General features: G+C 41.0%; 1 protein-coding gene across 1 annotated transcript; it reads right to left on the bottom strand.

The window, feature by feature from the left end:
- Positions 1–27121: 27121 nt before the first annotated feature.
- Positions 27122–71187, bottom strand: LRRC3B (leucine rich repeat containing 3B). The gene is made up of 2 exons (XM_058816869.1): positions 71011–71187; positions 27122–28301 (listed from the first exon to the last, which is right to left on the bottom strand). Exon 2 carries the CDS (start codon positions 28134–28136, stop codon positions 27357–27359), a length of 780 nt encoding a protein of 259 aa, XP_058672852.1. The 5' UTR covers positions 28137–28301; positions 71011–71187; the 3' UTR covers positions 27122–27356.
- Between the last annotated feature and the right edge of the window lie 902 nt (positions 71188–72089).

Below are 72089 nucleotides of genomic sequence, written 5' to 3'. Positions count from 1 at the left end.
CTCCAGAGGTGTCTTCCAACTCTAATAATTCTGTGATTCTGTATTTCTTCCCTTTTAAGTCACTCCTTCCTTTGCAATCTGAGGTGAGGAATTTCTCAGCCCAGCTTTGGACCCTGGGGTTTGGAGAGAATCATCATCTCTGTCAACTTTCACTCAGTCATCACAGTCACCTTTTTAATTTGGAAAATGTGTTCTCTGTATTGGTCAACTTCAGTAAACACCTTTAATGCGACTGTGTGTGTGTGTGTGTGTCCATTCACACTGAGGTAAGAGCTCGGAGGCAGCACTCAGAAGATCCAGCAACCTGCCCCCACATTTCTCTCTTTCCAACACAAGGCTTCATGAAGTCCCACATTTTTCTACAGATCTACCCCTTACCTGTGGTTTCTCTCAGGTCCACTGGACTGAGTGTCCAGCTCCTCCATTTAATTTGCTTCATCCAACTCCAAATAGTTTATTAGCATGAGTCAAATAAACCCCTTCAACACCTTCATATTATTTCTCATTGAAAACCCCTCTTTTTTCCTTCTAAAAAGGAGATGCTACAAACACATTTCCACCTCCTAATACCCCAGCCCTTGCTTGGCAACTTCTTCCTCAGAATCAGTGGAATTTTTCAGTGTGGATGTGAAGGGATAACCACACTCCTCAGGGTCATATGGCCCCTAGCCATGATGTGCAAATTCCCCTCCCAGCTCTGCTAGAATGATGACACATTCATTACAGAGCTTGGAGTTGAACAGCAAGGGGCAAAAACCCTGCTTAGTGAGGTGCTCTGTGAACACATTTTTCCCTGCAATGAAGCAGAGAACATGCTGAAATGTGAAATGATCCTCACCACTTGTACTAGGGCTTACAGTGTAGTTGGACTTTATTTTTAGCTCTTTACCACTTTTTTTTTGGCCATTTATTATTTATTTCACATCTTGAGAGAGGCCACTCTTGCTCATCACTCTCTGAACTTTCAGGTAGTCAATGATTTCAGCTCATGCCTTAGAATAGATATGGTCCAATAAGCCTGACTACTGCTGGCAGACTCCCGAAGTTTCATTTGCTAGAAAATAAGCCTAATGCCCATTATTTTATCACCAAGGTACTTCAAGTTTCCAGACAGTTTTCAAATTTGAGATTAGGAGGATAAACAAGCCAGTTGATTAATTACAAGAGGTGTTTTGTACATCTGCCAAAAGAGTGCCTGTTTGCTCATGTGGCTACTGGGCATGAGAACAGGCTGCTCTCTCTGAAATTCCTGTTAACAAAGAAGAAAGACTTCTAATCTGAGGAAGCAATGGAGAATGAGCAGAATGAGGACATCCCCTGTCCTTGCTGGTGGTTCTCCACCTCTGGATCCTGGATGACCACACAATGAACCAAGCTGCCTTTCACATGTTGCTTTTTATTTCTTGCTATTCATTTTGATGGACGCTGACAAAGTCCCAGCATCAAATGAGCACAGCCAGAGCTCATCTCCACCAGAGGGAGGTTGGGAAAGCCTGTCTCCTGCTTTCCATGAAGGCACACTCACCTATAGCAACACCAGTGATTCCCAGGATCTGTGTTGTTCCCTTGCTGCCTTTGTAATGGTCTCTCACCCCAAGCTGCTCAACCTGCCCACACCTGTGGCAAACTCAGCCTAACCATGGCATTAGAAAGGGCATCACAGGAACCCTTCAGTGTCTGCCAGGTTTGTGTCAGAGATGCCAGGGTCCTTGTCTCTCCCTCCCAACTTGGGGCACCACAACTCCTGATAGCACTGACTTCATGGGGCTGGGACACCTTTCCTTTCCATGCAGGAATGCTGTCTTTGCAGCTACAGTCTGTGTCTGCTGCCCTTCCTCCATCTCACCAGCAAAGGTCCCCCTCTCTTAAGGTAACCCCAGCCCCAGACTGAGAGATACAGAAGGAGAAGGGAGGAGTAGGCCTACAAAGGTTTTATCTCTGGCACCTTTCTAACAGCATCCTATCAATTTCAGCAACTTCTTCCAGCATTTCCCCATGGACAGAAGTTTTTAGTTGTCTTGTAACAAGATAATTTTTTCACTAAGTGAAATCAGTCTTGCTACCAGAAACAGAAGCAGTGGCAAATTACATCTGCTAATTCCTATCCCTGCATCATTCCCAAGTGGTTAAAAGCTCTGAGTGCACAAGACAGCAGGGAAGGGGGAAGGGTAACTAAGTGATGCCACAAAAAATGAAAGCTGTCTTGAAACAGAACATTAGAGTATAATTGAAAGCAGCTGCACTTTTGAGTTGAATGCCCATCCTAGATACAAAATGAAAACAGTAGCTACAATTGTAATGAAATAAAGGCTTAAAACAGTCCTAATTAAGAGTGAGATCTCACATATCACAGACCTGGTCTTCTCCTGGCTTCTGGAGAAAGGAACAAGGGTCACTTGGCACTTGCCAATGTCATATCCTGACATTCTAAAAAGTTCTAGTAATATACCATTCAAAGACTACAATAGCTACAAAAGGTGACTGAAAATGCTATGAATGACCAAAAGTTAAAAGTTGGAGATCTCAGAATAGATTAATGTTCTATGCATAATAGTGGGACATAAGTAGAAAACTCAAGTACTTGAAAATGAATGAAGTAAATAAAGTTCTAAATCAAAGAAGAGCTTGCAGTAAAACCCGTTCTCCCCTCCAACACCCCACCCTGCTCTGCTGACAAAAATGCCTAAAACCCATGCACACTGAAAAAATGCTATCTCCTCTAAAGCAAGGCAATAAGCTAGACATAGAAGACCATGGAAATGAAGACAGTGCATCCATTTTCAAGTGTTTTCATGACTGATGATGACAGATCCTTTCCTGGCTGTGAGTGGTATAAGAAGGAACTAATAATTTTCTTTGGCTTTTCTCAGGCATACAGAAAATAAGGCAATGAAGCGTAGATAACATGGTTTGGCAAGTGACTTCTCTGGGTATTGAGTAGGACAGATCTTTAGCTGTCATATATCAGCATAGGATCATTGCCTTCATATTAATTTAACATCTGCCCCAGTTTATTAATGCTTCTGTTGCTGTTCTTTCTTAATGGACATTTATACATATCCTAACAAAGAAATCCCCAAAGGAGCTGTCTTAAATCAATGGAGCAAAACAATTTACCCCAACAGTGGAAAAAATATTGGAATGATATTCAAGAATTCCAAAACAATGTGAGTAACTCAGCCTGGGATTTGTTTGAAAGAAAAATGAAGATTCAGGGCAAGGTTAAATTTATTTCTGCCAGGACATGGCTGCCCATTCTTGTACCTCTAGCCTCTATGCTTGTATGCTTCTGTCTGCTAAACTAAATCCAGTGCTAGTGTCCAAAATCACTCCCCAATACAAGGACTGCCTAAATTAGATTAACCATCAAGGAGCAAGCATGTGTCTAATCCTGTACTTGGATTCTTCTATTGATCATAACTATTTCTTTGTTCAGTATTCTGTCCAAATATATTCTAAATATAAAATACAGTGTTTGGTGTTACATATGAGGAATGGCAGGGGAGAGTGGGGGTTGTCTTACCTCTCAGTCAGCAGCTAGTAGCTCAACATATTCTTGACCATCTGATTGCTTCTCCTTGGACCTGAGAGTATTTCCTCACACAGGCACTGAAATCTGTACATTTGGAAGCCATAGCAATAGGAATAAACCCTTTCATTGTTTTTTTGGGTATTGAAGCTTGCCTCAAAGGTCCACATCTGTCTCCCCTGTTTATTACCTACTTAACTATTGGCTGTTCTCTGGCTCTCCTGTCCTTCAGTCCACTGGCAATTCATCTGCTCTTAATGAGGTGTCAAAAATGATTGATACTGCCTCTGTAATTATCTCTGCCCGCTCTTTAAGAACATTCAGGTGAGACTATCTGTCCTTGCTCATATGTGAGCATTTAGTTTGTCACCATCATTTTCTTTGTTCTTTTTCACCAGCCCAAACAACTGCTTACTTAATTGTTTTCTCACTTTCCCACCAACTGAATCAAAAGTACAGCTCCAAATGCAAAGCAACAAATTCTGTACTTGCACATATCTTGCTTGCGAAGTCTCAGTGAGATCAGTGATAAGTGCAAGATACAAATCAGAGCTCATGTTAGCCTTAGAGAAATGTGCGGTATGCTTCAATCTACTCCTGGTTAATATGTTTGGATCCCAAATTGGCTTTGATTCCTGTGCTTTCATCTGATGTGCCAGTCTGGGGGCCAAGTTTCTGTATTAGAAGACAGATTTTACTCTTTGATGGGGGTAGCCTCTGAAGGCTTTTGGTTGAACTCCATGCCCAAAGCAGATGGCAAAGTCAGTTGTACAACCCAGGACCTTAATTTGGTGTGGATGAATGCTCTAGAGCACCTATATTGCAATGAAAAGATAAAATTATTTGCTTTTGAGGTACACAGGGACATTTCATCCATTTATTCAGATTATGGTGCCTTGGAAATCATTACAAATTAAGACAGAGGAATGACCAGGACTGATAAAGCCTATTTTCACTGAAAAATGAGTGTAAAATAAATGCTGATGTATAGAATGTCAGGAAACTTATCGTGAATTTTGTCTTCTTAGGAAAGATTCAGTGCATTCTAACAAACAAAAATTAATTTTCTGCAGGTACCCTTGATTGTAGGTGAGAATCATATGACTGCACCATTTTTTCCACTGATTTTTTAGGAGTGTAAAATAAATGACAAATTGGAGGCAATGAAACTGAACAGCAAAAGGTACATGACGTAATTTTAAAAGTATCATTATAATTCTTCCAACAGACTTTGGTGCACAGATGCACCCATCATATAGATAGATAGATAGATAGACAGACAGACAGACAGACAGACACATAGATACATAGATAGATAGATAGATAGATAGATAGATAGATAGATAGATAGATAGATAGACAGAGGGTTTTTGTTTTGATTTTTTTTTTTAATATATATACCAAGGCATGTATAGTGAGCTCTTCATCCTGGTATTTAGAGAGGAGGCTCCACTGAGCATATTTATTGGGTACTCCTCAAGAAGTCTGGTCTCACCCAATCTTATACATCTAAAGCAAAGACTTTTATAATAATTAATTACTCCCTGTAGTCTCCTTCCAGTCAATGGAAAAAACAAAGCATGGCCTATCTCTCACTTAGGTATCACCTTCACAAGAGGAGGAATTGTACTCTAAATTGTGTCTTTTTCTCCCACTTGGGAGATAACTCCACTTCAGCCAAAGGATCCCTTCAGAGTTTTCTTCCTCTGCATTCCCTCAGATTTGATGAAAAATCTGGCCTGGTCATATAGAGATGGGTTTCTCCACAGTTGTTTCAGAAGTCTGCTTAAGGTCAGAAGAGAGATTTGGACAAGAGACTAATGGTTATGGGTTTTATTGCCTTACTTGTGGAATAGGAGAGTTTATACTGGTATGAGATGAGAGCACAGCCCCTAGCACCCTTGCTGCCATTCTGAAAGGGAATCAGTACTAGAGCATGTCCTGCTGTTTCTTCTGGCTCAAGCCTAATGAAATGTGCACTAAAGTTTATTAAACTGATCCTTCCATCTGTTCCTTTTAAGATCTGTTTTTGCAGTTCTGATGGAGTGCTGTGAAGAGGGGCTACAGTTTCACTGGCATCATTATTTTTTTATTAAGTTCGCCCACATCATGCAGTAATTGAGTTTCCTGATTTGGAATCCTGAAGGTTCTCAATATTCTTTCAACGTATCCATCATGTTAATGTCCATACCAAAGACATCTTCTCCAGCCACTGGCACAGATCGTTATGCACCCTGCACTTCAGCCCTAGGCAAGTCCCCTTCTATCCCAATCCAGTTATCCTGGCACAGATAGATTCTGCAGCTATTCTAACTCTCAGTCTGTTAGAAGAAAAGATCTAATGTTGGCACCAATGAGAATTTTACATACATACCACTTTTTGTCCCCAAACTGGAGAAAGCACACTAAGCTACCCTTGCTGGTTGGGAGCATGACATCCTGAAAACAGGATTCTGCTGTGCACATTGCTCTGCATAGGCAGTGGGACCAGCCCAAAGTGAACAGCTTCCAGTTTGGGTAATTTTTGTGATCAGAGTGATGAGCTCTATACAGTTATCCATGCTGGAAACATAAACATGTATATACAAAGCACTGGAAAGATTATTTTTCAACACATCAAGCACCTTGTCTAAAAGAAAGCCAGAATGCTTTATTCACATGAAGCCAGGCCTGGAAATATGTTTATTCAGGACAGACATTTTAAATCCCATTTTCAATGCACATATCGCATGGTGGTTTTCCTTATTTTGTTTTCTCTTTTCTCTCCTTTTTCCTTTCCTTTCCTTTCCTTTCCTTTCCTTTCCTTTCCTTTCCTTTCCTTTCCTTTCCTTTCCTTTCCTTTCCTTTCCTTTCCTTTCCTTTCCTTTCCTTTCCTTTCCTTTCCTTTCCTTTCCTTTCCTTTCCTTTCCTTTCCTTTCCTTTCCTTTCCTTTCCTTTCCTTTCCTCTTTCCTTTCCTTCCCTTCTTTCTTTTTCTTCTCTTTTCACAGTGGGGGGTTTGTTGTTTTTGTTTTTTTTAAGTGCATAAATATTCAAATTTACATTAAAACTTTTAAACCACATAGCTTAATGCCTGACTTAACCACTTTAATGCTTTCTTTTCACTTTGGGTTTTACTCTTGAAGCAGACATCTTGGGTTGCAAAACATCTTTCCTTGTGTTTTTCAAAGACATTTAGATGAATCTGAGCCTGAGCATGAAGGGACAGTACAGATTAAATTGGCGCTTGTTAAATCTTCAATAAAAGCAACAATGTTCTGGAGCATCTTAGTCCTGAAGGCCAAACTGTGACCAAGGAAATGCCCAGCAGGAAGCAAAATTACACACATTCATAAAGAGCACAGTGAATTCCCCTGCACAAACCTTGTTCACTCAGCCCAAAGCAACTACAAACTACCCTGTGTTTGGCACTGGTCATGACACCCACACAGTTACTGCAGGTCCCCTGCAGGATGGCAGCTAATGAGGTGCTGGTAATGCACCACCTCACCAAACTGGACGTTTCAGAGTCTCCCACCCTGGGAACACCTGTGTGGGGAAGGTGATTGCACAAGACACAGCTCTGACCCCTGCTCTGGGCATGCCCTTGGGCCCCATTCCTGGCACTCCCCTGGCCAGGGAATTATTACCAATATTTTCCAGGTGCAAACACAAAGCTTCCTCCCTGCCAATTGAAAATTATTTAGCTTTTGGCAGATTGTTGCTGCAAAAAGAAGCTTTGGAAGCATTAGTGGTACAGTAAATAGTGCTGAGAAGGCAAGTGTGTAACCCTGAAAAAATAGCATGTTATTCAACTATCAGAGTGACTGACATGTTGTTTAACTGCAGCACTTTCTTGTTTTAATTAAACATCTTTCTTTCTTTCTTTCTTTCTTTCTTTCTTTCTTTCTTTCTTTCTTTCTTTCTTTCTTTCTTTCTTTCTTTCTTTCTTTCTTTCTTTCTTTCTTTCTTTCTTTCTTTCTTTCTTTCTTTCTTTCTTTCTTTCTTTCTTTCCTTTCTTTCTTTGTTTCTTTTCTTTTCTTTCTTTCTTTGTTTCTTTTCTTTTCTTTCTTCCACAAAGGTACTGTCGGCTAAGGAGCATAATGATTAAAATAAAAATTAATTATTCAGATTTGCTGAGGACAAAGAAAGAATTCTTTCTCGTAAATTTATGATCTTCCAGGGACAAGAATCAGCACTAAGTGAAAAGAAACCCAAGTAAGCAATTAACAGCAGTGACAGCAATACCAGAGATGGGAGCTCAAAACACCTTAAACATAAATGTTCTTCAAGTGCTGTGCTGTTTTAGTTCAAACTGGCTGGAAAATGAGAGCAGTGCACTTCTTCAGAAACTGACTTCAAACACTGAATTCTTAACCCTTGCCATATAACTCATCCCAACATTATTCTCAAGGTATAATCTTAGACACACATCTTCACATTCAAAATTGTAATTGTTTTACATTTTTGAGAAGTAGGCAATTGGAGACAACATTCAACCTGGAAGTCTAAAATGGGACATTACAGCACACCACAACATCTCCTAACATGTCAAATTCAGTGCCATATTTGGAAGAAAAAGGATTAATCTATTACTAGTACCATTTTCATCCACTACTTACTGTTTTGTTCCTTTTTTCCTCTCAGGGCCATTTCATTGTGGGATCCGAGAAGTCATGCCAAGTCTGGCACAGCTCAAATTTCAGCTAGAAAATCACAGGAATGGCACTTTATAGGTAAAGTGATGCAGAATCGAAGATGGAGCACAAGAAACTGATAACCTTATTTTGATCTTTAACTGGTCATGGTAAAATACAGACCGAATACTGACGTGGAGAACTCGGATGCTTGAATAGCCTGAAATGACAGTGGCCCATCCTAGTGCAAGAGCAGAGTTTTGGGAAGAGCTGTTCTTTCTTGAAATGTAAGTTTCTTTGAGCATATGAAGTTATCTCTATAAATCATGTTGGAAATATGCTTAAAATCTGCCACACTTGTGAGTAATTCCAGTTTTACACTGCCATAGATATATCAGTACTGCTTATTTTTAAGGATAAAGTATAATTATTAAAGACAAAAAATACTCTACATAAAGAAAGTAATGTGTTACATATAATAAATTAGATTAGAAAAGGTCAGATGACAGCAAAGCCTAACTATGTGCCAAGACTCCCAAATACTCATTCAGCTATTAACTGGGCACTTCACACAGAAGAGCCTTGGCTCTTGGCCATTACATTTGACAGTACAAACTTGGTAACTCCAAGTGAGTGCTCTTTGAGGGTCAGATGGTTGCTGCTTTGGTTGGCTTTCCACATTTGTCAGAAGCAGCCAGTCTGACTGCAGACAGAGACCAGAGCCACATGCGTGGCTCCTCTCCACTTCTCCAACATTTGGCAACGCGTAGCTGGCAACCACCTTGTGAATCAAATGACTTCTGTCAGACTTTTCAAGAAATGCAGAAACTGGAGATTAGAAAAGGAAGGCAGCCTTTTGTGTTCCCTCCTGTTGGTTAGGATCCTTCTTAGAAGCAGAATTTGGTTTTCCGGGAAGTACTCCTTATAACATTTTCCTCTCAACAAACCTTGCCAAAGTAATTCATGCACAGCATTCACAGTAAAATAGGATCTTACCATTAATCACCTCATTTAAAAAGGAAAGTATCCTCCTTATGTGCTTGAGGATTTTGCCTTTGTTGGGGTTAACCCACAGGTCTCCTGTTAGCATTTTCTGCTCAATTGATTCTTTCAAAGGGATTATTGAATCTACACAGATATTGTGTAATCTGGGTTAAGTCAGGAAATAGCATAATGAGAAGCAGTTACATGAAGAAGGGAGGTCAAAAAAAGCAGCAACAGGAACTCAGAAAATATGAGGATATAAATAAAAGGACAGGTGCTATCTTCAGTCCTGTAATGTGATTTGGACTCAGTAACTGACCTAAAAATAGAGGAGACTAAAAGAAAACATTCTGAAAAGCACAGTAGAGGCCATAATCTCAGCTGGTGTAATTCAATGTACTTCCAGAGGAATGAGTACAGAAGTGAATCACTACAGCAGAATAATAATAACCTATATATTTATAGAAGAAGTGGCAAAAATAGCACTTGTCAAAAAACATTACTCAAAGCTAAAGCAAAATGCTTATTGAAGTAGACCACATTCTGTGAAGAGAGCTGTGATTACTATATTATGATTACACTAAAGGCAGGCGATGCATAGACTCAGTTAATTTTAAATGCAATTTAAGCAAGAAATACTTGGTAACTATGATACAGATGGTAACAATCCCAAAAAGGAAGGGATCATGTTTATATTTTCCTCCATGGCAGTATTTTTGGAGTGACAATGGCTAAGTCAGAACAAATACTTAATTGGATCTTGCTCAGCTGGGTATATATCTGATCACATTTCAAACCTTGCCAGTTTTGCCTTGGATATAATTATCTCAGGCTCTGAAGAATTATTGAAGGAATTTTACTTATCAGTGGCAACTGGCGATTTTAAAGGAGGGGCATTCTGTATCAGCCTGTGGGCAAAAGGAAACCAAAGGCTGAGATTGCCTTAGACAACATAAACCTGACTTTTAGATTTCTTGCTTTGAAATAAGATATTAGATCTTCAGTCTTCCCTGTTTCAAAACCACCCTGCTCAGCTCCTGAGAAATTTTACTGTTGAGAAAACTTGAGAGACAGAATAGATGAGGAAATGCTACTTTCCTCTTTGGTTGATTTTTTTTTTTCACTTGAATAGAAAACTTTCATAAAGTTGGAAAAATTCCGCTCCAAGAGGAGTAAACAGGAGGAGAAACATGCTTTCTGGCTGGCATCCTTCAGGCCAACAATACTGCTAAATCTGTGCTTTAATCACTGACATTTTATGCAACCGTCTATAATTAAAAGCAGAGTTTTCACCCAAAATGTATCTTATGCAAGCAACATATGTTTTGTGCAAGTGAGCTTAACTGTTCCCATGCACTGAAGGAGCAACTCCATTCCTGGAGAGCTGAGACCAGCCTCCTTCCAAGTCTGCTGTGCTCCAGGAAGCCGAGCATTACCCGTGCCAGGCTCGTGGGGAGCGATGCCCTCGCTGTTGTAAATCGGCGCAGCACGGTACTCACTACACTGATTTAAACCCCCAGAGACTGTGGCTCCTGCAGGAGCAGCACTGTCTGACTGCTGAGCCTTCACGCAGTGCCAGGATAATTGCATCCAGAAGCAGTTTTCACCCACAGTGGGTAATGCAAAGCCCTGCAGCAGAGCCGGCTCCACAGATGCGCTGCTGGGTCGCTGCATCCATTTCACACTGAGCAGCTCCCATGAACCATTTCAGGATGGTGCACCTCAGCACAACAGAGCAATGACAGCTGCAGAAAGGGCTCTATTGTCTCTTTCAATAAGGTTAAGGAATAATTCAATAGCACAAAAATCACACTGTTTAATTGAAAGTTTTCATAGCTTTTAAAATGTTAACAGAATGGCATTCCAGCCTTCCCAAAGATCAATGAAAGCTGCATGTGTGTGTTATTTCTTTGAGAACTAGCACAGTCACGAAGTGTTAGGGTTATTGGCTTTAAATGGAAGCGAACAAATTATAAAACATCTAAACCAACAGCTTTGATTCACACTACTTGCTTTGCAGCTGAATAGGCTAAAATGAAATAAAACTAGTATATATGCCTCAAGGTTAAAATATAATTTTTCTATGGAGTAGTAAAGTAAGACACTTTATTTTAAACTGAAGAATAACATCAAAAAACAAAAAAAAAACCTCAGGAAAAGTTAAACACTACTTGGACCTGTTCACAAAATAACAACTTCTCAAAAAGTAAAGAAGGCAACTTTTCCACATCAGATTGAACCAACTCTTCTCAAATGCTTAGAAATCTCTTCTAAGAGACAAGAATTGGCACCAACTTCAATTTCGTGCTGCAACATCACAAAACACAGTTTTGTAGGATAATAGAGCTCTTCTTGTTCTCTTAATATTTTCTCCTTGGCTTCTTTTGTGCAGAAATGTCCTGAAGATTCTTTTTCCATTAGTTCTGTTTTGCTTGAAATACTGATCTGTTGCTGATGTGCTCTGTGAACCCATTACCTTATCCTCTGACTAATGTGTTGCTGGCTGTCCCTGCAAAGCTGACACGATGGTGCCAAGATGCCTGTAGAGCAGCAAAAATGTTTTCATGGTTTGATTATTTATACTTAATCACTTTAGAAATACCAGAAACCGTGCAACTGGTCACACGTTGTGTCGCCACTTCTATTACATTCTATTAATGTAGATTTTGTTCAGGTCTTTTCTAGAGTGAACCTGTGCTTTATGTACATGAGTATACTGAGTATACTGTGCCTTCTGTGCACAAGAGGCTTCTTGTTCCTCACTGGAAATTCTGACATTAGCCTTGCACAAGGTCACTTAGGATGGTGCACTGGCACTGAGATGCTCCGGAGGTCTCACTGGGTGATTTTACTCTCCCAGCAGAGACAAGGGTGTCTGGGGCTGTGCAGTAACACAAATTGCAGCCCAAATCTGCAGCAATGACAGATGTGATTAGCAAATCTGTCCAAACACTATGTAATAATAGGCAAACTTTCTGATCATCTAGTGACAATCATTACATTTGGATTGTTTGAAATCCCATTTATTCCATATTTACCAATTAATGTTTTCTCCAATTTGCCAGAAGACTCTGCATTAAATGTTGTCAGTAGGCTGGAACAACATTATATTGAAAAGTGGACAGTGGTGTTGGGGCTGTTTTGAGACAGACATAAAATAAGCAGTTGATTGCTAAACCAAGTAATCTCTTCTATGACTATCAATATTAGTGAGATGATGAATACTATTTGCTCTCAAAAGTTGAAAACACTGTATCCATTTAAACAGCAACAGCATTGTTTTACCTGTCATAAGGCCTCTGGTAAAATACATGGGAGAAGTTGACATGTTTTTGTAGCCAACTGACATAATAGGGAGAAAAAGAAATGAGCAAGAATTTTTTCAGTTTCTGCAGTTTGAAAGATCTTGTCTATTGGGTCCCCTCCCTTTTTCTCAGCTATATTCACAAGTCTAAGAAAAGACAGTACCTTTTACTTTTATAACAAGTACATTAAGCAAGGGGGAGCAAGTGAAAATGTGCTTGAGGGCTTAAGAGTAATGCAAGGTCTTTGATAATTCAATTCAAAACCAGCCAGCTGGAAAACCTTGAGTGAACTTTAGAGTTCTTTAATGGTAGATAGGGATGATCAGGAAAAACATATGGCATCGCCCCATATATAAAATTTTGCAAATGTTTTGCTGAATGTCGTACCCATCATCATCAGTGGAACATCTTAGCAGATGTTCCCAACACTGACAGGTCTCAGGTGAGTGAAAATAGTTTAGACAGCTGGGTGTATAAGGAGATAACATAAAACACAGTTTATTCCATCATAAAATTCTGTCACAGAGTATATTTTTTTAATCCTAGTCTGTCTCAAGGTTTCCTGTTGTTTCCCCAACCCCCTTTCCTAGGATAACTGCAAATACAAGACAGGAAGGTGAACTCAGATACTCCATATCATGTAACAAGCCACAGAAGTTTGTCTCTGAGCAAACAAGCCATTCTGTTGTCAGCTACTTTTGAAGAGGTTGCAGATGCACAAATTGATCTTCATGCTGAATTTGATGAGCAAAAGTGGAAGCACTTCAGTATGTCACATATTTTTAAAGCCAGACTTTCCCAGCCAGATGATTAATTAATATTCCATTAGGATATGATATCTGATACCAAGACCTTTAGTTCTAATGAGTAGCCAAGAATTTGGATACTCTGAGCCCTTCATCCTCATTCAAGACGCTGAAGTAAACACAGTTTTCCTCTGGCAGTAGTCTTAGAAAACAGGATATAAAAGCAATGTCCTCGCTTTAAAAGTGGTTACTAGCAAGCTGTATGTGTTTTGGAGGAGCTCTTTAGGCTTTGCTCTTACAATGCCAGAGTCCCTCGTGCCCTGTGTGCAAGAGATACAGACAGCACATTGCCTGTAGGAAACAGCACTCTCAAAACGTGAGACTCCTTATCTAAACACACTTCCTCCCATCACAGGAATCACTAGTGGGGAAGACAAACCTGGATATATCTGCAGATTACTCCCCAGCCCTTGGGCCCTGCTGGGGTATGTCATTGGTCTGCATTGACACAGAGGACTGAACCTTCCCTTCAGTGAATGACAGGAAGGAAAAAAAATCAAAGTGGAAAGGGAAGAAACACTTGCCTCAAACACCCCCACACCTGGGGGGTCCCATGGGAGATGATCTGGGTGAGCACCACAGCAGTCCCGTGCATGGTGGGGAAGGTTCCAGGCATGCAGGCAGGAGCAATGCAAACTCTTGCTGATGACCAGGCTGACAACCCACCAAACTGGTGAAGCCATGCCTTGCCCTCACCCCAGGCAGAGCCAGAAAAAGCAGCTCCCATCTGATCGATTCTCACCCCACCCATAGCAATATTCCAACATATCCTCACTCAGATCTGTGAGCACCAAAGCTCAGCACAAAAAGACGGGGTCCTGGGCTTGTCTTCATTCTCCCAGGCTGCCCTGCACTTTTAAAATAAAGAATTCTTTTTATTAAAGAAAAATGCTTTGACTTCTGGCTTTTACCATCTTCCTAAACAGGCATTTACAATCTCTGTCTTCCTCAAGAAGATGCTAAAGGATGCCTCCTTATTTAAGAGAAATTTTTAATCCCCTTGACTTCCAAAACAATCTGAATAATCCAGCCTTAAGTCTCCTCATCAAGGCCAGATTTCTAAACACAATCAGACTTTTGCTTGAGGTTTTGCAAATTTGGTTTTTAGTTTCTGTATACTTAGAGCTGCACAGGTCAGTTTGAAACTCTGGGAAATTAAAAGAAATTAAAACCTCTACACCAAATATTCCTTCCATTGTAGCTGACATGCGAGAAAATAGATATTTTGTATGAAGCTTGTCTTCCCCATCAATTTGGTGGCTAAATTACAGCTGCTGGGTCAAGGACAGATGAAGAGGATAAAGCTAAAACCTTCTTGGTTTTAGTCTCCTTTAGATCAATTTGAAAGATAAAGAGTTTAGTCTTTCACACTTTCCATGGCTTAATAAAGGATGCATCAAGGATGTTCAAGTTCTTGCATCTTCATGAAGGACTGAAATTGATATTAGAGACTTTACAATCTCTTTTATCTGAAGTTAATTAGCCACTGAAAAATAAATTAGCAGAGTCTAAGATAATTTGACTTAACAAAAACCCTTTCTTTTATTAAACATCCTCTCATTTGGCTGTGGCAATTCACTACTTTTCTATTTCTCCAATCACTGTAAAATTTTGCAGGACTTCATTTCCAAAAGTGAAAAAGAAGAAAGAGGGAAACAATAAAAGTGAACCATCTGTTTTCTGAACACCTTTCCAATCAAGCTCCACAGATTCTTTCCATCAAAAGTGAGCTTCACCCAGGTATAATTGTTTAAAAATTGAACAATATTCTTATATCAACAGGAGTTTCTTAGTCTTTTTTGATATCAAACACCCCAGCAGACCAGCCTTCCATCTGTTCCCATCTAAGAATTATGAGGTCCTAGGGCTTACATTCATGGTGCTTGAGTATATTTAATAGAATTAAGGGTAATAATAGACCTGAGAAATTCTAATTTCCTTGATAATGGTGGGGATCTTAGGTAGAGACAGCCACTGTATCTAAAATAAGTTACATAAACCTGCAAAATAAGGTTTTTTAAACGCAGGATTCCTGCTTGTAAACTATTTATCCATAAATTCCTCATGAGAGCAAGTGATATAATCTTAGCATTATAAACACTAAGCTTAATAAAACTCTGGTTTAAAAGTTTTTAACTTAAGACAAAGCCTGAAACTGATATTTTAAAAGTAACTTAATTTTTTAAAAATCTTGTTGGGCAAGGGAAATGCCTGTAAACTGGTAGGGAGGCATGTCTTCAGTCAGCTGAAGAAAAATTTTGCTTTTAGTAAAGTCTGCTTTACTGGTCTTGCAGTATAGCAACAACATTTTCAGTATAGTATTAGCTTTGAAACAATAATATTGAACCATATAATTCCAGGAAAAAGAACAGGAGTTATATTGGCCTTCACAGGCTTTGGGATAAAACAAAAGACAGGTTTGCTCCTACTTTTAAGATGGAAGAGTTCATGTTTCTTCTTGCCCTTCTATGCACTGATGAACAATGTGATCTTTCAAAATTCAGTGAAGATCCTAATTAAAATTGGATTCTCTTATCTACAAAGCCTTGAAGCTGTCATAATTTTAGTGCTATTCTTCTTGATCTACTGAGCCCTGACAGCTTAAGTCAATGTTGAATTAAACTTGTGCTAAACCATCCCCTTTATCAGCATCTTTTTCTCTGATAGGAATCCCTAGGCACAACTGAAATAGGAGAACCTTTAAAGTAGACTGGCTAAATAGTCCCCCCAAATTACCATGGATTTCTTTCCCTCATGCTCAGGGAGGAGGCAGTTAAAAATACTTTCTGCAAGAGGACCTTTACTGTGATAAATGAGAACTGCTCCTTTGATTTTAATGGAATTACATTAAACTACTGCAGGTAAGGATCTGACCCTCTACACTTTTGGATGTCACCAAGGCAGGCATTATAGCAGGGCAAGTGGTGTCCCAGCTTAAAATTTTTAAAAATACATACAAAGCAGATAGAAACATACAAGGGATGACTTCGTTATATACACTACATTTTCCCTGTGTTTCAAAGGGCACATGCAGCTGGTTTAAAAACCTTTCAGTGGGAAAGCAGAGAATGGACATTATTTATGATTCACCTCCTAGAAAGAAAAAACCTCCTCAGCCCTTGATGAAGGCTGGGCAGGGAAGAGCCAGGTATCAGATTGAAGAGGAAAGCTGTAGGGTAGCACTACGGCAGAGGCAGATCAACCCAGCAGCCACCAGAGAGGCTGGAACCTTTTCTTCCCCACCCCACTCAGTGGGAAACAGCCTCACAGCAGGAGCAGCTCTCAGGAGCTCCAGCTTCAGGAGTGTCCAGGCAGAAACACTCTGGCCAGCCCAGGTGGGACTGGCTAACTGACCATCAGAAGCATAAACCTCCTAATACCCCTCCTAGCTCAGCTCTGCCCCAGACAGCCTTTCTGGAGCAGAGGAAGGATCAGTGGTGTTAAGGGAGGTGGAACACAAGGCATGGTGTCAGCAAGGGTTGGGGAAACTGAACAGGGGAATTCCCTGCATCTCCCCTGCCCTCCCCAGCACCTGCCTGAATGAATGCATATCTCCATGCAGAGCATCCTCTCCAGGCAGGCATCTTACCTCAGCTTCTCCCTCCTATTCCTCCGCTCTCTGCAGAGTTCAGGGCTTCTCCCATATACAGATTGCCAAATTTCTGGGGTTTATTGACTTTTCCAGGCACTTCTGTAACCCCTTGCCTCAAATGAAGTTCTGCTTCATCCACCTCAGCCACTCTTTTCTCCCTGGAAGCATAACTCACAGATTCTCATCACCCTTCACCTATCCCCTCTGAATGACATCTTCACTCCAACAAGAAATGAAGTTTACATGAGGAAACACACAATGTTGGAGAGATGAGTAGATAGTTTGCCTCTGACAGATACAAAGAAGCCCCTGAATGTGGCTGCCAGGTGAACAAGGTGTGTTTTGCTCAGTTGTGCGCCCTGCAGTCAGGCAGGGATGTACCAAGAACTTGGCTGACTCGTTCCCTGGGGAGTCTCCCAGAGAAAAGTGATGTGACAGACTCTGATGTGACATGTAACATACAGTAATTAAGCACTTCTTCATTACGGCAGAAACATTATGGCATTACTGATAAGTGAGGATTTAATTACTCCTTCCTTTTTACAGAAGAGGCTCCAGTATTAAACCAGTAAGAAAAGCGAAAACAGAATATACACGAACCACTTATATGAATACTTCAATAGCACATGGTAATGGCAAGCACCTTCTGACCTTCTCCCACCCACTCTCCAACAAGTGTGCAGAGAGCTTCCTGGGGATATTGTTGCCATCCAACATTATCAACTGTACACACAATAACTCACAACATCCAGCACAGAAATTCTGCTCTCCCACTAGCAAGACCTAGCTGAATCAAGTGTTGCTGGACCCACACAATCTCTCTCACACACACACACACACACACACACACACACACGTGTACGGGAACAGGGAGCTGGAACAGCTGAGGTCCATGTGTCATGAACCACTGTGGTTTTCCACAAGGGATGAGAATTTGTGTTTCAAACCAAGTTCATCAGGAACAGCATCATCGGGCCTGCAGCGAGGGGTGCCATCTGCCAACTGTCCCTGAATACAGGCGGCCCACACGGCTCAGGCATGTCCTCAGTTTGTGTGGAGAAGCTGGTTCTCCGTGGAGCTCAATGCAGCACCTGCAGCAGAAGGAGCACACTCGTCAGACACCCAACACTGAGCTCACGTAACGTGAGCAGTCGTCACCCATCCGCCTCTGCAGCTAAAACTGACTGCCGTACCCAGAGCTGCCATCACCACGCTGTGTCAAAACAAATCCACTGGCAGCACATGGAAAGGCATTTCAAGACTGATTAAAGACTTGCCTGCAGGATTTTCCAAATGTAAAGCCTATTTAATCATTGCATTTCTGTGTGCTTTCAGGAAAAGCAACTCGGCTTTGAATGACTCACCCTTCTCAGCCCAAACCATTTGTTCTCTGTGCTAAGTATGGCATCTATTTACTCAGGCAGTCAGGGGCCAGGCGTGAAATGTGTGTCAGGTCTCCTCAGGTCTATGATTATGTACTGTCCTATTTTTAATTGAGGTAGTTTCCATTAAAGACCTTTTTTCCACACCCTCAGGACAGCTTGGAAATTCAGAGCTCGTTCCTCCCAAAACAATCACCTCCACAGTGGTGCTCACAGAGGGAACACAATACTGCAGAAACAAAAATAATTGTGGAAAAATACTGGAACACAAGCATTTAAGCAATAGTGGTGGGTATTTTCCAGAAGCCTGCTGAATCCAGCGATTTTGCTATACAGTGACTTTGTGGGTGATGGCTGCCTGAAATGTGATCCATTACTGGAAGCTAATTACATGCAGTCAACCGTCTTAAATCCCTTTTTCTTCACTCTAAAAGCCTGTCCTCATACACACATACTTAGGAGATTCCAAGGGTCTATGTGGAGCCAAATACAAGAAAGCCACTACATGCCTTTTGTCATTTAAACAATAACAAATTAAGGAAATTGTCATGACTATCTGCCACCAGGGTAAGGAAAGGATGGTTCCTCATTGCCATGCTAGAAGTCTGAGGGTGCACCACTGCAGAGCTGTGTGCTGTCATTATTTAGATGTTAAACCCAAATCAACCCTTTCAAAAGTACAAAAGCAATTGCCAGTATGGTGGCTCAGTTCACCCTGAATAATAACACATTTATTAAGGAAATGCTGACCTCACTGAAGGCAACTTCAAAACTTCTGACTCACATACAGTCCAAAGTACATTCCTGAACTTGGGAAGAAAGCTTGCTAACTAAGAAAGCACAATTTCAAGTTCAGTCAGGAATTTTGGTACATTAAACAGGGTGAGAACCAAATGGAGAGATGGTTTTTCTTTAATTATCAATTAAAAATAAATTAATTATTATTATTTTCAGCATTGCAATTTACATATACTATCCTGCAACTATAGTTTCAGGGTTGCCACAGCTTTTGAAAACAAAAAGATGTTTCCATGTACTTCAGAGCTTGTTGTTTGAAGGAATACCTTTTCACCTCACCCAGCTCTCCTAAACAGATCATCCTTTTTTACTTCAGAACTTTAGAATAGAATCAGCAAATTTCACTTTGTTAATTTCTTGATTAGCACTGTTTTTAAAAAAAGCTTGTGCATACATACATCATTTACTCTGTAAAAATCCCTAATATATTAATCAGTTAAAAAAAAACATGAGAAAAAAACAAATCTCTGCTGACCCATGAATGTATTCACATTTCCCAGTGAGGTTTACCATTAACAGCAATTGGAAATCTTTTCTGATTAGTGAAAACAAGCTTGCTTGAAGATTCAATCTGAAGAGCCATGAAGTTTATTCAACCACAAATGTAACACTAAACAACAAAAGACTAAATACAAGGGAAAATATTCTAGTTTGAGTACAGCTGCAATGTGGTTAGACACCCTCGTCTTGAAAACCAAACAGGCTGTGCTGGTCTTTTTCAGTTTATAGTACTGGAAAGTTTGATGTACCAAAAATAACTTGAATCATTCTGAAGGAAAGCAAGATACCTATGGTTTTAAATGATGAAGTCTCTGGAATCCTGGCCTGTGATGCATCTGCTACCAGTGGTAAGACAAGTCCCTTCAAGAGTGAGAGGCTTCACAAATCTCATCCAAACAGCAGTTTCCCTCCTTTTACAAATGGTCTAAACCATCACAGCTGGCAGTTCTGAGGTGAGACTCTGAACAGACTGCTCTCAGTGAGGGTGGCATTTCCCAGACATGGCATTCCCCAAAGCCCTTGTCCTTAAGGATTACATGAAGACAGGGACAGTGGGTTTTGTGTCCTGTAACAGCCACCAGACCCAGAGCTTCTGAAATAGAATAGTGAAAAGGTGTGTTGGCTGTCCCATACACAGTCACATTAAAAACACTAAAGCCAGCATCTACTCGAAAACCTGAAATCTCTCTAGTATTACCTTAATTCAACAACTGCTTTCCTTTGCCACTAAATTTAATTAACAGGGTATAGAGATACTGTCTAGAGGGCTTATTTGTTGCAGTCACAGGGGTTTTTTTCAGACATGATATGTTTCAGTATCCTCTGTAGCTAAGAACTCCATTTATAAGAGACTTTGCTGAAAGTGAATGCTAATCTGGCTTAAGGTACCGAAATAAAAAATTGGTAAACCATGAAATGTAGCATTGAGCACAAAGCTAATCCTCAAAGGAAGAAAAAAAGAATAGGTTTTGATAGGGCTTTTTTTTCCTCTCCTTTTTGTCCTGCTTTGATGCCCGAAGGCAACCTGAAAGTTCTGGGGTTGGTTCTTCCTTCCCAACTTTTCCCTTGCTTTTATATATTAAAAACTTCCAAAGCATATTTGAAAGAGCATGATTTTATAACCACATCTATGTACAGAAAATGTGTATTTTTCTAATATATACCTAAAGGTTTTTTTACAGATGTGCAGACAGGCATAGAAACAGACCTCAGTGCAGACAAGTTTTAGCCAATATGTTCAACTTCAATCTCGATTTAAATATGAGTGGTGTCAGCTCATAAGTGTTAGGGCAGATGTATTTAAACAGAGCTATGAAGAATTCAAGAGATCACAAACTCTTTCATTATTAGGCAGTGACTACTAATTGTGAAAGATGAAGATACCTGAACAGACGGTTTAACGTGGACTTTTTGTTTGGTTGGTTTTTCTGCTTATCTAGGTTTTGTTGTTATTGTTAGTGCTTTTGTCACGTTGGTTTGGTTTTGGCATTTTTTCTCCTCAATGTCCTGTTTAATCTGCCCCTAACAGGCTTTGGATATTGCTGCTTTGTTATGAAATCTGCTTGCAGACTGCCCCACCAAAGCAGCAGGATGCTTACAATGTGCTTTTAAAACCTCAATCAGCACTAAGAATAATACAGAAGTTTGATTTCCAAAAACTTAACTGCTTCTCAAGTTTCCTTGCAGTAGGGAAATCTTAAAACCATCTCATTTTTCATTCTGGCATTTCTTTTGGAATTAGCAGCTGTATTCAGACACACAGCCAACTCAAGGAATTTCCTCCAAGGGTTATAACTATCTCCTAGGAGAAAAACAGAGCCAAACACATTTGTAATGCCAAGAACCTACTCATTTACAAATGCAGAAGAGGAGAACTGATCCAGGAACATGAGCTGCAGTTGCACTGTCCAGTTTTCACTAACAGGGCAGTTCCTTATGAGCTTGAAGGCATTACATCATCCACCTAAATATCTTGCTTTCTAGGAAGTTGTATTGCTTTCTGAGCCAGCTGGAAAACAAAAGGTTGCTCACAAAGGTCTGTAACAGCTCGATATGGTAGGCAATGGATGTGACTAAGGATCTCAGAAACAGCATGAGCTGTACCAGTGTCGCCTCATTTTCTTCCACACTCTGTGTAGCTGGTACTGGGATCAGGGAGCATTGCAAAAGGCTGAAGATGGAGGTGTACTTGGCTTAAATGCAGTATGAATCATGGCTTTGAAGCAACAAAGTAACTCTTTTCATGATTAAAAAGGGCAAATGAAAGCATCCAAAGGAGACAGTGTTTTATCTGCATGCGTGTGTATGTACAGCTAACTGAACACGACTAACACAGGGAAATGTGACTGAGCTTGAGAGATGTATACCCATACATCTGCACATGCACCTGTACATACTCATGGATGCACTGGCATGCAAAAAACACCTCCTTCACATATTGCTATGGCATGGCATGTATATGCCTCTATCTGATGCTTTTTGGTGACTTTTGCTCCTCAGACTGACTCCAGAAAAACAAAACCAAAGCTTCCAGGCATTTCCCTGTCATAAGAGGCACTGGTAAAGTACTTGTATTTTCAAGAATTCAACACACCAGTTTTCACTTGAAGAAACAACAATGAAGGGATTTCTTTGTGAAAATCAAGTCCTTAACTTTGTTTTAATGAAGAACCTGCAGAGAAATTTCCATCCTTTCTTAGATGGACCACCAGGTGAGCTGTAAGAATAGTATCAATTTACGTAAATATGTGAAGCAAGGTTTGAATTAATTTTTCCACAGATCCCCAGTGGAAAGCTGTCACTCCTTTCGTTAACACAGTCTTGGCACAACTGGGCACAGAGTGCTTGAACCTTGTCCAGCAGTTAGTGCTGCAATTCACAGTGAGAAGACACCAACACTTACATGGGAATTTTCTTTTCCTGGATTTCATTCCCAGTCCATGCACGGAAACTCTCCTTGTCTGTGCTACAAATACCAGCCTCTCAGGAAGGCAGCTTGATTTTCATCCCTCTGGAAATACGAGAGCATCAGTGCCATACAAATCAAAACCACCTTCCCTTCTCCTCAACAAACACCCACAACAGCATCTCAGAGAGTAAGAGAAGCACAAAACTGTAAGCATTTCCTAGGGAAACCATCCATGCTTCCTAGGATGAGCAGGGACTTTCCTTGTTGAGAACTGTATCTATATAAAGTTAGCATTGTTAACTATTAACAACCTCGACTTCCAGGAATTTGTGGAGTCCTACCTTTGAATATGTTTTCTTCTCTACAATAACCTGTACTTCATTTAAATGCATGCTCTCTACAAAAATGTTTAAAAAACCCTAGCATCCACTGCCTGATATTGTCTAACCAAACTGCTGTTTTCTGTTGCAAGAAACAGAGATCAGAGCTTCTGAATTTCCCTTTTGTTTACTACTCCAATTATTACAGTGAGTTCTAATGTCATCTCACCTCCATGACTGGGGATGTTAGATGTTTTCTCCTATGGAAACAAACTTCATATCCTTGATTATCTTATTATCTTTCTCCACATATTCAGTACTTCAGAAGTAAGTTCATTTTCCTTTAAGACAAGGAAAACTGAAATGCAATGCTCCAGATGTGTGTTCATCACAGATTTTATTCAGTGGTTTATCATGTCAATCCACCACACTGTTTGATTATTTCCCTCCTAATAATTTCTGGTGTTTGTCATTGAAGAGCTTCCCACTGTGCCTCCAAGATGTTTTTTCCATTTGATTACAGCCAATTTAGAGAATATCCTCATGTTCAGATGTGCCATCTGCAGTACTTTGTAATTATTCACACAAAATCCAATCTTCTTTATATCATCATCTGCCAACTTAGAAATGTGAGAACCTTCTGTATTTCTTCACAGTTAGCTGTAGGCTGGACTGCCCTCCATAACAGTTTATAACCAACAAATGTTATCAGCTCATTATCAATTCCCTTCTCCAGGAATACACTGTACAGCACTGCTCCCATTCTGATTTCCATGGGACACCTCAGAAATTTCAGTAACCATTCTCCTTCAAGTCAACAGATTATTTCTTCTTACTTTTGTTTCTTATCTTTTAACCAGTAACTAATTGATAGGTGACTTTTTCCTTCTCAAACGCTAGCCTAGTTTCTTTCAAAACATTTGCCCTACCTATTCACAATGCTTCCTTAATACCTGATGAACTCTTGGCTCTTGCTCTAGCTGGACTCTTTTTTCTCACTTGCTTAGGAAAAAATGTTCCCATTTGTTTTGCCCATACTACAGCTTTACATGTAACCTCGGAATTTATATTCTCCTACATTTTGCTTCTTTAGATTTCCCTCCTAAAATTTGAATATTTACTCTTGTTTAGCTCCTTTTCCACGTGTGGAAGTAGACATCCTTTTTAAAATTGATTTAGATTCACTCCAAGACCTCACTGCACATTTAAACATGTTGCAAGACTCCATGACACCTTCAAGTGTTTAAGCCTACAGCTGCTCCTTTTACTTCCCTTTTTTTGCTTTCTAATGCTTCTGATTTTCACCTTTCAAGCTTAGAAACAAATGTGGTAGATTTTCTGCATGGCATCTATTTGGTAAATAAAAATTCTATTCTCTTCTTTTTTTCCTGGGAAGACCAGAACGTGGATCACCACATTTTCTGTTCATACTCAACCCCTGAAATTCATGGCAATTGCAGTGCAAAATCTTGCTACCAAAGACTTAAAAATATAATGTACATTAACAGGGAAGAGATCTGTATCTAATAGTGTACCAAATTAAGAATAAAATAAACACATAAAGCCTGAGCCTTAATACACACAGACCAAATACACTACCACAGATCTTACCCACAGAGCATAACACTAGAAAACTAGCAGAGAAAAATCACCATTATTTTAAAGAAAAAATAATGTTGACAGTTATCTTTTACCATTTAGAAACAAAAATATGGATGTTTTCTGTAAGAAAATCAGGGTAGAGAAATTAATCACATTTAAGCCATTAAGTCCCAGCTCTACTTTTCCTGAAGCATCTTAATAGAAAAAAAAATCACAGTATTATATATATCCCTTCTTATTTTCCACCATATGCTATCTGCTGTGAGTAAGGAAACATCCATTTCCGCTCATCTGTATTTACATGCTAAGGTATTATAGATAAAAATATATCAAATTACTCATTTCTCAGCAAAATTTGTTTTGTAAATGAAATAACTCCTTGAAGGGTTTAACTTTGATAAAAGTCTAAAAGTTTGTGCCATTTAATTCAAAGGGCAGCACCTAGGCTTTTCTAGAGACAGTAGTTTTGGAAAGAAAAGTGTGAAGTAAACACAGTAAAAAGAAGCACCTTCTTATCTTTTTGGAACCATCCCTCCAAAACATTTCTACAGAGTAATGTTTAATTTTGTTTACATTTCTTTGGGTCAGAATTTAAAGCTGGAAAGCCAGAAGTTCAGCTGGGGTAAGACTGTACCAGATCCTGTCTCATGGATCACGTAATAAAGAAAAAAACCAGAAAACCTAAAGATAACGTATTCATATTTTTCTTAGTCAGCTTTGTGAAGAGGGGCTCTTTTTGAAAATGTTGCTTGCAATTAAATTTTTAAAACCTGCCAATTGTTTTTAAAAGTGTTTTAAGACTGACCAGGACTTCTTAAATGTTGTTTAAATAATTCGGTTCAAATTTTGTGGAGAAATTCCTGCATTCAGCTGTGAATAACAACACCAAGTTCTTGATTTTTAGTACCTCCAGCTCAGAGTCATCTTTTAGCTAGTTTCCCCTGCTTTTTCCCACAGTAGCATATTAGCTGGAATCCTAAATATTGCTTGGGGAACATAGTGACAGAAATGAGACCGATTTTACTCTGAAGGAATTTTTAGAGAAATTGAGGGAATTACATCAGGAAGTAATTTTGCTCAGCCTACACAGAGAGACTACATGTCCTGTTCAGTAGAGTTTGTTATATTGCCACTACAGGGTAACATTTTATCTGCTCTCTTCAGACTCGCATGTGTATTTAACCCTACTGCTTTTGGGTCCTGAAGGAGGCCACACAGAGTTTGGGGGGCTTGGGTAGATAGTCACATAGAGCCTGGAAACAGGAAAGCATAAAATGCTAACTAAGGAGGATGTGTCATCAACAAGAGTCTCACCTTAGACAATAATATTTTTACTTAAGGGATTTAGCAGCAGGAACAGAAATATCAGACAGTGGATGTTTTATGGACAGACAGTCCCCTTTACAAACATTAACATTCTCTTAATTTGCTAAAAACTGGTCATGGAGGTATGCAAACGGCTAAGTCAGTCACAAGGACTCACCCTATGAAGGGTGCAAAAATGACATAAAAAGTTGACTCTATGTCCATTTAATTTTTTTCCTGTTCTGTTACTTGCTTTGAAACAAGTTTTAGCTATTATTTTAACAGTGTTCTGAAAAAAAAAAAAAAAAAGATAAACAAGCTTCTGCCGTTGTAACAGAACTGTTACAGAAATAATAGATAAACTAATCTGAGAGATTGCTCTGGAGGGTTTTTACATATTTTTAAGGCTGACCTTTAACACTTTCTCTTGAAAAGCAGTGTTTTAAATATTTTTCAATCCAACCTTCTGTAATACATATTCCAATGTCAGTTAGACTGAATCTATAGGGATGCAGAGACAAGCATCATTCCATTATAGTCATAAAAGACAGGAGGAATACGTTCTTGTGGATTTGTTCCCTTTGAAAATTTTATCTATGAAAAGAGAGAAACACTGCATTTTTAAAGACAGCAGAGATATAAAATACCCATTTCATATGCAAGGCTGAGTTTAACTTCATGTGGACTTTCTATTGTCCCGAACCTTTAGCCACAAAATCATACAAAAACATACATATATACTAACACACAATAGAATATGCCTAGCCTATATATTAATTTACTTCCTTCAATTTTTTAGAAGGCTACTTCTTAAAAAATAGAAGCCACATTTACTAATGAAGTAATATACAGCTTAAACCCACCAGATTTTTTTTTTTTAATTATCACTGGTGATACTCTAGTTGGACCAGCATATTAAGCTTGCTGTTGCCTTATTGCTGTACTCCCCAGTGCAGAGGTCATGCCTGGAGCTCATGCAAGGCAGTAAGAGAGTGTAAGACAAAAACCATCACATGCCCCTGGCTTACCTCTCTTTGATGTCCTGAGGTGCAGCTCCTCCAGGTTGCCTCCTCCCCAGCACTGCCAAAATGCCCTCTGAGAGGTTAAGCAAGCATCAGACCCTTACACTCAGAGTCTGGGCACTCTGCTCTGCCCACACTGTGCCCCCTTCCCCTTTTTTGTGGGCTGTGGCAGGCAGCCCACAAAATGGGCCACCATTCACCAGCTGCTCACCTTGCACCCATGGGTGGGGTGTGCCCTTTGGCGACTCTCCAATCCTGTACCTCTCACAGACAACTTCATCATCACTCCTCTCCTCTACCTCACGGGCACTGAACAAGCCAAAAGTGCTCTGACACTGGACAGGTTTCTGATCAATAAATTACTCTGCTTTACATGGTTCAAATTTAAGCTTTTATTTGGTTTTTAAATTAAAAAAATAAATTTCATTATTAAATAGTGGAATGGGTCTAAACTAATGTTTACATATTAATTCACTTGCTTTAGGATACTACCAGAGAAATAATTGAAGTTTACCACCTGGACAAAACTTTCTGTTAGAAAGCTCAACAGTGGCGTAATTCAGTTAAACAGGAAAAAAAAAAGCCCCAAAAGTTTTAATGTTTACAATGAACGTTAGAAGTAAACCTCTGGTTTTAGCGTCATCCGACTCTAGTTTCCATCACAAAGGCAGTCATTGTATTCAGAATACTATACCACAGTGCTAATGTCATCGGCTTCATCTGGTTTCTTTTGCCTGCTTGGCAGGGATTTCAAGTACTCCAGGTGCCTCCTTGCATCCTCCTGGTTCTGTCGCACGTAATAAACCACGTAGGAGATCACCATGGTGAACCAGCCAAACATGGTGACCAGCATGGCGTAGTCAGTAGTCTTTTTAGGGATGTTGCAGAGGTCGGCGTCGTTGGCAGCGTTGAGGAAGGGCCTCCCCGCGTGCTCGTCCAGCACAGAAGTCTTGCAGATGACGTTGTTGGCCGTCTCGTAGTTGGAGGCCATGCTCCGCAGCACCTGCTGCAGCGTGCAGTCACAGTGCCAGGGGTTGTTGGCAATTCTGGCCCTGGCCTTCAGGTTGTTGAAAGCGTTTTTGTGCACGCTTTTAATCCGGTTGTCGGACAAATCCAGAGTCTGCAAGGTTTCTGCCACCCCTTTAAAGGCATGTTCATCGATAAACTCAATCCCGTTTTTTGATAAATTGAGTACTCTCAATTGGTGCAAGTCCTTAAAAATTTCGTTGGGGATAGATGTTATCTGATTGGAGTCCAAATAAAGTAAGACTGTTTCTGAAGGAAGATCTCTGGGTATCTCCTTGAGGTTTGCATTGCTACAGCTGACGTTCAGACCTCCGGAGTGGGAACAGAGGCAGCCTTTTGGGCACATACTGGCAGAATGAAAGCACAGTATCATGAGGACAAAACTTTGTAAGAGCAGACACATGGAGAGGGAACGAGTTAACCACAGGTCTACCAAATGCATGCTGGGCTGTCAGCATAATCACACGACCATTTCTCATTCAGCCGACAGGGCGGGAAAAGGATCGGCAAAGCTGAAACGTAGCTTCATTTTCTTCGGCAGGATTAGCAAACACTGGTTACCAGCACATGGGCTTCCTCATGGTCAATACCCTTCTTAGAAGCATGCCTACAGAGAAGAGGGAAAAAAGGTTTTTGATACCACAAACTCAAATTCTAACTTTGTTTTCATTAAAAAAAATAGAAATAAAAAGATGGTAAAGGGAAATGCCACGCTAAAGAAATTATTTATTATCTTAAGTAACTCCTATTAGCATTAATCTGAGTTTAGTGCATAAATCCCCAGGACATTTTTAAGAGGATAGAGTACACTTACTACAAATTGCATGGGTTTGGTCTTTAATACTTATTAGAGAAAGCACTGGTTTGCTTTTATCACAGACTCTTCTAAAACAGCTATAAAACTAAACTGCTTTTTCCCTTGCTGAAGTAGAAGATGCATCGATAGGAGCTAATACTTGTATCTCCAGCAACAGTGACGGGTTAAGTGAGGAATCTGTGGTGGTTAATGTGAACTTATCTCAAAATTATTTATGCTATTTTAAGTCCAAATCCAAGTACTTCAGCAAGGAAATATTTTTACTATATCAAGGAACAAAAATCAGGTACAGCAAATGCTGCTACAAAACACCACAATCACCTGCCACCTCCTTGTTTGTCTCCCCCTCCTTCTCTTTCGCTTTAGAATGCTGGATTCCTTGTATCTCCCAGCATTTGGTGAGAGCCACAAACACAATTTCTACCTCCAGTTTTTTTGAAAATTTTCTTTTCATGTAACAAAAAGAAATGGAACAATTGCAAAAAACTCACATACCCCACCTCCAAAACAAATAAAACTCACAAAACCTATATACGAGCCAAACACTAAAATATCTTATTCATGGCATGTGATTTGCTAATAGGACATATGAAAAATACTGTTTCTGTTTCTCCCCCCTCAAGCTGGATTTAAAATAGTAAACATCCAGAAGCTTTTCCATTTTCTCCTTTAATTGGAATACAAATACAGAAGTCTGAAATGCTGACCTATATGGTTTCAAAGACAACCCTTTCTCCCCACCACCACCCCTATTATGGTAAACTATGAATTTAAAACAACAGGTCCATTTGTTTTCATGTACATGCTCTCTGTCTTTGTAGAAGCTCAGATATGTGTAGCCTTCAGGTTGTATTTACATATAAATGAATTATGTTTTTTTCCAAGTCCACACTGTAGCCCACTGAACAAGAAAACCCCTGCACGGAGGATATGTGTGATTTTACATGAAAAAGGAGAAATTGCATTGCAATCACTTTTTTACTTGCAGAACTGACATACCAACTGCAGTTACTGACACATTGCAGTAATGTGGATCGGATGTGTCAAGCATAATTTCAAACTCATAGCTCAAGTTCTATTTAACCCTTTCTGCTGAGGCTCAGTATGCCAGTAACCCCACAGGAAAAGAAAAATAAAACAACCCAAACCAATCTTAACAGCATGTACATTACTTGTGATTACTCCATGGCTTGGGAATGCTCACACAAGCTCAGCATACTCTCACTGCAACTACTGGAGTGTCACCACTAATCTTCAACTTACCTATTGTTCAAATCAGTGATTGCCCAAGAACCTAAACAGAAAGCTTGCACTTGGATTCCATAAAACTTCTACTCTAAAATTGAAAAGAAATGTAGTTGTTCCAAATGAGAAATTGTGAAGTTAACCCTGGAAATGTGAAACTGCTTAGAAGGGAACTAAGCAGAGCATGAAAAGTTCCCTTTGAGGAAAGAGAGGTGAGGCAGAACCTCCCAAGTCAATGAAATCCTTCATGACCTCTGTGGAAAAAACAGGGTTTACATGAAAGAACCCTGTTGCGGTGGGTGCATCCTTCCCATTTCTCCCTTTGGTTCTTTGGTCACTGCAGTGCCTGCTCTTCAGACCAGACAGAAATCTGCTACAGGAGGGGATAAGCTCCAGAAGTTGTTTTTTCCCAGCCTGCCCAAAAGCGCTAAGTATTTGCTAAAATGTGCAGCCCGTTCGGAGGCCAAGCTGGAGCTGGCAGCTGCTCCCCCTGGCACTCAGAACTGGCAATCTGCTGCTCCCTCCAGCAGCCCTGGGTGCTGTGGCAGGACAGCCTGTCCCCTGCAAAAACAGCACCTATTTTCTTCTCCCTCCATGTTCTTGTGTCTCACTACTGTGCTCCTGCACCAGAAGAGTAGATGAGTGGTCCAGCTCATCACCACAGAAGGAGCATCATCTCATCACCTACTGCTTGTACTCAGTGGCTTCCCATCAGTGGCACTGGAGCTCTACTGCAGGAAGGGACTGGGGGGAAAGAGCAAAGACCTGAAGTAGTCTCGGGTGTTTCATTTTATAGAATTACAAAAATGATACTGTTCTCATCAGAGTGTGACAAATGAATATCAAATTTGCTTCATTACAGGCTAAAAAAACCCAGTCAACCTGGAAATACAGCGTAGACTCTGCTGAGTCCTCCACAGCACTGCTACATCACCAAAGACCATGTATCAGAGACCCCAATCCCCTTTGTAGAACATCCTGATCCCACTGAAGATAAATTAATCTATTTAATGCATTAATGTGTTTAGAGAAAGAAGTAGAGTCATTACAGACTAAACAGGATAGTGTTTAATGAAGCAGTGCCTCTTCCAAAGGCCTAACTAAGTAAATTAATATAGAGAGGGAAGAACTCGCAATGTTTTAAGTTGCTAAATAGAGCAAATACAAGTTTAAACCTGCAATTAACAACCCACTCAACAAAACTTGTCTCAATAAGAACAAAGCTCAGCAAATTCCCAGTAAATTAACCAGAAGAAACACAATGGGACTGAACATCAGTCAGGATAAACAGAGCTTTGTTTGCTTCAGAATATGTGATCGAAGGGATATCTGAGGTTTGTTTTAAACAATAAACTTAGAGCAAGAACCTTCTTTACTTATAGTGACTGCAAGAAAAGAAAAGAAAACTAGAATTCACATATTTCTAATGCCAGTATGAAGATCTGTGGCTTCTTGAGCTGTATCTAATTTCCTCTTGCTTGGAACACAATAAATAAAGAAGGTGTCAAAGTTGGAACAAACACAATAGAGATATACCAGAAGACACAGTAATGACTACAGACAAAGGGATGAAAGACACAGAATTAAAATAAATATGTGAATTAATTATAAATCTGCAAATAAAGCAAAAAGAAAAAAAGAAATTAAAAAGTGAAGGAAGGCACAGGGAAATGACAGCAATACCAGGAGCACTTGCAGCACTATGGTATAAAAAAGCTTTTTGTGCACATTTCTAAAATACAAGTACAAACATAGAATGCCTAACACCAAGTCAAATATTGCAGGGGAATAATACTACAGACAAAAGATTGCACAGAAGAGCTCTTTACAGTCTTGCAATTTAAAGGTTTCCAAGGCTCCCTCTTCTCAAGTTCCCCCAAGACCATTCACTCAATGCCTACATCCAACAATGTAGGAAAATGTACAAATCCTGAAATCCTCAGGGAAAACACACTGCTTTTAATACATAGTGAGATTTCTACTGAGCTTCAGGCGTCAGGTACTTGCAAGTGTTTGTCTTTACTACAAACAAGGTGCAGAGACTGTATCTCAGCTCCTGAATGCAACACTACTAAATTGTCTAATTGAACAATAACTTCTCCCCACAAGAACCACTGATGTGAGGAAGCACTGGTGCCTCCAACTACTGACATGGAAAAGGCTTCACAGACTCAAGAAAGTCACACAGAAAGTCCAGGACAAGACTGCCTGCAATATTAATTTATCCTGGTTTGTCTTCAAAGAAAGACTTAGGAGGATAGGAAATCCTATAACCATCACACAGAACAGCCAAAAAATGACACAGGCTGAGATGTTTTTATGATTAGGGCAATACTAAGACGACAAAAGATGCAGAAAAAGACACCCCATCATATATGTTTAGTTCAATATGTCTGAGTAGGGGAAGGAGTTTCTACTGCAGTGTTGAGACTGATTTCAGAGTCCACATGGCAGCTTTGGTCATCACCCAAGTACTCTCACACCCCCTGCCTCCACAGGAGAGAATGGACCAGAGATACCAAATCCTTGCACTTGAGTGTCAGGCACTGCTCTCAGAGGACTCAAAAGCAGAGACTACAACCAACCTTGAGAGGTATTCTGCCTACAGTATGTTGAACACACACAACTACCCAAGCCCTCAGGTGAAATCAGTGGTGCCATTTGTTGATGACACTCTACCTGCAAATTTCTATCTTTCAGATGCAAGAGAGGGATTTACTCCCATTTGTTCAGCAGATGGCTTCTCCAGGCATTGTGTATCTACATTTTAGTAGGGTCCTTCAAAAATTACTTCCTAGCACTACAAAAATAACCTGTGACAGTAAAATATCTTTGTTTAAGTTGTTCCAGTAGGACAATACTTCAACTTGGAATTTCGCCTGAATTCTCAGACAGCGTCAGGTAAACTCCCAAACATTTTTTTTGAGGAAAAATCAAGACAATTATCCTTCTCCTGACAGCTCTTCATCAAGCAAGACCTCACACATAATGACAAAACCATGACCTAATGTATTTAATATAGATGTTTTATGGGAAGATTCCTGTCGTAAATCACATAATGAGGGCCACAAATTAGGTCTGTAGAACAGGATCACACAGGTATATTCCAACACAAGAGCCCCCAGACTCACACACAGCATCCTCACTTGTTTTGCCCGTTTGTCAGAGCAGCAGCTCTCTGTTCTCTCTTCAAAGCCGGACTCACTGATGAAAAAGATTGCATCTGTAACTCCAGCAATGTCAAAGGGGTCACAGTTAACTACTAATGCTCAGCAACTGCACACACAGCTTGTACTTAAGGTTACTGAAGGCTCCTTTTTTCCTCCAAAAAGGAATTTCTTTTGATTGTAGCTGATGTGCTCAAACGAGCAGGCAGGATCAGAACAGGGAAAAGGAAGAAGCCAACGGATCAACCACAGGGGGTGAGCTGTTGGCTGCATCATGAGTATACTCAATCTGTCTGGTCTGTCACTTTTCAACCACCAGAAAAACTGGAAAAAAATTATGTACAATCCAGCTTCTTAAGAAGGTGGATCACGGGAACTGATGCACAATTCACCTGCCTAGGCTTACCATGCTTCTAAGGATATACAGCTGTAAAGCTTAAGTGACTAACTAACTTGCTGCTAACTTTAGGCATACTACTACCCAGAGAAGCCCTCATTTGAAAATGGATCCCCAATGGCACTGCAGGCTCCACAATCCCTGGGATCACTGTGTTCTCAGTTAATACTGAAGGTATCCCCACAAACAACTGCAGGCCCCCCACATCAGAAATGCACGGCACCTATCAGGGTGCCTCCCATCCTCCTCTCGTACAGCCCATACAACTCACATATGAACCTAGAGACAGCTCCAATTTCTATGGGCAGTTCTACTGTCTTCAAAAGAAGCTCTCAACTCCCAGTAAGCCCTCAGGAGATCCCTCAAAAACAGCTCAATTTTTCAAGCCTGGTCTAAGTAAAGTCCTACCCTTCAGTGTAACAACTTTCTTGCGTGCCAGCATCGGAATTTTGATACAAAATTAGAAAAGTCCAGGAAATGAGACTCCTACAGGGATCTTTTTTTAGATATCTTTAAAGCAAACTTGCACTTTGAATAAATATTAAAATTTTATAACTAAAAATCCATTAAATGGAGCACTGAGAAAGATCATTATTTTAACTTCCAGAAAATCACTGAGATGCTTTATAGTTTTGAAAGACCTGACATTATTATAACTTTTTTCCCTCCTTTAAGACATCAACTATGTTGGTTTATAGAAAAGATGCTCATTGATAAATCTAGTTTTCTATTTAAAAAGTTAAAACAGGTCTTAACTTTACCATATTGAATATTTTTGGGTTACATCGGGTTTAGCAAATTAACCATTGAAATAGAAAATATGTCCCTTTCTAATACATTGCTTCCCATGAGTTCTGCTTCCTGTAATGCCAGTCTGCTTCTTATAAAACACACACTCCCCACCCTGCTATCCCCCATCCACAGAGCTGTGGTTGATGACTTTGTACTCCTCTTTTTTCCCCCACTGTCATAAAAAGCCATATACTACTACATCTGCAAAGTAAAATATTACTTTGCAATTAGTATTGACAAGACAGCCATAAAATGGATATTATAGGCTAAAATTAACAGGTGATTTTCCAGCCTGAAAAGTCCAGTTAGCTAGAGGACTAAGGACAGGACAATTTTATCTGAACCCAAAGAAAGAGATTTGCCACCACTACTCCCAAACAATTGCTAATGGCATATTTAGGAAGAGTTAAAACAGAAAAGATATTTGGAGAAAGAACTATCTATATGCCTCCTATGCTTAACGAATCTTACACTCCTGGTGAACACAGACCTCCCAGTAAGCTGCACACTGGGCTGTCCTGCGCACCAGGTTTGAGGGATCTGTGCCTCTGGAGGCCAGCAGAGTCTGTGCCCATTGGGGAAAAACCTCCATCAAATCCTGCCTGGTTCCACCAACACCTGCAGGCTGAATCAGCCCACAAATTTTCAAAACACAAGATGTAAAAATAAAAAGTTGCAGGAGTTTTTTTACACATCTATGGACATACGATGAAACTACACCATGGCAATGTGAGTGACTGACTGACTGAATGGGCACTGGGCTGAAAAGTGATCACATTTGTGAGCTTGAGCTGGACAGGAGCAGTAGGACCCAAAGGGGAATGCAGCAGCCACTTCTGACTTCTGTGCTGTCTGTGCACTATAAAACATCACATTGCATGGGTACCAAGTGAATTCCTCCAAACAATCCAATCCTTTAAAACAATGCCACCTCTGTGCTGTTAGCACACCAGGACCAAGGGCAATCTCACTAGCTGCACAGAGGGACTGTGAGTCAGGCAACTCAACCCTCTCCATGGCTCCAGGACAACATGGAGAAATTCCATTCAGCAGATCAAACAAGAACCTGGTTTGGACTCCCAGGACAATCTGTGAATCTCTTTCACACATCTCTCCCTGTCACCCCTCAAATGTGGAGGCCTGGCTGCTCCACAACTCAGCCACCTTGAAGGCAGCTAAGATGCTATGAAGCACCAAACCAGAGAGGTGCCATGACCTGCTTGCAAGATGCCAGGTCATTTCAATTCCCAGATGAAAGTCTCCAGCAGTGGAAGAGTTTCAGGATTTCAGAATATGGCAAGATGAAAAATCCTAAAGCAGTAAAAAGAGAAATTAATAGAAGCCAATGTCAAATGAGGTAGGAAAAAAGGGGTGCAAAAGATCACTGGTTCTATGAATAATTGAAATGTCATGATTAATCAGTGTGAGCCTGAACTTAAACTACATAATGGATTCATTATCTAATGAAACACCAGATGTACTCAAACTGAAATATTCTCCCCTAGGACAGGACTCAGAATGCCAATCGACATTTTCCCAAAAACATCCAGTACAGGCATCTATATATAACTGCAAACCTTTTCCAGTTGTAGAAGCAAAGCTTGTAGGTAAAGGTTTATAGATCCTAAGCTGTGAATGCCTTCCCTTACCTGTCACAGAGTAATAAAATGGTTGAGGAGAGCCAAATGAACATTTTAAGCTATAATTACTTTCTGATTGTGAGATCACTGAATGTATCACTCCTTATTACAGATTAACATCTTAATTATACTGTGTGGGCAAATGAATCAGCACTTTAAGACTGATGGGTTGGGTTCATGTTCAAAAATGCATTTGACTTTTTTTCCTTTTCACATCAAGTCAGGAACTATTTTGCAACTCTCAGCTGATAAATAATTGTGTGAAACTTAGCAGATATAATGACAGATTGATGACAGAAAAAATATTACCAATCATGTCCTATGAAGCTTTGCTCTTGGAAGTCTTCTGTGGCAACACATTTCTTGGAATGAAATTTGGTAACTTGCTGGAAATTAAAGAAACAGCTGCTGGGGATGCTGTTAGACCTTGTTCTTTTGAGCCTTAACAAAGATTGAATCACCTGCTTTTTAGAAGGTATTCAGTGCTGCCTATTTCTCTTTGTTATCTCCTGACATAGACTACAGACAGCTTCTGTCCCTTCCCTGAGCTATACCCTGATGGGAAATATAAACAGCATTTTGCGTGCACACCTATGCCATTTGAAAAAAAAAAGTTACATAGACTTACACTGCATATGTAGTTGCAACATAAACCAAGTTAAAAATGAAAGGCACAAGATGTAAGATACATGATAATCTTTAACATCATTTATCACTACATTCAGAAGAAATTGTCTTGACAACCTATAGAAGAAATGAACAAAGATCAAGATATGCCAGTTACTACTCAGCAAACACATCTGCAAAAAGATTTTTACCACTATATAAGAACATGAAAAACCACATTACAGATGCTAAAGGAAAATGCTCCAACACACATAAACGACTACTTGTGAAGAGCTCTCCAAAGCCTCATAACTTTTTTCTAGATTATTAGTGTGCATCAGACTTTGGGATTATATTCTACCAAGTCTCAGTCACATTTTCTGAGAAAACATCAACAACCATTCTATTTGGCAAGAAAATCCTTTCCAGTTGCAGCTGAGTCAATCCTCCACATGATCCATAGTAGGAAAAAATGTACTCTGAAAGCTTAAAATAACATGAAGTGGAAATGCTTCATCTTCCTTGGGTAAAGAGATCCAGACTAAAGTCCTTTCTAAAGTCTGGTTATGAGGAGAATACCTAGGAGCCTTTCATGAATAAGGAATGCTGTAGGTTTTCAAGAAATCTGATACAACCCAATGGAAAATGCTTTCATCATGAGATGTCAATTTCACAATATTTGCCGATTTATTTTTCTCCCATATTATAAAATAACATGATCAAAGTGAAACAGACAAGTGCCCAGTTGGAGCCATACTCTTTCCAGTAGCTAATGATGGATCCTCCTTCATCTTAATTAGGCAGAATCTATCAGATCAGAGAAAATCTTGTCTTGATCTCAAGATAATTACACTGATTACCTCAATGATTACCAGCATAATCAGTGGCAAGTCTTGCAATTTAATCTGGATAACTGCATCTGGTGACTGCAGATGGTGTCCTTGCCTAGTTGAAGACCTCATTCTATTTTTGCAAAGTGCAAATCTAATCCCTGCTAACAAAACTGTGTTATCAGAAACTGACAGGCCTTTAAGGAACTAAGGCTATTGCAAAGACAAGCAAGATTCAGACCACCTAGAGACCCTTCTTCCTCTTTTAAGGGTGTTTATTTGGTTCTGTGTACCATGATCTTTGGGCTCATTTGAGGTTCACCCAAATGCTCCTGCAACTTAGTAGAAGACAGAGGTTTTAATTAGGGTGGGGAGGCGGTGCTGCTAATGAAGTTAGCAAGGCAGAAATGAGCGCGCTGACCTGAGGGGACTGCTCAGCGAGGGACACACTGGTGGCTCTGCAAAGCTGCCATCAGTGCCCAAAGCAGCAGCAGGACAGCAGGACAGCTGCTGGCAGCAAACACCTGGGCACCAGGGAATGCTGCAAGAGGTGCTGCACACTCCAAAGCACAACAGGGAGAAGGAGAACAAAGCAAAGAATGGCTGAAAGCTGCTTTTCCCAGCTGACCCTCTGTCACAGAGCAGCTTCCCAGGACAATGGGTCACCACAGGTGAAACCACTTCTTGGTTGAGACAGCTCAACAGGAAATACAGATGCGAGCAGAGGAAGTGCCACAGTGACACTTCAGCACCCACTTTCACAAACTCTTGCTTTTACTGTGTCTAGATTACCCTGCTGCGTTAAAACCCAGGAAGGCAAGGCTGCTTCTCTTCCTGCACTCTTCTCTTCTTGTCACTCTTTCCAGTGACACAAACACAGAACAATAATTCATGGCACAAAGAATTTGAAAGGAAAGAAGCCAGCAGAAGCTATTACTAAAATGAAGCAACTTGAATAATAGTAATACACAAGATGAGACTAGCAAGAAAAAGAACATACTTCCAGAGCAATTACCCTGAAAAAATTTTAAAGGGGAGAAAAAAAACCCCACAAGATAAATTAGCAAAAGGGGGCAGCAGTTAAAATATAGTACCTCAGCAGTTATTAATTCAGCTCCTTGTGCTTTGAAATATGCTACCTGTATATTAACAGGACCTTAAAGAAGCATGCAGAAGTAGAGTAACTCATTTAGAAAAATGCAAGAAAAATAAAATGTGTACCAGCATATAAAAGAAACCAATCAAGTTTGAAAGTTCCAATTAAAAGCTCTAAACTTAAGAGTGAATACTCAAAACCACAAGCTTCTCCTAATGAAATCAAAATTGTTATTTAACAATATAATTCAGAAAACAGCAAAAGAGACAGCAAGTTTGGAATAATTATGAGATCAATAAGCAATTAAGCAACTTTAAAAGACATTCAAATAACCTACAATCAAGTGACACACTGAGCTGCAAGCCATTTGACCTTGCCAAAGAAAGTGGCTGATAGTGATGCTGGTTTTGCTGTGCCAATGGTTATTACAACTGCACACTGCCAGTTGCATAGCTGGAGAGCCAAGAGCACATCTACAACATCACACTTCCATTTCTGCACCAAAGGTGTCAAGTATAACCTACTGTATCAAACCATCCACCCAAAAACCACATCCCCACTTCTAATATTTTAATCCATGAACAGCTTCCAATAACTGTAATTTCTTTTTCATTAGCTTGCCAGGGAAACTTACCCTTTTTTTTTCCTGTCCTAATAATAGATTTTCCCTCCATATTTAGGTATCATTATAACTCTAAAAGCTCAGCATGTGGTAATTTGGAATAGTCAGACAAAGGGATTTTGTACTTTCATGAAAGCAAGACTACCAGGTTCTCATCAGGACTCGCTTTTAGCTCTGCTGGGTGCTACTACCATTAGAAGCTATGGAAAAAACTAGCCCAAGTACAACTTCTGCAGCCCTGCTATAGGTAAGGATCTCCCAAGAAAGCAAAATCTAACAGTGTAAACCTTCAATGCCATCTTGCGCTGGCAGCACTTCCCTAATTAAGAATTTAAGGCCAGATGGAGCCATTAGATCATCTAATCTGACTCCCTGCCTACCACATGACGTGTCATTTTACCAGTAAACCTCACATTGAGCCCAAAAATTTAGGTCAGACTGAAGCATGTCTGAACTGAGAAGACTTCTGTGTGCTCAGGGCAATACCTTTTGTGCCCACTGATCTTGCAGCACCCTGTATCAACAATCACCATAAGAGTTAAACTACTCCAGCAGACATATCTGCTCCACCAGGATCCAGACACCAAGCAAGAGTGTTTGTTTTCAAAAGAAGGGCTATACTGGAAGATAATGTTCCACTGTTCATCATCAAGAGCTCTATGTTACCACTTTCTTCAAATAAAAGTTAAACAAACTGGCTATTTTTTAATCTGCTGGTGAGTTACATCAGGCCCTCAGCTGCCATTAAGTAATGGTTCAAATTACATGTGTTACATCTAAGCAACAATCAGCATGTTTTCATTTTGAAATAAGTGCTCTTGGGCATCCCCAAGGCTTCTCAGGAAGTCAGGTAATTTTTATTTTTTTTAACCATGTAGTAGGACTTCTCCAAAGTCATAATAAAACTTGCTGTATTAAGTTTCTCTTCTGAGGACATATAATGATAGCAAGTCATTATTACAACTTGAGGTTGCAGGCTGAAATCCTTTAAGGGTTGGTTCTCTGACCCTTACTCAGCAAAAACCTTTAGCCTGTTTGCAGCTCATCAGCTTGGTAAGGGGCAAGAGAGCCTTCAACATTCACCACACTGAAATAAAAGTTATCACCAACTGCTAAATGAAAGGAACAGCTCTAAAAAAAAATAAATCTGCTTTTCTCAGTGGAAATAAGCACCAGCCTTTATTAGACATGGAGCCTAGCTGTGCAAAAAACAAAAGCAAGGCACAGCTGCTTGACACTGAGTGTGCAGAAATCTTCCAGTTAGTCGTTTTTCCCAAGGAGAAAACAAAAGAAAGGAAGAGCCAAAATGAAGTGTTGCAATGGCTACCTCCAAGAAGAGAAAAAACCCTTAAGGTCACATTTTCACTAAAGGAAAAGAGGTCTTTATCAGCAGCACTAGAGCACAACAGAAACTTGGTTCAATAAAACCCTTAATTTAAAGACAAGAATGTATCAGCTCTTTGTGTGTCCCCTCTGAGGTTATACCGCCAAGTTGACTTTGGCAGACCTAGGTGATACAAAAAGCAGGAGTTGTGAAGGAAAAAAAAAATCTTGATTAGCTGGGCAATGATCCAATAACCAAGACACTCGAGGCTGCAAGTTCACAGTTGAAGAAACTCAGGTAGAAATAATTTATAGCAAATTAAGTTAGGTCATGATAATGAAATTTAAAGACATGTGGGGCACAATTTATTTTACTAAGGCTTGTTGAAAAGTGAAACCCAAGCAGAGCAAACAGGAAGGCTAATTTAACTCTGGTTACTGTTGGCACTGGCACTGAGATAAACTTAACTTGACACGCTTGGAATGGGAAAGTGAATATAAGAATAGGATTTTTCAAAAAACTTTTTAACACCATTTCTCCACATTTGATCCCGTGAATCATGGCAGCTCGTTCCCCAATTTTATAACATCCTGGCACACAGCCCTCAGTGGCAAGTGCAGTGAAAACAGCTGATTGCAAGGGTTGGGAAAGGATGGATAGCAACATCTGCACTGCAAAGCCCCTGCCATCAAGGAGCAGGAGGGAGGATGGAAAAACCTAATGGGAAAAGGTCTCCCAAGAAGTGCAGTCCCCTTGCAGGTCACTGGAAACCAGCAGAAATGGCAGGAGGGATGCTGTCATCACTGAGGGCTCTGCAAGGTACCTCAAGAGGTTATCTGGCAGCAGCCTGGGCTTTGGCTGCACTCGGCAACAGACGAGGTCCGTGACGTCCTCAGCTGTCCCTCCTGCCACCCACGTCCCCCACGCTGTGAAAAACGCCAGGTGAGGGGGAAACAAGAGTCACTATAATGGATGAATGCAGCAGTTTGCAGGAGGGGGGAGGGACAGAGTAATGAAAAAGTGTTAATATTGAAGTAATAAAGCTTGTGGCCATTTTTCAGTCTGAAATCCACAATGCCATAAAACAATGCTTAAAGGCACTCACTTCTGTTCTAAACCACCTGCACGTTAAGGCACCCTGCTATTAGCCCATAAGTTGTTTACTACCAGTCTTATTTCAGTCAGACTCCAGGAGAGCCATAAAGCTGAATTTCTTCACTCAGTACAGGAGTCCAAGTGGCCTCAGGTTTTCCTGGGTATGCCAAGCCCCAGCGTGTCACCTGCGATCCCTGCCCAGTCACTGACCCACTCCTTTCTAGTAAGATGTATAAAAATCAAATCAAAGCAGGGGGAATCTGTGCCTGGCACATGGCACACACACACCCTCCTTTTCGCCTGCTTCTCCTCGAGCTCCTGAAGCAACAGCTACTCTCAGTGAGATGTGTTCAGCACAACTATGATGGTGGCTTTATCTGCCAGTAAGCATCCCATGTGTTACACTCTCCCAAAATGGTCTGGGCACTGGTTGGTAAAATGAGACTTCTATTTCCTCTCCTGAAACAATTTCTTAAAAAAAATGTAATGGAGAAACAATGAAATATAATGGCAAAGCAAATAAATAATGGATATTCTTCTGAAATTAACACATTTTCATCTGTTTATTTGTCACTTGTCTCTTTTTTGTTTGTTTCTTTGGTTTGCTCTTTTGTTTGGCCCAAATAAAAGCATGTGTGTTCAAAGCAACTCACCCATTTTTTTTCCTCTGTCAGAAGCAAATATTACAATTCAACGACTCTTACAGAGATGGCCCAGCTACAAAGAGAAGTCTTTGTCTCACTGAGAGGACTACTAATTCAAGGACAAAAAGATAGAGGCTAGAAGAATTGTGGTACCTACAGGAAAGTTTAAGGCTGACAGAAAAGCCTGTGGAATTGCAGGAATAGTGAAGAGTAAAGAGAACCAGAAGTGAATCTCAGGCCTGTGCTAGCACCATGAAGGGAGGAAGCCAGATGTGGGAGTTTCACATGAGAGACCACAATGGCTCACAAGCCCACGGGTGAACTCCTTACAGCCTGGAGCCCAGTGAAACTGCCAAGCCTTAACAAGTTCTATAAATTATACCATCTTTCTGGGAGCTATATGACAAACCATGAAATAGCCCAGCAGCAGCACCATTCTATTGACTAATACAATAAAGAGAGATACACTGGTATGGTGGAAAAAACAGTTTTGCCCATATTTACACACCTTCACAATGAGTCAATAATGAAAAGGACCCTATTAACTGCCCTCCTTTTTTCAAAGGCACCTTTACCTCTTAGGCACTCAACTACCACATCTCAATACAAGTCAGGAGTCCAGGACATACAAAAAGTCCAAATGGCCTAAAAAACACTGTTGAGTCCTGGGTTATGTACTATGAAGAACACCACAACAAAAAGTAAACTAAACTGTATCACTTGAGAGCAGCATTTTCAAATCTTTTTCCTTGTGCTTCCCATCACAAGAAACATTATCTTACTCATTCTTCTTTCCTTAGTTGTCATAGATGCAGTGCCACAGTGCTGAAGCAACATGCAGCCATCTTCATAAGCTGGTTCAGATCTGAGTACAGCTGCACTCCTGATGGCTTCCCATCTTGCTTTCAGTCTGGCAAAGATATCCTCCAGTTCCATCCTGCCCTTCCCCACTGGACAGTGAGGATAACAGACTAGCTCAAGCACAGCAAAACAGATTAAGCTTCTGTAATGAAGAGGCGCCAGTGTCACTCATTCAGGTCCAACAACAGTTTGCATGCACCCCAAAAGGATGCTTTCAGAAAATGACAAATCTTCCATCTCTTCCAGCTGCAAGGAGAGCCCACCCTTGCAATCCTACATTTAAAACCATTGCTAGCCCAAGGAACAGCCCAGTGTTAAACCCCAGCCAATATAGTGCTGCCAACCCATCTTCACACTGATCCATGATATGTGAGCAGCAGCAGGGTGTTCACAGTGCTAACAGCCACACGTTATTGAACCAGGGCTCTCACAGTGCTCTGTGCTCAAAAGTGTCCCCAGAACATGAAAGGGAGACAGCCACAGCTATGCTATCAGTGTGTGCTACCAGCCACCACATGGCTGCACCACGGCAAGCAAGGAGCCTGCAGGCTGGCAGGCCTGTGGCTCCTTGGGGAATGAGCCTCAACAGCCCCAAAAAGCTCCTATGATGGGTCTGCTTTCCTTTTGATTAATATATTCAACCTCTCCTTTCTCTTTCCACCAAAAAACTGTCATTTTGCAAATAACCCCTCCAGAATTCTTTCAAGTTGCACATAAAAATGTACTTGGCAAATACCTCTGCAAACAGGGAAGAGTGGGCAAGTCAACCATCAATCCAGGAGGAGTCTTCCAAGTTCATCTACCATACTAACCAACCATATCATCATTTCTTATTATAAAGTTACTTTCAAGGCTGTACAAAAGCTCCATTAGGAATGAATTATTAGTTCTCCATCAATGACTTTAACATCTGCCTTAGTAAGGCAATAATTTATTAACAACAAAATAAATAGCTAGGCTTCTCTTAGAATAAATTTTAGTCGTAAAATGAGAGAAAAAAAGACTCCATTTATAACTTGTTAGTATACATTTTATTTAAAGTTACCCAAGTATTTCCCAGGCAAAATGCTACACCCTGCCTTTACTCAGTAAAACATGGCCTGAAGTTTAATGAAGGGGAAAAAAAATTTAATATCTTTTCCTACAGAGTGGCATTCTTTCATTAAGTAGTTTTTTATTTTTGCTGCATTTTTCATAGCATCCATATTAATACTGCTACTAAAATTTTAATGGATATGTAGTGCTACTGGAACATACATGTTTTCTTTATTAAATATTAATTTTAAAAACATTTGGAAAAATTAAAAACATTATACAACATGAAAAACTTCAACTAAAATACAAAATTTAAACCACGCTGGCATTTTTCTGTCTTTCTAAAAATATGGTACTTTATCAGTTCCTCCTTCTGGAGCTTTCAGTCAGCTCTTTTCAAAACAAAGAGAAGGTGCTTCTTTGGTACACTAAAGGTTGCAGCTCTTTATGAAAAGGTGAACAAGGTGGCCCCACTGAATGCTGCTTGGCTGGGCTCACACTCATCAGCTGAGCAATGATCTGAAGCAGAAGTTCAGATGGTGGTGGTGAGCTCCTGCAATGTGTTTTCACAGGAGACATCTGATGTGGGCTATGTTATGAACAGTCTACCATGAACAGACACACACATTGCAATTGTGACTTCACAAGATGTGATGACAGCAGCAGATATGCTGAGGAAAATAAACAACCTTTTTTTATGTAGCAGTGCCAGCAGAAAGCAGCCCAGAAGTTGGTACAGCTACTCTTGGGAATAATTACTGCAACACTTCCAGCCTCCCACTAATTTTGAGGCAGTGCCACAGTTCCCATGCACAGCCATTCTTGCTTCCATGCAGGAGGAGGAGCAAGCCTGGCAGATCTCCATGTACTGCTAGGCTGAGTCCTAAGTGCTATGCAACCCTCTGAGAGTCACTGGCTGTTTCTGGAATCTAAGAAAGGGAAAGGCTTTTAAAAAGTTATGATGAACTTAAATCTGGTGGAGTCGTGCTGGAAAGGTAAACGAACACTGCTGAGGACGAGTGGCTACTCAGCTCTCACTCCATTCAGTGTGGATGCCCCATGTCTCTCTGGAGAGCAGGGCTGACCAGCCTCTGCTCCCCATCAGTGACACATGCTCAGCAGCCAAGGAGTGATCTGTGCTTTGCACCCCTTAGCCCAGACTGCTGCCAGGCTTGGAGCTCAGAGGAAGGCAGGAGCCAAAATCCTGCCTCAGGCTGATGGCTTCACCCAAGAAGCAGCATTTTCTGGTCCCACTGAACTCAGGAGCTGTCAGGTTCCTGCTGAGCTGGAAATAAAAGCTTTACTTTTTTTTTACTTTTTTTTTCCCTCTTTCTTTCTCCCCATTTGACAACTGCACATAAACACTTGTAGATTGGGACTGTTACACCCCTGCAAGCTTAAAACAACCTTGCTCAGGCACGGACGACAGCTCTCGATGGCAACATGAATGTAACTGGAGACTAATTCCCCTTGTTGTTCTGACACATGAAAACCACCTCTGAAATGGCTGCACTGTCTGTCGTCACTCCTGTTACACATCTCTGCACAGTCAGCACTCAGCCAAGCCAACACAGGAAAGAAGCACACAGAAAAAACTATCACCTTTTTGGTAGATTCATTCTGCTTTGTGCAGAGTTCTTTCTTAGTGTAATCATGGAAAGACATTATTAGCTTAATTTAAATACAGGTCTATCAACAGACTCTAAATTTTTTTAATACACGCACTCTGCACAGGACTGGTTTGTGTCTAAAGAACATTAAGTGAATCTCTGTCTCTGGAAAGACAGACTACTAGGAAAAAGGCTGTCAATTGAAAAGGTACTTCTTCCTTCAATATTCTATTCTCAGAAAACCCAGGGCCCTGCAACCAGTGAGAAAATCTGGAGCCATAAAGGCTTGTTGTCAGCAGAAGAGGACCCAGTGAAGGGACATTTAACCACATTGGACATACACAAGTCCATGGATCCAGGGAGATGCATGCATGAGTGCTGAGGGAGCTGACTGAAATTTACAGGAGGCTACTTTAAACCATCTTTTGAAGATCATAGGGATCAGATGAATTTCTTGAGGACTGCATGAAAGCCACTCCTATTTTCAAGAAAGAGGATCCCATAAACTACAGGCAGGTCAGTTTCACCTCCAACCCTGGGGAGGTGATCAGCAAATAAATCTGGGAACAATTACCTTAACATATGGAGTAAAATTAAATGACTGGGAATAGTCAGCATAGATTTATGAAGGCAGAAATCACATCTGACCAACCTGATAGTTTTCTGCAATGAGATGCCTGCTGAGATGAGAGAGTAGTGGATGTTAATCTATCTTGACTTCACCAGAGCTTTTGATGCTGTCTCCCGTAACACACTGATACACTGATGAAGTACAGACTAAACACGGCAATGGTGAGGTGGAGAGAACACTGGCTGAACTGCTTGGCTCAAAAAGGCTGTGCACAGCAGCATGAAGTCCAGCAAGAGGCCCATCACAAGTGGAGTACTCCAGGGGTCAGTACTGAGACCAGCATCATTTAACATTTTCACAACCAGCTTGGAGGGTGGGAGAGAATCTCCAGCAAGTCGGCTGATAATAAAACCAGGGAGGAGCAGCTGATGCACCGGGAGGGTGTGCTGCCATCCAGAAGGACCTGGACTGGCTGGAGAACATGCTGGCAGGAACCTCATGCAGCTCAACAAAGGTGAATTCCAAGTTCTGCACCTGGGTCTGGTTAACTCCATGCATCACTACATGCTGGGGCCTGATCAGCTGGAAAGCAGGCTTGCAGAGAGCAGCATCAGGGTCCTGACAGACACAAAGTGTGTGCCCTCACAGAAAGGTGGGTAACAGCATCATGGGCTGCTTTAGAAAGGGCATCGCCAGCAGGTTAAGGATGCTCCTCCCCCTCCACTCAGCCCCGGTGAGACACCTGCACAGAGCTGTGTTAGTCCTGGGCTTCCTGGTATGTGCAAAACATGGACTGGAACAAGTCAGCAAAGGCCACAAAGGTGATAAAAGAACTGGAAGATGTGGTGTATGAGAGGCTGAGATTCCAAGGACTGTTCAGCTTGGAGAAGGCTCAGGGCAGGTCTCATCAGTATGTATAAACAACTGATGGGAGACAATAATGAAGACAGACTCTTCCCAGTTGTGTGCAGCAAAGGGACAGGAGTCAATGGACACAAATTGAAGTACAGGGAGCTCCATCTGAAAGTGAGAAAATAATTTCTTTTTCTTTTTTCCCCTCTTCCTACTGTGAGGGTGGTTACACCTGGAACAGGTTACTGAGAGAGGTTGTGGCATCTCCATCCAAGTCTGGTGGACACAGCACTGAGCAACATGCTTGAGCATGGCAGTGGACCAAACAATCACCACAGATTCTTTCCAGCCTCAGCCATTCCATGATTACTTCCAATCCAGTTAAATAGAACAGCTGAAAGAACTACAGTTCAAGAAGAAAATACTCAAAAGCAGCAGAACTTAAGACAGAGGTAATTCTAGGCTTTGCAGCATAATGCTTAAATCCTATAGATGCACATTTTTATTTCCTCTTTATGTTACACAAGACTGTACAACCTGTGTGGTCTGAAGAGATGCAATTCATGGGGTTCTTCACTTGCAACAGAGAGTTAGTTATAAACACATATTCCAAACAATCACTTGGCTGAAGATGTTTTCTATCACTCAGATTTTATGAAATATCTTACCACTGAGTACAGTTTCCACTATGACTACAGTAAGTAAGCAGATCCAATTACAGATGTTCTCTTTTAAAAACACTTATTTGAAAGGAACATGGTGTAAAGCATTAATTGAAACGAAGTTCCTTTCCACAAGAACAGTGCTTCCTGAGAAATGGTTATATTAGCCAACTAACACTGAAGAGACACAATTACTGTGTTGCTCTGTGACTCTAAATCAAAACAGTATTCTTCTTTTTTAACTCACACCAGCATCCAAAAGCAAAGGACCAAAACTGCAAACGTTTATTCATTTTTGTAACTGAAGTCAACAAACTGAATTATTGAATTGATTAGCATGACAATATCCCCAGTAAATATGCATAAACTTATCTGTAAACTCTTGAAAGGAGAAGTTTTTTAAATGACAACAAGTCACACACAGTCAATTTATTTAGGTAAATAAATTCCTAAGAATCTAATGGACCAATTAAGTGATTAACTGAATTCAATGCATCAAACACCAACTTAGGTGCCTACTCTCATACAAGCTGTTTTAAAAACACTGCTCTTAAAGAAACCAAACAGAGTGAAAAAAGAAGTTTGAGTCTTTTTTTAAAATGCTTTTGAGCACCAAAATGACACTCAAGCTGGCAAGAAAACAAGGGGAAACTTTCATTCTGTTTTCTGTACACAAATTACAGAAGATAATCCTCAAAGTGTAGCTAGAAAGCTTCAAAATGAAACAAGACCACTGAACAAGCTTTCTAAAATTCCAAATTTTGTTATTAATTTTGTCTGTCAAATGGATTGTAATAGAAAATACATTTTTCCATCCTTCATTTACAATACTCTCTTAGAACATCTGAGGCCAATTCACAACCCTCTACAGGGATATGACATTTGCCAAGAGAAAAAAACCCAACTCTGCAGGAACAAGTCACCAAGGTTTTCCCTGAAGCTTCCTGTTGGGATTTGTAGCCTTAAAAGGAAAAAAGGCTTTTTTTGTGTTGGTCCTTAGCTTGCCAAACTAAGAGCCCTCGGGTGTGCTTGGTGTCTGTCACTGCATTCGCTCAGGGATTCTGTGTGGCTTTCTCTTGCTATCTTCCAGCAGATCCAGCACAGCTGTTTTCATGTCCGGGCATGATCCAAACCCTCTATCAGGCTATTTGCTAAATCCAGAAATCCCAGAGCTCCCCAGCAGTCCAAGCTCTGCAGGGGAAGTTCAAGCACCAAAAGACACTGCAGAAGCAAGGCATACCACCTCTGCCCAACACTTCTACAGGTCCAGATAATCTGGAGGTGAGAAGGGGGGCACCTCTGCATGACCAGACTTTTTCCAAAGCCACCAAGGGAGTCATCCATGAGGATAACCTCTGCATGTAAGCAAAGGACCTACAGGATCATGCAGTTCCTTCATTGGGGGGGGGAAAAAAAATCAACTACCACCTGAATTTTCAAGTTCACAGTAACAGAAATACTTTTGAAATTCATGTAGTAATAGCCCTGACAGCAGACAAATTCCTCTTAAATGCCCCGAACTATTTGGTTTTACACTTCAAGACAACAAGTTGAATTTCTACTACTGTTTTACACTGAAGAGAAGCTCCCTTAGGTACTAAGCCTAATAAAAAGGAGCCCACCACATACTTGCCCATAGTCATTAATTTTGAGCACTGAAAACCACTACTCTCTGCTTTTGTCATGGTGGAAAAGGGCCATGCAGAGGAAATTCAAATGCCCAGATAATTCATAAAAATACTATATAATATGGTACATTTAAGCATGGCTACATAAAGTAAGCAAAACTAAACAGTATGGCAAAGAGAAGAAGTAAAGTAGAAACGTATTTTCCGTTATAACACCAAACGGAAGTCACATTCATTTAAGCAAATATTTTTCTATATTGATGGAAGCCAAATACGTGGGGTAAACTGCTGTGCTTTTTTTCTGTTTGCTTCATATAAAATCACACAGAAAATTTGTGTTCACATAACACTAAAAACAAAATGCTCTTTGCTATTTTACAAGCTGTTTGTAATGAACATTTTAGCTCTCTCAAAAGGTGAAGAATAAATCAGCCAAACTCTTTATGCGTGTCCTATGAGGATACCCATCCTCAGTAAAAACAAATTTCACTAGACTTAGTCAGCAAGTTGCAGTGGTTATGTGCCAAAAGCATGACACGCACCAAAAACTTAGAGACTTGTTAACTGGTAGCAAGATACAACAGAATATGCCTACTGAAAACTACCCAAATCTCCCAAATGGCCTTTGAATAGCTTTTCTTTTTGAACAAGAACTTGATGGTTCACATTATATCTGTGCACATTATTTTCTCCTTCTTCCCTGAATTCTAAACATTTTTCTTACATTTACTTTTTCTGATATTCAGTAGTGACAGTTTCTTCTTTACACTCCTACATATATTTTGCACAAGCTGTTAAACAGAATTAGTCCATGCTCCTCTTTCACATTTTTCCTGTGCTCTGAAGGAACCTAATACACAGACTTTTGAGAAATCCCAGCTTTGACCCTTACCACCTAGCTACTAACTTGTGCAAACATGGTTTGCCAGGCTGAAGAAAGATCTTGTGAACTGTAGTTATGCAGACCCTCCAAATGGCCACAAGAAACATTTACCAGGTGAAAAGAGGTCCCAGGTGGCTGGCTACAAAGGGGCATGAATACATCCTTTGGAAGATGAGTTGAACATGCTGAGTGTAAACTCTACACTGCCTTTAGCTACCATGACACACCTTACAAACAGATAATCACAAAAACATTGCCTGGTATCATTTCACAGTTTGCACTCTGCACATACAATAACCCAGGTTAGTTCTACAGAATACCATCAGCAAGAGGGATGGCTGGGACTTGTACCTAAATACAGAAAGAGATTATTCATTTGCCTTGAGCATAAAGGTCCTCACTCCTCAAATTTCATGACAAGTCTTTATTGCAAATTTCCCCTTATCATTCAAAATCAGCATGAACATGTTAGAATCATCTAGAGAAGTGAAGCCTTGTGGTCTTCACAGACCTAGCAAAACAGAAAGATTGATATAAGTGAATTCCGTCTGCCTCTTCAAAAAAGGCAAAATTACACCTTGATAATTCTTTCAGTTGGAGTTCACTAATTGTCTTTTAGTTGGAAATAAGAACAACCAGTTTTGTGGTAACAATCACTAGCCTTAATGCTTGATTTTTAAAAAAATAAAAATAAAAGTACCAGAAGAGATACTAGGAAGAAAGTGAAGCAACAATGTAAAACTCTTGTATTCTAGAAGAATAAATAATTCAAGTGTGGACATCCTTTCTTCACCATGTGGTAGGACCACGTGGCAGCAGGAGCAAAATCATCCTGTGCAGTATCTGAAGCCCATGCCACAGAACAGAAAATAAAGGTGGATAATAAAGAATAAACCTATTATGCAAGTGCTGATATGTTTAAATCTGGAGGCACACCAGCACTTCCTGCAGAGCTTTTTGCCAAGTACAGAATCCTTGGGGAAAAGGCTTAATCCCCAGCAATGACGCAGTGTGAGAAGCCTATCTGGGGCACACTTAATGCCGTCCTCCACACAGAGGGTGCACTTCCAGGAATAAAGAGTTAGTCACCATGTCTACCTCCACCACCCATCCCCTCATCTTTTGCATATCCTGCTCTGCAGAGACAGGCATTCACACCTACAGGATGCTGCAAAGTCATGCAGGGACATGGCATGCAGGGAACTGCTCTTCTAAAGAAAATGCCTGCAAATAAAATGGACATCTCACTAGGATTTCTTCTTTCACATGGATTCCCACAGGTGGTTTTGCTACACTCCGTTCCTGAATGGAAGCACCAATCTGCTTCTGCACACCTTCTCGTGAAGGTTAGAAAGGGGCAGAGAGCAACTTCTTGCATATACCAAGACTCAAGGGAGTCATATGAAACAGATAATTAAAATGGTTTAAAATCACAGAATCACTGAAGTTGGAAAAGACCTCTAAGATTGAGTCCAACCATTAACCTGGCCACATCCATGTCTGTCACTAAAGCATGTCCACAAGTGGCATATCCACATGTCTTCTGAACACTTCCAGAGATGGTGATTCCACCACTTCCCTGGCAGCCTGTTCCAATGCCTAGAACACCACTTCAGTTAAAAACATTTTCCTAATATCCAGTCTAAACCTCCCCTGGTGCAATGAGGCCATCTTCTCTGGTCCTGTCACTTGCTACCTGGGAGAAAACAAGGAGTCCCTTAGGTATAGAATCATCTCCAAGTTATAGGAAACCCATTTTTTTCCCCCTTAAGTTTCTCTGTGGAATTGTGATTTATGCTGAATGCTGTAAACATTTCTTGTTAGCTCATTTCCAAAGCTCATCTCAGAGTGGGATAAGATCACATGCAGCAAAGCCATGAAGCAAAGGAATGAGTCATCGGTCTGAAAGTTAAGGAACAGACAAAATTGTAGATTTGGACCAAGGTAAGCACAGTAATGAATGAAACACCAGTTCTAAATTACATCTCTGGAGAGAGCAGTCTAGAACAGCAACTCATAAATAGACCTACCTAACACAGCATTAAAAAATACATATAGGGTCACCAGTGGGACACTTAAGATAAAGCTCAATGGAATTCAAGGAAGGGGGAAAGTCTCCCTGAAAAATGCTTGAAACAGCTGAAGAAATCCAATAACAGCAGCAAACACTTCTGTAACTAAGTTGGTCAAGTTTGTGTCCTGTGTTTTTACAGGCAGGCATGAAGACTATGGACTATGAAAATGTCATTTTTAAACAAAGTAAATAATTTCATTTCCAGTGAACTGTATTAATTTTAGTTCTACTAAAAGCAATACAATTTTCCACAAAGAAGAAAAAAAAAGGCAATAGTGCAAATGCTCTCATTTTGAGTACAAGTGGTTTCTTCTTTGACTAAACAAAGAGCACTCAAAAAATGAGAGTATGTCCCATGAACCACCCTGACAAAAAAGGCTCAAAATCTGTTTATGTGATTTTGCTAGTCTATATGCAAGTAATCTAGGTAATAAGCTTAGACTTCTACCACAGTAACTGAGAGCAAAGCATGTCCCCAGAGATCTATAGCCTGATTAGTGATGGTAAACTGAGATAGCACAGCCCCAGCTGCTCAATATTACACCAAAAAAAAGAAAAAGAAAGCTGCACATATTGGTTTCACTCCTATTAACAATTTACCCCTACTATCTCACTCACCCACTCCCTCTTCACCAAAGCATGAAATGACAGTTGCTTAGATTTAAGCTGTTCAATATTCAGTTTACTGTCATCACAGATTACAAAACAAATTGACAAAATGGCACCATTCCACACAGCAATTCCCAAATATCACGCTAGCCCTGTGAATCTTCAGATGTTTTGCTCTCCTGAAGTCTTCTGCTCTGTCTCCACTTAACCAGCCACAGCACTGAGCTGCAGCCACAGCTCCTTCTCCTTCTCTGCTCCAAGGCAGCACTGAGGATCACCGAGGGTGCAATACACATCAGGGGGATTTCCCCCGCCCAGTCCTTCACCTGCACCTGAGCATTACATCCCATTAGTTTCCCTTTAGCTCCTGCATGCTCTACAGAGATCATATCTACCATCTCCAGGGAACCTTACCCACATCTAGTGCATGACTGCCTGAGCTAGTTTAGCCCTCACTGAGAGAAGGAAAAGAGAGTGGGAAGAAGGAGAGCCTGGGAGTAAGGCCTTCAGCTCAGCTCTTCAGGAAACTTCCCCACACAGTGACTCTGTTGGCCCAGGTGCACCATTACAAGTTTAAATTGTGGTGGCTCTCTCCCCACTAACAGTTCAGCCCAGCCATGCTGCAACATCCTGAGCACTGACTGCATCATCTAGGCACGGTGAACACGCTCCAAGTGTCTGGCTGAGAAGGGTGAGGACCTCATCAAGGAAAGCAATACCAAAAATGTAGTAAGAGGATAAGTGCTCAAAACAGGGCAGTGCCATTTAAAAACTTCCAACATATGCTAGAATGTCCCAAGGATGGAATACTACCAAATTTTTATATTGATAAATCCAAACACATGATTCAACAACTTAATAGGATGATAAATTGGAATATTATAAACACTACATGCCTTCATCTCCAATCCGGACCTGCTTCTTCACTTACTGATTTTTTCAAGGAAGCTCAGCTTCCATCTCTATTTCATGGCTTCTAATTAGCTTATTTCTCATTTTAAGTATTGACAGCTTGGGAGTTGAAAAAGCAATGGGATAAGTGATGAGCAGAAGGAACAAAAATTGGCTGTACAGGATAACCACTCCAGGAGCTGGACCACCTAACCTGCAGGCAGGATGGAAAGCAGCTTGGGTATGTCTCCTTCCTGTTCATGAAAACACAAGGGGCTGTGACTTCCCACCAGACTGCAGCTGCAGCACACCTACCACACAGTGACTCAGAGCACCCCTGCCACACACACAATTAATTCTGTCAAGCCACCACTGACCACCTCTAGTGCACAGCACATGGCACGCTTTAATTTAGCATTAGCAAAATACCAACAGCCCCTGGAGAGACTTGGATTTAATTCTACTTCAAAAATATGTTCACTGTACTAGAAGCAAAGTAGCACCAATGAATAATAATTACTAACTGTCAGCTCTTTGAACATTTTCATACCTATACTGAAAGTCTTGGAAAGGATGGCTCCTCTCTCCCAACATGAATGCCAGAAACAGTATTTTTTTTCTGAAAAGGAGGACCACATCAGATTGCAGATGTTAACTCTACATTTTCTTTCTAAACAGTCCAGCTCCTGAAAGCAGAAGAAACAAGAATAAAGTATGTAAAACTGCAGCTCAAATGTTTTCAGCAGCCCTGTAAAATCATATTGCACACATTTTTCATGAGTTAAGAAACAGATCTGCTGAGGCACAGCATGTATTTCATGGCAACAGTACAGACTCATGTTTCTGCTTCCTGGGAAGTCACTGCTGTGTAAAAGGATATGACTGGCTTCACAGGGCAAGGTAAAATTTACTGTCCTGAAACAGACTGAAAATGGAAAACAGGTGTAGCAGTCACAGATAGAAACACACAGAGCTATCAGAAGGGGTTGAGGAGCAGGATACATCAACACAAATTTATACAATTTAAATACCACAGGCGATGCTTTTCTTCTCCACCTGACAACTTCACTTTTTGCTTTCCATTTTCCTTGCTTTTCAGCCCTTTGGAAACCTCACTCACAAGGGAGAAGATGTCACATTTCCCCTGGAACAAAATTGGCTTATGACACATTGTACAATTCCAAAAATACATCATGCATTAATTTGACATACTCCTGTCATCAAGACATTAATTTCTAATATCTTCTTTTCCAGATATTATTAGAAAATTCCTCTGCCTCAGTTACCTAACTTGTAATACTTTAGGAAGCAAAGGGTCTCCTTGTTCATCCCAAGTTCCTTCACCTGGAGGAATCACAAATCTTCGGGGAAGATCTGCTTGAATCTCTTCTTGAACATATAATGTTCTCACCTAGCAAGTGACTGCTGGTGAGCTGCTTTTCTCACCCAACACTTTGTATTTTAATTCTTGTATTTCCTTCGCTAATTTCACCCTTCTGCTTCTGTGCTTTAATTTTTCCCCCTACTCTTTGTTCCTATCAACTCTTTCCTTTCACTTTGTTTTGCTGTCCAGACCTGTGTGCCCTCTTTACCACCAGACTACCATGAGTGCTACAGGTTATCTCAAATTCTGCACAGGAGTACAGTCATGATTTCTGTGCCATACCCTACAAGCTTGGGAGTGTGTCTGGCAACTGTTCAAACTGTTCAGGTAGAATCCTAAAATTTAAGTGGGACATTTTCTGTAAAATAGATGTGCTTCTGCTACATAAACTTTATGCCCTCCTACCTTCTCTAGAATTACAGCTGCTTCACTCTTGATTGTAAAAAGGCAGGAACAGAGAGAAATAGGATATATACACATGCTGAAATGCTTTATAATGTCTTCTGATGGACAACTAACTGTAGTCTGTGAGTCAGAAAACTGTAAGAGATCTACCTCTCACAATTTTGTGACCTTTCTGCTGTGTATAAAGAGTTATACACAAGCTCAGGTAAGTTGCCATTCCATCTTCACAACAGACCTCACCTGGTTAAATACTACATATCTCTTGCAGATAGCAGAATAATTACATGCAGAATAATACACTAATCAGATGACGTAGTGCTATGTATTTTTCACAAAATGTCCAAAAGTCCTATTCCCTCTCCATAAACCAGAGATCCACCCCAAACTGTATATTGATGTTGCTAACATCAAACTTGTCTCTCCAAATCAGCCCTAAATTAAAATATAAAAAGGATACTTCACAGAGATAATAAATACTGATAGCTATTTTTCACAGCCTTCAATATACACTCATTTGCACTTGTGAAAGACAATTACAAAACCTTACTCTGACTTTATGCATCACCAAACCAAAACAGTGAATGGATGTACCCACATACTCCCTTTGCACTGCTCTCTGTGACTAGAGAGTCTGGGAGAAATGCAAACCAATACTGATAAATTAAAGAGTTCCTTTCTGTGTCCTATCCCACTGTTTTTGATTAATTGCTTCTTTGTCTCACCATCAAAATCAGAGTACCATTTACTGTCACAAAGCTGTCCTGGACATAAAGGAAAAGCAAAGTTCTTATTTTTGAACCCAATTCCTTAGGTGGGAGCATTGCCCAAGCAAAAGCAGCCTGGCTGGGCTGTGTAAGAGGGTAGGAGGCAGGGGATAACAATCTTAATATTTTTGGATGCAAGTTTAGGAAAGAAAAAGCAAAGACAGATGCTGTTAACTGCAGAGGATAACTGAGAAGTTGCTCCACAGCACTCCACATGAGCCAAGGCTGATCTTACTTTTCCTTCCCACATACCTGGGCAAGCAGCCCAGCTAAAAGCACACAGCACCAGCAAGGAGACTCTGCTCTGAATGTGCTCTTTATATCACATACGTTAGCCAATTTGACCAAAAACACCTGTAAATTCTGTCCAGAATAAAAAAAAAACCCTCACCCAACCAGAGCCAAAGCACCACTGCCAAGCTGGAGAAAATGACCCTGACTTGGGGAGCAGCACTGCCAGAAGTAGAGGGGGAAAGACTGGAAGATGTCTTCTTCTGTTTAAACATACTCTTAGTCATGTCTTTGTCAGTAACTATTGTTTTTCTGCCAAGTTTGCATAATCCTTTGCACAACAAGGTATGTTTAACACATGATTTTATAAAAATATCTTTTTCAAAAAGAAACTATTTCTGCAGCTATGAAATCTAAAATCCTTCAGGTTACAGATTTTACTTTGGTCTACTTCACTACACACCTCGTGTGCAGACTTATAACAGGAAAACGTTACCTAATTAAATTTATTATGCTTTGTGGGGCTGTTTTGTTAACTTAGTTAATTAAAAACTTCTCAATTTATGTAATTTATCATGGCATGACCATTGTTAATGAAGCTGACAAAAGATACTGTTGGATAAATTCATGCAAAGGAGATGAAGCAGAGCAGAATGAAGGATTATGTTCTCAGACTTGCGAAGCAAAGAAGCCTGAAATAAATGGAAGTTGTGAGTGTTTGGAGCAGACAGTGCATTTATTGTAATTATTTCAGGCTGCATGCTGATTGGAAAAGATTAACATAAATAGGAGCTGCTATTGCAGATGTTTCTATTCTTGCTAGGAAATCCCTTGAATATAGGAAGCACAGAATAAAAATGCAAAGATGCTGTACTACAGAAATGTAAGCTTTTTTCTATTATTTTTTCTATTCTGGACATACAAGAAGAAGTATAAACAAAGCTGTTAATCCTTCAGGACTTGAAGGAAAAACATCACTTTTCTCTGCTAACATGATAAAACCTCCAGATGTCATCTGACTACCCAGCAATGAATGCTTTGCACATTCCCTCCTCCCTTCCAGAAGCGTCCTTAAACTGCATGGCACCCAGGTCACTGCCAGGTCACATGGCCTGCAGCTACGACCATAGTCAGTGAAATAAAATCCACAGTAATTAACAGCATTTAAGATCCTTGTTCCACCGTTCACAGCAGCAAATTGGATACATAAATAATTCACATGTAATTCTGGTATTTCTGACTTCCTTTCTATATTAACCAATGGCAAAATTTCCATTCAGTCCAGGAAAAAATACACAGAACTCTTCTTCTGAAAATTTTCCACCATTTAGAAGTAGATAAAAATACCCAATGACAGTCCTCGAGGTGTGTATAATACCTGTCATCCTGTCTTCTGTTTACCTTCCTCACAACTCATAATTTGTTTCCTTGTCTCCCAAGGATCCCAAGAAACAGAAACCAAGAATTAAAGTAAATGACTCAGGGCAGGACTCTTTTGACTGCAACTTCAATCTGCTCAGGTCACTGCAACACTTTCAAAAAGAAGTGTTATACAACTATTCAAACTCTTTGGCTCTTTGTGGACCAGTTGCATGAAGTATCTTCCACACTGGCAAAGATCAGCTTGAGTCAAAGATGCTGTGTCAGTACAGTATCTGCCTGAACATTATTTCCTGTGGTTCTGCACTAAACATGAAGCAAAAGGATCATATGGGCCCATCCATACACCAAGGTACATCTCCTTTACACTATGTTTCACAGTCACAGGGCACTCAGCTACACCACCATGGGCCAGTACCCAGAGCCAGAAGACCGAGGGGGTTCCTCAGACCTGTGCTTCCTCCATACTGGACGATGCTATGAACATGTCAGACCTAAACACTGTTTTCTTGGCTCAGAAGAAACATCTTCTGCTGCCTGGGACTCACTCTTGTGCAAGATCAGGGTCCACCAGGATACCCCAGGGTGCTGGACACCACTGCTGCCAACCCTGCTAGCAGATGGCCCTGGCTCTTTCCCAAAGGAGATCAGGCTGTTGAGGAGGATGGTTGCATGGTGACCAGTGGCTTGAACGCTGCCAGGAACCAGAACCCCACTAAGGACGTTTTTCTCACAGCACAGACACTGCCGTGGCACCCAGCTATGACAGTTTCAGTGACAAACTCCACTGACAGCACGGCACATCGCATACTCCAAATCTGTCCCTCTTTTTCAATGTTATGAAACAGTATCATCGACTGCAGCTCAGGTGCAGCTTTAAAGTAAAATGTACTAGAACAAAAACAACAGCCCTGTCTAACATTTACAGAGCGACTTTCAGCGGAGCAGATCTCATGGGATTTCTTAAGCCTTTCCAAGCCAAGCATATAATGCCACAGGTTTTCACAAGCGTAGCTAAGGGCAGACTTTGGGTGTCCATACATTTGATTTCTTCGATTCACTGCCAGCTGGAAGGGATCAAACACCAACAGAACACAGAAGCAATTCTATGTAACCACAATGCAGAGGAATGAAAGCATGGCCAGCGGCAGAGGGAATCCACCACAATTGCTTTGAAAAAGGGGGGGGGAAATGCTGTTTCCTCAACACAGTAGGGTGGCAACAGGAATTCTACCCCATTTGCAGGGGGGAGCGAGGGATTTATGGGCACAATTATGTATTCTGCAAATCGCTTCCAAAGGACTGCCCTTGAATGACTGAAGTGAGATCCAAATCTGCCCAGACTAACTGCCTAACAGGGCTCAGCAGGAATGAAATGCATTGTACGACTGTCACTTCTATCATTTTGAGCAGAGTCTTGTTTTAGTAGTCTGTCAGATGACAAGGGTAGATATGAATTCAATAGATGGTACTAAAGTCCCAGAAACAGTTATTTCAAGTATTTTTATATTGCAAGTTAGGAACAATACCTCACTTCCCATCTGGAAATATCCTCTGTTCAAATCAGTACAAATAACATCCATCCTCAAGGTGTTTTCATTATTATTTTGCATAAGTCTGTAAAAAATTGAGACATCATGCACATTATGGACATAAATCTATTATGCCTTACACCCACATAAATCAAAGCAATTCCACCAAGCTCAGACACAGGTTTACCTGAAATCTTTAAATATGAGTGATTTTCAAGCAAAAAAAGGAAAAATAAATCCACGATACTGATGTTTCCAAGCTAAATACCAATCTAATCACAACCTCTGTACAACCCCAGTCTCAGGTCTGAACCCAGGCACATTCCCGCAGCCTCTTCTTCTCAAAAAATCCAACTTCTTTCCCACCAGCGCCAGCAAGGGTACAGGAAGGCCAGCTCCAGACACCTGCATTGAAAGACCTTTGCTGCCCTGTTTCATGCAACCTTTAGCACACATAAAGGGTCAAATTGGTGCCTTGGAAGAGTCCTCTGTAGCTAGCTGACACCCTGAAGAGAGGGTAAACAGCTTTTTCTGAGAGCAGCAGCACTGAAAAGGTAAGACAGCAGGATAAAAAGATAGCTCTAGAAAGTTTAGGAACTGTAAAGATTCTCATTAGTATCAAAATACTTTCAAGGAAAACAAAAAATTTACTTTTTATTAACTTACTACAGGTCTATGTTCTAATAAAACATCTTCCCCCCCTTGATTGGGAAACACAGAGATTTTTTACTTGTTTAAGCATTTTGAAGACTCTTCTGTCACCTGAGAACACTTTACCTTCTTATTTAGAAGGACCATTTTCCCCTAAGAAAGGAAAAGAACTATTCACCTCCCATTTCAGACCTCCTAAGCCTCTTCCAGGAATTTTTTTCTTTGTTATTCCAACATATTTCCTGGTCTTGGTTCTTTAAACATCACTTTGGTCCAGAGGAAAACTAGAACAAGGTTTGAAAAGTACTGGGGAAGCAAAACAAAACAGAGGAGAAATGCCTGGCAAGTTAGAAAATATTGCAAACCCATATTGCAAAAGTCACATGGGGACTCTCTTCCACTCAGTGCTGAGAACACAAATCTCATCCACCCATTTCACTCCTACACGATGCCACTCATTTGGGAAAAGGAATTGAGCCCTTTTGCTCAGTAAGGTTTTGGGAAAGCCCTCATGTAATTCTCAATCACAACCTTGAAGGCCTCATGTAAACAACAGCAATTTAAAACACTGCCTACTTGCACTGACAATACTCATGTTAACAGTCAGACTGGTATTTTAGAGTGAAGTAAGTGTAACTGAATCTGGCAGCAGCAGAACTGCTAAAGGTACTAAAAACTTGCCATAATTCCTTTTTCACCCTGGACCAGCCACCCAACCTATAAAGAAACTCTACTTTTGTAGAAAAGCTCAGCTCTCGAACAAACTTTTAAGGGATGCCCACCACTGCTGACAGGTGTGAGCCCAGACACTGAGCTCCTGTCTGAGAAGCCTCTCTGGATGCATTAGGAGCTCCATGACTTTGCCTTTGCACCAGGGCTCATGCCTCAGCCTTGGCAAATCCTCATGACCTTTGCATGTCCAAAAGACTTTTCTCAGGGCCCAGCAAGATGCCTCCATTGGGGCTGCCAAGAAAGCAGCTGTAGGCTTAGCAAGGACATGCTGTAGTATTAGTGATGTGTTTTATCTTTTACCTCTCACCAGAAGTACAAACCTTAAAGGAAACGTTTCTGCAGGTGCTGATTACTCTGCCTTTCATCTCTTCAGATGAGCCTTCTTACAGGGATATTTTATCTGGTACATCCCTGCCAGCTCTTTATAGACATCACCTCCCTCTCATTTAATTTTCCCTAAATCCTGACACGCAAACCCAAGCTGAAGAACACCAACCCCGTCACACCTGATGAATTAGTAATGACAGCAGCCAGTGCTTTTGCTTAGTCTGTTTGGTTTGGGTTTTTTCTGCAGGGTCAAAGAAATCAAGTTCACCCTCCAAATGAACCAAGGGTCAAATCCCTAATGAAAAATTAAAGGCTTTCACCATTATGGGGAGCTACAGCACAGACCAGTGTTTTCTTTGCTTGTCGCCACAGCCATGGAATAGCGATGTTCTCCTTATGGCATCTGAAGAATACAGTGTTTCTTTCTAACCTGAAGGAGTACAGGCAATGGCACAGGAAATAGGTTTCAGATGGTTTACACAGATGGGCTTTTTCTTTTTTCCCATGCTGGTGTGAAAACGTTGAGAAGAATGTAATTATTTATGTTGCATTTGTTTTGTAAGTGAAGATACAGATCACTTGCTTTTAATTTCCCTTTTCCAGGTTCATCCTTTATTTAGTAGGAACTATAAAAATTCATTTGAAAAAGTAATATATTCAAGACTAATAAAGTTCAAGTGCAAAATATTTTTAGAGGCAGCTTAGGTACAACTATTAAGTTGTCAAATTAAGCCATCTAGTCTAAGTTATACCAGAAAAGGGTCAAAGTTTATGGCTAATTTCTCTGATTGAAACTGTTTCCAGGAGCAACACTTCCATGCCAAATGCTGCTAGGTAATTCCAAGAACAGTCAGGTGTATGAGTAAAAACACTGAACCCGAGTTATACGAATGTTAGCAAGAAGCTCACCTCACCAATCTCCAATTTTCACTACCACAAACTTTTCACCACTGCATCAACTGACCACAACAAGCTCAGTATCTGTAATTAAAAACAAACATGGCTGGTTTTTTTCCTAGATGGGAATACTGAAGTGTACTTCCCTGATAGCTGATCCTTAAAAATTCAATCTTTCTCTGTCAGCTGTGGTATTTAAAGTCACTAAAATGTTACCCTGTCAGTGCCCTTTACCTGCAAGTGGCTGGTCCAAAATGCAGAAACAAGGTGGGAAGGGCTGAGACCAAATGCTTTTCAAGTCACATTAACTCCTCATACACACATCACATCTACATTTACAAAAATGTCAATTCTACTTCAATAACAACATTTATTAAATTCGATGGTCAATCCTTACATACTTTTAGAAGAAAGGCAACAAAATACCTTTATAAAATAGTTTGTGGAAACTGTGGATGCATAGGAAACGGAGGAGGCTACTTGGAGGAGCCAAGTGAATGGAGAAACACATGAGGTCACAGAATCAGCCCACCAATGCTTTACATTAATAAAGAACTGCTCTGCAAGCCTGATAATATTTTAATCTCCCTTTGCAAATGCCCAAGCATTTACTCGGTATTCAAAGCTGCACATCACAGCTTCAAGAACCAGAATTTAAAACTAGCAGTTCTGAGCTCACTGATAAAATTCTGCTGCAATGAAACAAGACACACTAGCTCCAGTCAACAAGACTCCTTTTGAGACTCTGCAGAACACCTACTCTGCAAGCCCACAGCAAGGGGAAAATAAAGGACCTGTGTAACCTCACTCACTCTACATTATTCTAATGATTTCCCAGTTAATTCAAATGTCCATAAGCTTTTAAAATTTACTTATTATCAAAGCATTGCCTGCCAAGTCATGCATGCCACAGTGAAAAATACCACTAAGATGACAGTGCATGGAGCTAACACTGCATAGAGATTGTTTCTCTCAGGGAAGTTCTTTGGAATATGGTCAGGGTCTGTAAAAGTATGTTTGTGGAGATAATACAGTCATGGAATGTCCAGATTGGAATGGTACTTTTATACAAACTAATTCTAAAATGATGTAAAACATACTTTAATGTATCTGACCTGTGGTCAGATTTCACCTCAAGAAAGAACCCTAGCATGACAGCTTTTTACATGGAAAAAATAAATACACATCTGTGAAATTAGATGTGTATTTATAGCTGAAATCAGTGACAAAGGTGTAATAGCAAAAATCCCTTATGGCAAGCTTGTGAGAAAGGGCTGTTCTCAGAAAACAAAGCCTGAATACAAGAGGGTACATCAATTACTGCTGCACAAACCAGACTGAAAAAACAGCACACAGCTGATATGTCCATAGTTGTTCAGACAGCATAACAATGGGAAGGGCTGAGATGGCATTAGGCAACACAACAGCATGTATTTCCATTTTTAACAGATTCATGCAATTTTTTTTCTTTTTTTGCCCACAACCAAGGGAAGTTGCAATGCCACTGACACTGCACTGACTGTTGCTTTTCAATGTGTTGAAAAAAAAATACTACAATTAAGTAATTGGTTGGCCTCTATCCATTTCATTCCACACTGCTGCCTTGCCTCACACTTGTTTAAGGAATAGAGAAAAAATTGTTGAAAATATGGCAGATAGTGGGAAAAAACCCCAAACTGTTAAGCTTGACTTGTTCAAATTACGTGGTATTTGTACAGATGGAGCACCTGCCATGACTGGCAAGAAGAACAGTCCTGTCGCTTTGCAAGAAACATTTTTGGATCGAAAGTTATTGAAATACCATTTGTATCCATCAGGATTGTTTCCTGAGCCAAAGATTTAGGTTTCTTGCATGTCTAAATCCTGTCAAGTCCTACTCTAGCAAAATAAGTATTTATAGAATCACAGAATCATTTAGGTTAGAAAAGATCTTTGAGTCCAACTGTTAACTCAGCACTGCCAAGTCCACCACTAAAACATGTCCCTAAGTGCCTTATCTATACATCTTCCAAACACCTACAAGGATGGTGACTCAAACACCTGTTCCAATGCTTGATAACCCTTTCTGTCAAGAAATTATTCCTAACACCCACTATGCATCAGAGATGCCAATAAGTACACCAAGTAACTGATGAAAGTGATGAGCAGAATACAGATTAAATGTTTTCTGTCAAGGGGCAAAACATGTGAAAGACTCTGGAAAGAGAAAATGACCGATTCATTTTCTGAACAGAAAATATTAACCCTTCAATGACAATGGTCTTGCTTATAACCAGGAAAGGATCACAAATCCAGTATATAGGGACATGACATGTCAGCTCTGCAGCCTAAAAACACACAGGAAAAGACAGGATTACCTGGATTGCACGCTGTCATCCATGTGCTGCTTTTCAGTCAAAGCTGAGATGTTCTTATTTTATTTGAATTGTGTGCTTTGGTTATATGCAGTGTGTTAGAAGTGACAACTAAAGGTTTAAGAAATACTGTGATCTGAAGTTTGAGGAGTTATTTCACTCTAACTTAGAAGAGCCTAGAAACCAAAATTTCCCACTTATATCTCATTTTATAACAGGATATAGACCATTCCTTTGAAAAAGGTTTCAGTCTGAAATATCTCAGCTTTGAAAAAGAGGAGATGTCCTTGTAGCAGCAGAGTAAAACTGAAAACTGGTACTCCCACCTGAAGAACAGGACCAGGAACACCCAGAGAACAACAAGTTGAAAATGAGGACTTAGAAGCAGATCTCCTCTGATACAAGCCTTCCCTTTCAGTGCTTGTGCAAACTGGGACTGACACACATTCATAAACAGTAATACTCTATTACAAACTTGGTTAAAAATAGACTGTTTAAAAGTCACCAATTCTCATCTCAATGACTTGGTGTCAACAAAGCGCCGAAAACAAGGGCAAAAAGAACATTTAGAAACACTATCACGCTATTTGAAGGTTGCAATGGCAGAATTAGCCTGTTAACTTCATTTCATGAGAAAAGAAGTAAGGGTCACTCTTTTGACATTTATAACAACAATTACATTTAATAAAATGTAAGAATCAAGATAAATTTTAAAGACCATTTGCAGTACATCTAGGGAAAAAATCCCAACTATACCAAACCCAGCTCTAGCAAGATTTACTATAAAGGCTGACCCCTGGGTTTACCAACTTCCAGCCTTGCAAACAGTCAGTCTCCTGCTGTTGAGGGCCTTCCCTCTTCTGCAACTCCAATTGATTCCAGAATTTTTGCTCCTGGCAAATGTCTAAATCTTCACATGAAAAAAAGCACCACAGAAGTATTCTCACAAGTGTAAGAAAAGGCTTTCCGGGTTTTTTTGTTTTTTTTTGTTTTTTTTTTTTGTTAATAAAAGGGCGTATAGAAAGCAATATACAAACACTGCTATGTGAAGAATTAAAAATAAAAATAATTGAAATGGAAGTCTAAAGAGATTGTGCCTATTTTCATTTACAAACAGACTAGAAACAGGTTCAAAAGTCAAGAATTAAAACACCAGTAATGTAAATTCATTTTGGTTTTAATGCTGATAAGACGACATTTCATCAATAAGATATATAACCACTATTGCTTGCTTAACCATATATGACCTAACAAGCAATTTCATAAAATTTTTTTGTTGCAGATCCTCTTTAAAGAGGAAGAAGCATTTGTCCCTGCTTTTAAAGATGAGGGAATACTAGCAGGAACTTAACACTGTTGACCCAGTGCTTTTCCTTTTCTTTTCACTGCAATGCCTTCACAATGGCAAGCACCATGGATTTATTTTCACATCCAAAGGCTTCACATTTTTGCTGCAAATTATTCACAAGCACACAAAAATGTATACTTTGTAAGCATTACAAAAATATTTTGCATGAAGCAAATTCCACCAGAACAACAGACATTTGTAATCTACATATGGGAAACAGCCTTCACATGCTTTTCATGTATCCCACTAATTCCCAATGCAAACATTTGTAATGAAATGCTGAATACTTATGATCATTATTTACAGCGTATCTTTAGCGAGTACAGTTGCGCAAGTGTGAAACCCAATTTTGGTGAACTGCAAAAAATACTTTGTTTAAAACCAATGCTATTGTTTGGTGGAGGAAGCAACTTTGACAGAAGTGACAGCACCACTACAACTAACAACATCCACGAAGTAAGCTTCTTAAGAGAGCCCGACACCTAAGACATGCCATCTTTAGAAGCACCTGCCCTATTAACTGATGTTGTGCATCCAGAGGATGAAGTGGGAACATCCAGGAGGACACTGTGTACTAAACTTCCACAATTTGAGTGAAATACTGGCTGTTATGCAAGTACCATAATATGGAGGTAATATTTTCCAACTGAAAACTCCATAGAAATCCTAAGTTCATCCCCTGGCCCTTTGCTCCCTTCATGTCCACCTTCTATTTTCTTTATGCATTGTTTTCTGTTCCTAACCTTTTAGAATTCTGTTCATCGCTCCTTTTGCTGTCACTTGAGAACTGGACTTCTCATTTATTGTTCCCTAAATAATTAAATAGTGTCCATTTGCTTTCCTGCTTCCAGGCCAGAGTAGTATCCCATTTATATATTGTCACTCACTTTTATCACTTTTCATTTTTTCTTATTAGCGAATCTTTATAGTACTATTTGGCAAGCAGAGGTTAACTTTTTTCTTCTTCTCAAAGGATAAGTTAGCAGCTTTATGAAACGCCTATTAATGAAGTGGCAAATTAATTTAAAACACACACACTAGCTAGCTGAAAAGCAGAGGTAAACCTTAATCAAGTACATCAAGATCTGTAGTGGTAATTTTCATTTCTGTTTAAGTAAAAAGTCCAATTATCCAGATCAATGTATCTCTGAAAAGGCTTTTTACCTGTCCCATTTCCTCGAGAGGCATTTTTTATCTGCTTTCTGTCAGTGGAGCTGAGATACAAAAAGCCAAATTCAGTTCCTCAGCTAGGTTTCTAGTCCCACTGAGATCAACCAACACATCTTCTCTGAAGGCCCATGGCAGGGCCATGGTAAATCCATGGCACAGCATGGAGCCGAGCCAGAGGGCTATGGTACAGCCCAGATCACCTCAACTTCAAGACTCAAAATACTCAGATCAGCCACTACTTTCTCCCTCTTGTAATCTACTTCTGTTTTGTGGGCATCAGGCCTTCTTCATCTGTTCCCATTCGTCTACCTCTCTTTTTTTCATCACTACGAAAGTTCATACCCTCCAGAGAAAGAAACACCATTTATATTCAGCAACCATTGCCTTTTCCTTGCTGATGGAAAACAGAAATCAGGAGCAGGGATGATCCTTATGAAAAGGACTTTCCCACGTCCACTGCAGAAGTCAGTCAGAAAAATGCCCGTTTTCACAAACATCTGCTTGGTGAAGGAACTCAGCGGAGCCCAGAGAGAGAAATAAAAGATGCTCTGTTGTTTGGTAACAGTAAGCACTGTGTTTGCATTTCCAAGCTCAAAGTAAGCGTGTAAAGCCAAGCCAGCGCTGGATACAGGTGCTGATGGAGATAAGCAGTGCAGGTCATCAGTGGCAAGTACAGACACAGGCAGCAGTCACCCACAGAAATCCCCATGAAGCAGGATCATGCATCTTTAAGCATTGTGAACTAATGACATCCTCCTCCACAGCAAGTTCTACAGCAACTGTTTATCTGATCTCTGATGGTGCAGTGACTAAAGCCAATACCACATCACACTCCTTTTCCCCCTAGGATGCACCCACAAGTCTGCTGTGCATCCAGACTAACAAACCACGCCAGAATGACGGAAGCGTGGAAACTACTTATGAAAAGAACTGGACTGAAACTAGAAGCAGAGATTAAATTCACCAAAACATCTCTAAATTTGATGCTACTTCACCCACAGCATATTGGATTTAAGAGCAAAAGATACACCTTGTTCATCCATGTATTCACAGGCTGTAACCCCTTTAAAAATACTTATTGAAGGTGCTGAGAAATTCCTAAATCCTTTCTGCTTGTACTTTTAGTAGACATACTGGCATTTGATTCATACCAGTATTGAAGTGTCCTATCAAAATTGCACTTTCTAGAGGTTACTTTTAGTAAATAAAATAGCAACTTAAAATGCATGGCCAAACAAGCCAATGTAAATGCTACATATTGTGTGAACTCAAATAATTTATTCTTGGCTCAAAATACCATCATTTTGAAATAAGGTTCTGCTTAAAATTATTATAAGTTTCTAAATTGCTTCACAAGAGTTTTCTCTAAGCTTATGAACAAAGCTTACTGAATGAGGCAAAATTAGGGGCATTATTTTGCTAGCCACAGAACACTAATTTAATTTGCATTCTCTAATGAGCGCTGATCCAAGGACCAGGCATGCAGATGACAACAAGGACAGTAGTTACATGCAAATCCTGTAAGTCATTACAAATGTAGTATTCCACTCTGAGAGGAAGTACCTTCCTTAGTTCATCTTCTGATTAACTGAAGTGGCAACAAGAAATATTTCTACCCATATTCCTTCTTGTTTAAATCATCCACTTCATTAGTTTAAAATCTTCCTGCCAGTGAGCCATGTATCCTTTGCGCTACTCACATAAATATTCCTAGTGAAGTGACAGGAAATATCCTTAAAAACAAAACTCAGAAGCATCTTATTATTTAACTGAACATCTAAAGGTGCTTTTGAAATGAAGCAATACATTTTTTTCTCTGGCTTTAGACACTTGAGTTAGCACTTCTGAATACAGCTGAATTTTATAAATTCCAGTTCTCCTGCTGGGAGGATATTTCTTGAGCTGACATATCATGCACTTGTTCTGTTACTCTAGTTATTCCAATGCTGTTTCAGTGTGAGCAGGAAGAATTTCCTACCTCCCAAAAGACTTGAAATGCAGATCCATAAAGCACATGGAAAAGACAAATCACACCTGTACCCTTAAGTCTTGTTATTCCATTTATATACGGCAAAGCTCTCATGGACTTTATTAGCTCAGGACTGGATCCAGAACACAGACTTATATGCCTATTAAATGATACTTCTCTTTCAATTAATCTCACATTTGAGGCAAAACACATTGATTCTTGATAGCTGCAGGTACAATCCTCATTCACTCAGGCCCTGATCTCCAAGACACTCAGCAGCTTCCACCCGCCCTAAGGCAACTGGAAACTACAATCACACAGGAGCTCATTTTGGCTGGACTGAAGTCAGCGCAAATTTTACAGCAAACCTCAGGGATGGCAAGATCAGGGTTCAGTGATCCAGCCAGCAATAGCTGACTAAATGCAAGACATCCAGACTTAACCTCACATTCTTCTCTTGCCAAAGTCCAAATCATCTCATTAGTGCCAATGGACACAACCCTACACGGTGCTGCATGCTGGAACTCTCTGACCATGGGCCTCATCCTGCCATCTTGAGCCATCAGAATATTACCTGTAGAAGTCATCCCATAGAAATCCAGGCAACTTGCACAAGTAAGGGCTGCCACAATCAGAGTTATAATTAATTCTGAGCAATTTTACTATTTAGAAACTAAACTGGAAAATCAGACTCTGAATGTAGCAAAGGTTTTGCAAATTAAGTTCATTCTACAGCTTATTTCCTTTCTCTTTAAACCAAACTGGGAACTTATACTTTTAAAATAAATTACTAAGAATAATATCAATAGGTAAGCCCTATGAACGCTGTGGTGCTCTCTATCAAAGCCTTCAAGCTACCGCTTTCAGGAGGGCATGACGCACACCTTCCAGTTTAAACCTACAAATTATTAGACAGGTTACCGTAAGAAGAAATTTTGACAGGTCTTTTCAACATTCAGAAAAGGCTACCCCAGTCAGAGTTTTCAGCTTGAGGAAGGGTTGCTTTCCCTTCCTTGCCAAATCTGTAACATTTTCTCATGGCTATTATATTTTAATTAATTCCAATAATCTCAAAAGCTTTAGCTTATTCTGTCATTTTCATAGGTACGTAAATAACTCTAGAATTACTTATTTGAGGAGAGCACTAAACGTTGTTTGCCTGGTTCTCATTCTGACTCTTTAGGTAGTTGGTCTATGTATGCTTTTCAAGTCGTTGGGCTGTTTTCATTCTGTAATTACACGATTTCTGCTGTCTAGGGACAATTAGAAAGATGGGATGTTAACCTGCAGCCTCAATCACCTTCACATTTTCTAACCGATAGTCTAAAATCTCCTAATTTTTGAAGGCAGAAGCAAAGACGGAAAGAAGAATTCTCGCTGGCACATCTGAGGCATTTTCCAAATTTTTGGCGAGGGAAATTCTGGACGTGTAGCTCGCCAGAAAGGCGAGAGAAGAGCCCGCGGTTCCCACAGTACCCAGTGCCCGCTTGCTGCAAGAGATACCCACACTTCTGTGCAGGCTCAGAGGTCGCGACCGTTCCCGTCTCGGAGCGCCGGGTCGCACGGAGCCCCCGTTCGTGTCCCGGGCCGGGGGCACCCGCCCCCCGTCACAGCCCCCCGGGGCAGCTCCAGCGCCACCCGCTCCAGTTCCGCCCGGTGCCTCCCCGGGCAGCGGGGGCGTCGCAGCGCACCTGGGCGCAGCGCCGCTGTCCTGCAGCCCGGCTGCCGCCCCCGCTGCCATTTGTTGCTCGCGTTCGGAGGGAGATGCCCTCTTCCCCCCTCCCCCCGCATCGCGGCCACCGCCGCCCGAACCGTAGCGACTGGTCCTGATAGGTCTCAAAGTGGAAAAATCCTACGGCAACACACACGGCGCCTTCCCTCCCGTCCCCGCCTCCGCCGCCCCCTCTCCCCGGCAGCCCCGCTCGGCGCCCCGGCCGCCGCCCGCACGCTGAGCAGCGCGACCGAGCTCCGGCAGCCCGCCCGCACCCGGCCGGGCAGGGACAGCGCCCGGGAACACATACGGATGGGAGGGGCGCTGGATTTTCCACCCCTTTTTCTGATGTTGCTCCGGTACGGGATCGGGGGCCGCGGGTCTCAAATTCCTCGTTTGCTCCCAAACGAGAGGGTGTTAACCCCCTTCCCAGAGCCTCCGCCTCTGGATTCCCTCCCCATCTCCCGCTGCCTCGGCGGAATCCCGACCCCGTCACCCCCCAGAACTCACGGACACCGAAGGTTCGCCAGCACGGGCTGGGGGAGGGGGCATCGCCGGTGGCCCTCGCCGATCGCTGCCGGGCAAGGTGGCACGGCACGGCCACGGCTGTACCCCTCGGAGGCAGCAGCGCTGATCGCCTTCCCCCGCTCCCTGCCCGTCGAGTTTTCTCCCGGTGCTGCCGCCCCCCACCCGGTGCATCGGCGGGGCGCCGCAACTCACATCGCGGCGCCTTCCCGCAAAACTTCTCGGCGTGTGGCCCCGGCGGCTCCGCTCCGCTCCGCTCGGCGCAACAGGCAGCGCTGCTCACCTGGCGCGGGGCCGCCGCGCCATGGGAGCGCCGGGCGGAGCCGGGGGCGGCGCGGCGGGGCCGGGCGCAGCCAACGCCCGCCCGCCCTGCTGCTCCGCCGGGCGCCCGCCGGGAGGCTGTGCCTGCCGCGCCGCCGCTCCCCTGCCCTGCGCTGCGGCTGCAGGCTCGGAGGCAGGCGGGCACGGAGGGAGGAGAGAGCGGGGCGGGGAGCGAGAGAAGGAGGAGACCTCCCTCTCGCTCCCAGCGCACGGCGGGGAGGTGCTGCCCGCCACGGGGGATGCTTCCCGGCTGCCTCCCGGGGCTGACTGTGCCTCTCGCTCCCCAGCTTTAGGAGCAGGGCCGGGGCCGCCCGAGAGAGATAGCCCGGCCTGTCGGGAGCACCGTGGGGTGCTTCAGAGGGTGCTTCTGCTCCCCCCAGTGCCCGCCAGGTTCCCCAGCAAAATACGAATAAGGTTAATTGTTTTGCTCATCTGAGTGAACAGCTGTCATTGCCAATGTATAATACTTGCTACGATAGGTGAACTTATGCTATGCTCAGCCTCACCAACCTTTTGTGCTGATCCAGTTATTCACATCCTGCTTCGGGTTTACCACAGTTCTTGCAAGGGTGACTTTACTTTCCAAGAGGTGCTTCTGTGAAGTGTGCTGTGTTGCAGCAGTCGCATGGCCTGTCATAACGCAGACTTTAGGAAACATCACCAATTGGTTGCCTCTCTCATTCGAACACACATTCTCTGTTGTGCACTTTTCTACTCTGACTCTGCAAAGTAAACTTTCTATT

The sequence above is a fragment of the Ammospiza caudacuta genome, chromosome 1 (genome assembly GCF_027887145.1).
Source record: "Ammospiza caudacuta isolate bAmmCau1 chromosome 1, bAmmCau1.pri, whole genome shotgun sequence".
In the NCBI taxonomy this organism is placed as follows: domain Eukaryota; kingdom Metazoa; phylum Chordata; class Aves; order Passeriformes; family Passerellidae; genus Ammospiza; species Ammospiza caudacuta.
Note: the sequence above shows the minus strand (reverse complement) of the source record. Positions and strands in the feature narration are given on the sequence as shown.

Excerpts from the sequence above, each read along its gene's own strand:
- LRRC3B (XM_058816869.1), bottom strand. The coding sequence starts at position 28,136 with ATGCATTTGGTAGACCTGTGGTTAACTCGTTCCCTCTCCATGTGTCTG.